The sequence below is a fragment of the Mauremys reevesii genome, linkage group 14 (assembly GCF_016161935.1).
Source record: "Mauremys reevesii isolate NIE-2019 linkage group 14, ASM1616193v1, whole genome shotgun sequence".
Taxonomy (NCBI): domain Eukaryota; kingdom Metazoa; phylum Chordata; order Testudines; family Geoemydidae; genus Mauremys; species Mauremys reevesii.
In genome coordinates this window covers 23,185,445-23,256,610 of record NC_052636.1, presented here as the reverse complement: position 1 = coordinate 23,256,610, position 71,166 = coordinate 23,185,445, and the positions used below count along the sequence as shown (strand labels likewise).

The 71,166-nt window shown below is 51.1% G+C and overlaps 4 non-coding genes across 4 annotated transcripts; 1 reads left to right on the top strand and 3 right to left on the bottom strand.

Annotated features, from left to right (window-relative positions):
- Positions 1-15,452: 15,452 nt before the first annotated feature.
- TRNAT-AGU lies at positions 15,453-15,526 on the top strand. The gene has a single exon. It is a non-coding gene; the product is annotated as a tRNA-Thr (tRNA).
- Positions 15,527-45,505: 29,979 nt separating this feature from the next.
- Positions 45,506-45,578, bottom strand: TRNAI-AAU. The gene has a single exon. It is a non-coding gene; the product is annotated as a tRNA-Ile (tRNA).
- A 10,576-nt stretch (positions 45,579-56,154) lies between these two features.
- On the bottom strand, positions 56,155-56,242 carry TRNAS-GCU. Its single transcript has one exon. It is a non-coding gene; the product is annotated as a tRNA-Ser (tRNA).
- A 4,405-nt stretch (positions 56,243-60,647) lies between these two features.
- Positions 60,648-60,719, bottom strand: TRNAC-GCA. Its single transcript has one exon. It is a non-coding gene; the product is annotated as a tRNA-Cys (tRNA).
- Between the last annotated feature and the right edge of the window lie 10,447 nt (positions 60,720-71,166).

Below are 71,166 nucleotides of genomic sequence, written 5' to 3'. Positions count from 1 at the left end.
GTGGGAAAAGCTTCACTAGCAGCTCACACCTTTCTAAACATCAGAGAATCCACACAGGGGAAAGGCCCTATGAATGCCGTGAGTGTAGGAAAACCTTCTCTCACAGCTCAGCCCTTTCTGTACATCAGAGAATCCACACAGGGGAGAGGCCTTATGAATGCAGTGAGTGTGGGAAAACCTTCAATCGCAGTTCGCACCTTATTAGGCATCAAACAATCCACAGAGGAGAGAGGCCTTATGAATGCAGTGATTGTGGGAAAAGCTTCACTAGCAGCTCAAACCTTTCTCAACATCAGAGAATCCACACAGGGGAGAGGCCCTTTGAATGCAGTGTGTGTAGGAAAAGCTTCACTCACAGATCAGACCTTTCTAGACATCAGAGAATCCACACAGGGGACAGGCCCTATGAATGCAGAGAGTGCAGGAAAACCTTCAATCACCGCTCAAACCTTATTACCCATCAGAGAATCCACACAGGGGACAGGCCCTATAAATGCTGTGAGTGTGGGAAAACCTTCAATCGCAGCTCAGCCCATGTTAGCCATCAGAGAATCTTCAAGGGAGATAAACATTGTAAAAATATCTAGGGCTATCAAGACTTTCTTTTCTTTAATACTTTTCCTGATTCCCACATAGTAACTTTTAAAACTCTTTGAACTGTGTGCAGCACCATTATCCCTCAGCTTGTCCAGATGAGTGGCCCATTTTTGCCTTTTGCAGTTCACCCTCTTTTGAGATGGACCTATTTGTCCTTTCTATTGTCCCAGAAGTAATTTTAATGTGCCCTTCCTATGAGGAACCAGGGAGCATCACATTTATACCATTCCTCCTATTGCAAAGTTCTTCTTCGAGTGATTGCTCATGTCCATTCCAGTTAGGTGTGTGCGCGCCGCGTGCACTTTCGTCGGAAGATTTTTACCCTAGCAACCCCAGTGGGTCGGCTGAGCGCCCCCTGGAGTGGCGCCATAACGGCACCACATATATACCTGAGCCGACCCACCCGACCCTCAGTTCCTTCTTACTGCCCATGTTGGTCATTGGAACAGTGGAGTGCAGCTTGCCTGACCTCCGCTTCCCTAGCTTCCTCATAGTTCTTTCTCTAAAATTGTACATAGTTGATCTTAGTTGTAGGTTTTCTTGTTTTGATAGTTTAATCAGTTTACTGTTAGATAGTTAGCGGGTTCGGGGATTAGCCCCCACCCGCACCTGGGACCAGAGCGTATGCCCGGCTCCCCGGGTTTCAAGCTGTATTCGGCCTGCCGCAGGCCTATGCCTACAGGGGATCCTCATAGCTCCTGCTTAAAGTGCCTGGGAGAGTTGCACTTATCTTCTAAGTGCCCAATTTGCAAGGCTTTCAAGCCTCGCACAAAGAGGGAAAGAGACATTAGGCTTAAACAACTCCTCATGGAGGCAGCCTTAACCCCTCCGGCCGCGGCACCGCCCGCTGTCCCTCTGGACTCTCACAGCGCCGCCACGGTGCTGGGCCACTCTGCCATGCAACAGAAAGTGCAATTGGCACCGAAACCCACCCAGAGACGCGCTCTCTCGCCAAAGGGGAAGGCCGCTGCCTCTTCGGCACCGCCTGCCCCTAAGCACCAGAGTGCGCCCCGTCCGGACTGCCCGGCACCGAAACCTGCCGCAGCACCGGTTCCTCCACCGCAGACGCTTCTGCCGGCACCGGCGACTCCTGCCCCTCAGATGCCATCGAGCCCGGCACCTGTGACCTCCCCGGCTCCGGACGCGGTAGAGATGCCACTGCCGTCGACTCCAGAGACCTTCGACGCGGCGCGGGACCTCATCGCATTGACAGACCCGGCTGTGCCGCCGCCCCCGGCGCCCCGTTCCATGGGTAAGCCGTCAATGCTCAAGCCGCCTGCCAGCACCGAGTCCGACCGGCACCGCTCCCGTTCCCGCTCTCACCAGTGCTCACGCTCTCAACGCCGATCTCGATCTAGGCGCCGATCGCAACGCCGCTCGCAGTCCCGGCACCGCTCGACTACGCGGTACCGGTCAGACTCGCGGCACCGGTCATTCTCCCACTCTCCGACTCATCATTCCAGGCACCGTTCAGGATCTCGGTGCCGCTATGGCCGCTGCTACTCGCGAAGCCGCTCCCGGCACCGAACATGGAGATCCCGGTCGACCTCCCAGCACCGCGCCGGTCGCAGGTCCCGTTCTCGCTCCCGCTCTCGCTATCGGGATGCCTCCCGGCACTGGTCGCCGCAGAGGAGGGAAATGCGATCAGTGGGCACTTCGGCACAAGGGTTATCTGCTCCGCCCTGGCCCTCCCACCACGCCTCAGCCTCTTCCCACGCCGACAGTTACTACGTCGACGAACATGACTCTCCGGACCCTTCGGGAGTTTTTCAGCAGTCCCATTACGCGGACCAGGACCCTCATCACTGGGGTTATTGGACCCCTTGGGCCTACCACCAAGCCCAAGGTGCTCCTGTGCCTACCATGCGCACCGTACCACACGAGCCGCGCATCCTGGAGGCTACGATAAGCCGCCCCCCAGTTGACACTGAGGTACCATCATTCGTAGAGGAAGGTAATCAGCCTGCTCAGGAACCTCTGGAGCAGGAACCTTCCCAGGACCCAGACACTGACCGGGATGCCATCATTCCCGTGATCTCTTCCTCTTCCCCGGATGAGGTGGTGGCAGGGTCGTCGTCTGCAGGTCCCCCGCCTATTGACTTACGGGCACACCATGAGCTTCTTCGCAGGGCGGCCTTGTGAATGGATTTACAGGCTGAGGAGGTATCAGAAGTGGACGACCCGATAGTGACCATTTTGTCAGCGGACGCCCCAACTCGCATCACCCTCCCTTTCATTAAGACTATCCAAGCAAATGCTGATAGCTTATGGCAGACTCCGTCCTCTATTGCACCCACAGCCAGGGGGGTGGAACGCAAGTACATGGTCCCTTCCAAGGGATATGAGTATTTGTATGTACACCCTATCCCCTCGTCATTGGTGGTCCAATCTGTCAATGATAAAGAGCGCCATGGCCAGCAAGGCCCGGCTCCTAAATCAAAGGAAGCCAGGCGAATGGACTTGCTTGGTCACAAGGTCTACTCTGCTGGTGCCCTGCAGATCCTAGTGGCCAACCAGCAGGCCTTGCTGAGCCGTTACGGGCATGACACTTGGGCTGAGGTAGAGAAGTACAAAGAGCTCCTACCTCAGGACTCAAGACAGGAGTTTGCAGCCTTCATAGAGGAAGGTAAAAAGGTAGCGCGCACTTCATTACAAGCCTCCTTGGACGCAGCTGACTCGGGGGCACGTACTGTAGCCTTGGGCGTTACCATGCGCCGGATCTCTTGGCTCCAGAGTTCAACGCTTCCCCCTGAAGTACAGTACACCATTCAGGACCTTCCTTTTGACTCTAAGGCTCTGTTCTCTGAAAAGACGGACTCTAGGCTCCAGAACCTAAAGGACAATAGAGTCATTATCTGTACTTTGGGGATGCATACCCCTGTAACCCAGAGGCGTCCGTTCCGCCCCCAGCTTAACCGGCCTTACTATATGCCTCGCTACAGACAGGACTCTGGTTGGCGACGGGGTCGCAGAGGACATAAACGGCAACCTGGCCGCTAACCATCCCAAGGGCGGGCCCCTTCTAAACCGTCCTTTTGAAGATGCGCCCGGGGACGGCATACCAGATCTTTCTCCAGATCCCTCCCTCCCTTTTTCCAACCGTTTTTCCCATTTCCTCCCGGCGTGGGCCCAGCTGACCACCGATGCCTGGGTCCTAAGCACTGTGGAACGTGGTTACCAACTCCAATTCGTTTCACCCCCACCTTCCCACCCTCCTTCCCGGTCCCTCTTCAGGGACCCCTCTCATGAGCAACTCCTCTTACAAGAGGTGCACTCGCTCCTCGCTATCGGAGCAGCAGAGAGAGTTCCGGAGAGGGAGAGGGGCAAGGGGTTTTATTCCCGTTATTTTTTGATCCCCAAGTCCAAAGGGGGCCTCCAACCCATCCTCGACCTGCGAGACCTCAACAAATACATGCTGAAGTTGAAGTTCCGCATGGTATCTCTGGGGACCATTATCCCTACATTGGATCCGGGAGACTGATATGCTGCCCTCGATATGAAGGACGCTTATTTTCATATCGCCATCTTTCCACCACACAGGCGTTTCCTCCGATTTACAATCACTCACCTTCACTTCCAGTTTGCGGTCCTCCCCTTCGGCCTATCCACGGCCCCAAGGGTGTTTACGAAGTGCATGGCCGTTGTCGCCGCCCACCTCCGTCGGCGTGGCATCTGCATTTTTCCCTACCTAGACGACTGGCTCATCGGGGGGACTCGCAGACCACAGTCCAGCAACATGTCACAGTGATCAAAGACTTGTTCACATGTCTGGGCCTGGTTCTCAACGTAGAAAAGTCCACCTTAGTACCAACTCAGAGGTTGGACTTTATTGGCGCGACCCTGGACTCATCGCTAGCCAGAGCCTACCTTCCTCAGCTACGATTCCAGGCCCTTACACAGCTAATTCGTGCCCTTCAGACCTCTCGTATGTCCTCGGCCCGCGCTTGTCTCCGCCTCCTCGGTCACATAGTGGCTTGCATGCACGTAATTCCGTTTGCCAGGCTCCGCCTCTGCCCCCTCCAGCTGTGGCTCAACTCACTATACCGTCCGCACAGGGACCCTCTGGATACCCTGCTCACCATTCCAACGAGCGTCCTTCAATCCCTGAACTGGTGGCTGGCCCTATCACTCGTATGTGCAGGGGTCCCATTCCATCCTCCTCAACCTTCCCTTTCCCTGATGACGGATGTTGCAATAAATAAAGCCTAGTCCGTCAATCTGTTCCAGTGGAGCGCCCCAAGCGGGGGTTTTCCACGTCCTTTTATTATAATGGTTACATAAATCATTCTATTATGTGCATGTGCAACCTCAATCCAACTACTTCGCCCCCTCCCCTGATTGGTGCTCTATGCATTGCGTGTTCCAGTGGTACACACTTGGTCGGCGCTTAATCTGTGTGTCTCCTGATCGAGTGTGGGGGGGTGGGAACCACTTCAGCCGCTCTAAAGTCGGGGGCGGTTTTCCAACCCCCTTAGTGCTTGAGAAGTGTAAAGTTCCTACATCCCCTCCTTTTCTGTTTTGTTGACCCGTGCCTGGTCCGCATGTTTCATGATTTTATATGCATACATGACGGCTTGGAGTGTAGGCAGGGGTTTGCGCCGACAGGGTGTAAAACACATCCTAATTAAATTAGGAATACACTGAGCAAAGCAAAAAAAACCAATCAAGCAGGCGATAACAATCAAAGCATATTGCAAAACAGTTTGGACCCATCCCATGGATGGCATTTATAAAATTAAACATCCCCATTGCATGTGCAGCACTGCCCGGCGCCTTACATACTGGGACCAGGCAGGTGCCCAACAGGCCATACATCTCAGGGGCCTGCTGTAAACAAAAGGGAGATTAATTGGCAAGGACCGCAAGTCGAATTTACAACGCATGCGGTTATGCAAGTCGGGTTCGGCCCCAACCGCTAACACACAAAAACAACACAACAATATAATAAAAGAATTAGCGGTCAAACAGGCAAAAATGGCAGCAGTAAAATTTTCGGGGGTAGGCTCGGCCTTGTTATTCTCCAACGTCTGCTGAGCCTGCTGCGCCAGTCACTTCACCTGCCCCCAGGTAACCTTTGGTGCCGTCTTTGTGGCTTGGCACGCTAGAAAGGTCTCGGTTAGGCTCGGATTGAAGTTGGGTATCAGGTTCTTGAGGCTTTGATGCCACGTCATCGTGCCACGGTCGCATGTTCTTGGCAGGGACCCACAACGGACCTGTGGGAGTAAGCACAGCGGCATGCCCTCGTCCCCAGGTTATCAATGGAACGGGGCCATACCAATTAGGGTCTGGGCTCTGCCTATATTTGACAGATGGGCGTGGGAACGGGGTTTCCGTCTTAAAATGTCGTTCAGTGGCTGTAAAATTTTGAAAAATATTTAAAGTATTTAGGGTAAACAATACTATCGCTAATTGGTTTTGCTTGGCTCCCATGGTTGGCCCATCATCCCCCACTGTTTTGTTTTGCTTTTTAAGGTACTCTTTAAGTGTACAATTGGTCCGTTCCACAATGGCTTGACCAGTGGAATTGTACGGAATACCAAAGACGTGGTCAATTTGCCACTGTGTGCAAAAATCCGCAAACCTGTGAGAAATGTAGGCGGGGCCGTTATCGGTTTTTATCTGTTGGGGGCGGCCCATAATGGCCACTGCAGCAAGAACATGATTAATCACGTGTTTGGCCTGTTCGCCCCGTTGGGGGGTGGCCCAAATATAATGAGAGTAGGTATCAATGGTAACATGTAAATATTTCCAAGGAGAAAAAGGGGGATAAAGCGTGACATCCATTTGCCAAATTTGGTTGGATTGAAGACCGTGGGGATTAACACCCAGTTCGGGGCAATGATGAAGACTTGCACAATGATTACAGGTTTGAACAATACGTTGGGCCTGAATCAGGGGGATCATAAAATTCTTCGCCAAGGATTTAGCATTTTGATGAAAAAATGCATGACTATCAATGGGATCCGAAAAAACGGGAGTTAAGTGGAGAGGGGAGGGACTGAGTTTCGCTGCTGAATCGGCGATCCGGTTACCCTCCACTAAAAATCCAGGAAGTGGCTGGTGACTGCGTATATGGGCAATATACAACAACTGGCAACGACTACAAAGAGCCAATTGCAGGGTTATAAATAAGGCCATGAGGTCGCTATCAATAGCAGGAGTGACATAGGCCCCAGGCAGGTGTCGCACAAGGTCGTGCACATAAAGGCTGTCCGTAATAATATTAATGGGAACATCTGGAAAGGTTCGAAGCGCAAGAATCACAGCGGCTACTTCGGCGTGCTGCGCGGACACTTGGAGTAAAGTATATTTTGTTCTCCACTTTCCCATGTCTTGCCAGGCTAATACCCCATAGGTTGTCCCACCATCTGTAAACACCGTCATGGCATCCTGAAGAGGTTGGGAGGCCAGAACAGGGCGAAGGGAAAGGGAAATATGAGGGGAGGTGGTTAACCGGGGGTCCTTGGGCCCATGGTACTGAAGCACCCCCACAAAGCCCCCAAGGGCCATTTGCAGTGAGGCCGTTAAGGCAATGTACTGCTCCATCTCTTTTAGAGGGAGCGGTATCGTGATGCTAGGGTAAAATCTTCCGACGAACGTGCACGCAGCACGCACACACCTAACTGGAATGGATATGAGCAACACATCTCGAAGAACAACAGTTACAAAGGTAAGTAACCATTTTTTCTGCGGTGTTGGAATCTCCCTGTTCACGTTTTAAGCGAACAAAAGATGGGTGCTGGCATTCTGAGACCCTCAAAATCCTGCCCTGGGGGCCAGACAGTTAAGCAACCAGCATCCACAACCTCTACCATGATAGCATCCTGTCTGGCAACAACTCACTTATCAATAGCTGGGGTCTGAAATCCTCATTTCTTTGTTGTTCTATCACTGTAGTCTCCACTTTCCTATTGCTTGTCTGTATAATCTCTGTCTGGTTCTGTGATTGTTTCTGTCTGCTGTATAATTAATTTGTTGGGTGTAAAGCAATTCAGGTGGTGGGGTATAACTGGTTAGATAATCATGTTACAATATGTTGGGATTGGTTAGTTAAATTTCGGTAAAATGATTGGTTAAGGTATAGCTAAGCAGAACTCCAGTTTTACTATATAGTCTGCAGTCAATCAGGAAGTAAGGGGGGAATGGGAATGGGGGTAGGGGAATTGGAGTTATGTTTTGCTAAGGGGGGAATAGGAAGAGGGAATGGGAACAGGGACACAGACAAGCCTCTGTGGTGTCAGAGCTGGGAAGGGCGATACCGAGGAAGGAAATTGGCATCATTGCTTGCTGGAAGTTTACCCCAATAAACATTGAATTGTTTGCACCTCTTGAACGGCGGGTATTGCTGCTCTCAGGTCATGCGAGAAAGACCAGGGAATGGGAGGGTGATGTACGTCTTTCAGGGTGTGAAAAACCCTGGATTCAGTATAATTAAGCTGACCTAAGCCATGGTTAGATAGTGCTAAATGAAAGGAAAGATTGTTCTGTCAATGTAGCTATTACAGGGATGGAAAACCCCTCCACTCACTATAGCAACTGTCTACTCCATAGTGCTAGAGCAGTGTCACAGCAGCATTTCAAGTGTAGACAGCCTCAGAGTGAGACCAGGTCTGGCTCTGTGGATGCTCAGGCACTACAACAAGAGCAGTGACAATACACTGATGCTTCCATAGTTGGCAGGATTCAAACTTGCCGGGGAGACCACAATGGATTTCGAGTCCATCGCCTTAACCACTCGGCCACAACTACTTGATGTATAGGTGCTTCACTACACAATGATTCTGTTCTCACTGAATTGTCACTTCACATTGCTCAGACCAGCTCCCCCAGCACACTCCTGGCTGTGTATTAGTGTAGGTGTGTCCATGGCTGAACAACAAGGGTTCCTGCCCATTTCCCTTCCGGCTGGAGCATGATTAGAGTGTGTTTGTGGTTAACGACATTGCTATAGATTGTTGTTCATTCCCCACACTGACAATTCAGACCGTCCCGTTCCTATTCGAATCTCCACCAGATCATGCCAATAGCCGGAGTCAGGATTTCTCTGGGGCACTGCAATGTTTCATGGGATTGGTGCATGAACTCAGCCTTGCATCCATCCCTGATGTTCATGGACTAACAACAGCAACGTAAAGAAAGAGCTGATCCGATATCTCACTGTCAGAGGTGAAGGTGGCCTCGTCCCCTCTGCATGACCATTGCCATTGCAGGAGAGAAGGTTTCAATGGAATCGAATGTCCTGGCTCAGACAAGAGACACAGGGAGGTTTTGCTGTTCATGGATCTGTGCAAAGGTAATTGTGTCTCTGTATGAAATTGAGGAGGGAAATGAAACGTCCACATGGTGGCCCAATGCCCTAAGGAATGTGGGTGATGGACTCCGGCTGGGAAATGATTTCACAGGATCAATGTATTGCCCTGATTAAAAGCTATGGCTAAAAGGCAGCCACTGTTGTTAGTACCTGAACCTGTGTAGGGACGCCCGAGTGCGTATCAAGTCCATTGCCGTAACCAGGGGTAGTCGATTATTTTATCAAGATTCCAATTTCTTGGTCAAGGTATAGTCAATGTATAGACGCCAGAGAAAATAATACACTGATAAGAAGAATATAGAAATATTTTGCAGTCACTATGGGCATAACTATGATAATTGTTTTGTGTTACACTCTTTATTATGGCACCACCTTCCTTCCCTTTAGACTTCTAGTTTGCCAAGGGTAAAACTAAACATCTCTTCAGAAACCAGGGCGTGTTTGTGTTCATTCCTGCTAGCTACACAGGGATTTGATGTAGCTGCTTTCAATCCTCCAGCTCTGCCGGGATAAGTAACATTTCAGGCTGTCACTGAACTGAAGGAGGGAGATCATTTTTTGACAGGTTACGCCTCCTCTTAAAGGTGTTTGTCTGGCAGCCTTGGTTCCCAGGTCTCTCCTGAGGGAAGAAAGTTTCTGTGCAAAATACCAAAACTTTCAACAGAGCGGAGGGAAAGGCAACGGCCACATGATGAAGCCAATATGTACCGCAACATGATTCTTTTATGTGGGATGACTCTGAACACTGACTGATCTGCACTCGCTTGTGTTTGAAGAGATGTTGAGTTTTGCACTTGGGAACCTATAAGGCTGAAGCAATGTTATGGATAGTGACACTGCGATTGAAGGGTGATTTAAGGTTGTAAAAATTGTTAAAAACACTGAGCTTAAACTTGAACTGCCTGTTATTAAAGGCTGGTTTCCCCATGTTGGTTCCATAAGCTCTGCTAGAAAGGCCCTGGGTTCTCTCCTGCCTCGCTGGGAACTCGAGGGAATCGTCCCCTGCTGCCCTTGACTCCAGGCTGATTTTTCTGGGGAGGGGGCGTGGAATTTAGTTGTTTGCTGTTGAGAAGGGAGCCAGGCCAGTTCTCAGGGAACGAGAACTCCCAGCATCTGCCCAGCCCAACCCAGGCTGCTGCCCTGTCCCAGCCTCTGTTCCCCTGGGGGCCCTGCATGTTTGACTCTAGAGCAGGCCGGGAGCAGCAGCTGAGGCAGAGAACACCTGGGCTGGGCAGATAGGAGGGAGATTAGGAAGTGGAAATGGTAAAACCGCAGTGAATATTACCTTGGACTCTACGGCATTTCTCCATTGGTCTGTCTGCTTTGGGACAGGGACAATGACACGTCCTGTTGCATTTGTCATTTCAAAGGGTGGTTTAGGATTTTCATTCTCAGACATGGTGCACAAAGCAGGACTTAACGAAATGCAAACGAAATGAGCCACTCACAGGTTCTGGCAGCCACAATGAGCCTTTGGTGCGAGAGCTCAGACCTGCCCCTGTCCCAGAGGGAAGGGGGGTGTCTACATGGGGCTTGGACCACTGATCTATCAGCGCCTAACTCCCAAACTTTCAGTAACTCTATTATCAGTGCCCGTGAGTGTAATTTAAACCATGAGAAAAACCACACTAGGCTAGACCAAAGGCCCATCTAGCTCTGAATCTTGTCCTCTGACAGTAGCCAATAGCAGGTGCCCCAACAGCTACCACTGGGAGTTGAACCCAGGATCGCCTGTTTACAAGGCAGGTGCTTTAGCCAGCTAAGCCATGGTCCCTGCCTAGGGGTAAGATATAGTGTCTGCCCACACCTGACTCCCTGCCATCTCCACCAGGCCCTGACAAGCTTTCCTTGTGTTTGGATTCTGCAAAGCAGAGGAGCAGGTGACGTTTTCCTTGCAAGCTGTGTGTGTGAGTGAATCTTTGGCCAGGTCTGCACTACAAAGTTGTTTCAGCAGAAATATATTGCTCAGGTGTGTGAAGAACACACAACGCTCCCTCGGTCGGCAGCTTGGTGTGGCTGGTGTACACACTGCAATGCCACGTCTGGCGACAAACCTGCCCTGTTTTGGTGACAAAATAAAACCACTTCGATGAGAGGCCTAGAGCTTTTTGCAGCAAACTTACAGTGACAGAGTGCCAGTGTAAATGCTGCTGGTCATTAAATCACCATAACTGGCCTCCGCCAGTATCCCACAATGCCCGCCGTGAACCCACCTGCCCTGCATTCCTGCTAAAGAGGCTGGGCCCCTCCCCTTTCCTAGCTCCAGGAAGTTCTGACAGCTGAGCCTGCTGCTCTGCTCCGGCAGCCAGGAGCAAATCACTGCCGTGCAATGCTGCTCTCCGGCCCTGCGAACACAGAGCAGGGGGCGGGAACTTCCATACATGGGGGGGCCACCGGCATCTGAACTGTGACACACCATGACACCCCTTCCCTCGAGGAGGCTCTTACGTTCTAAATAGGGACGGCTGTTTTCTAGTAAAATCACTAAAAGGGAAGGAGAAAACTCGAAAGAGGTTCCTCCTGGTGCTCACGTGCGTGAACCCAAATACTCTCTCAGTCCTCAAAGAGAGACCTGGAGAAGGAGATTTGCTGAAGCAAAGTCACAGGGGTCTCTGAGGTTTCCCTGGCCCCTCGCCCCTGTCCTGCCTGGCTGATGTCAGCATCTCTCTGTGAGATCACCACCTCCCCCCCACACCTTTGACCAATAGTCTGAGGTCTTGCAAAAGGCCTTTGTGATGTCACTGCCACACCCCTCCCTTGCTGGGCTAATGTCCTGCCCCTGGCCAGGCACTGTGGAGGTTTGAGTTACGCCCTGTGGATCACCCCACTCCAGGAGCGTTCGTTCTAGGCAGCAAGCCGGCTAGACAGGGAAACATCAGACGCTGCTCCCAATGCTACACTCAGTTTTTCAGAAATTAGTCGACTTTAGGGCCAGAAGAGACCATTAGAGCATCTAATCTGACCCCCTGCATATCACAGGCCTCCTGTATGACACAAGAGCTACTTTGGGGGCAAAGACATTCCAGAAAGGCATCTAGTCTTCATGAAATGACATCAGGAGATGGAGAATCCACCACTTTCCTTGGTAGCTTGTTCCTGTGGTGAATCATCCTCGCTGTTGAATATTTGTGCCTTAGTTGTAATATGAATTTGTCTCTTTTCACCTTCCAGCCATTGGGTCTTGTTATTCCTTTCTCTGCTATTTTAAAGAGTCCTTTAATATCCAATCTTTTCTCTCCATTAAGGCACTTCAACACTTCAATGAAGTCACCTTTCAATCTTCTTTTGATCAGCTAAACACGTTGAGCTCTTTCAATAGCTCACTAAAAGGCATTTTCCTCCAGACCTCACAACATTGTTGGCTCTTTCTGCCCCAGCTCCAATTTCACATCATCTTTTTCAAATGAGGACACCAAAGCTGAAGGCAGTATTCCAGTATCAGTCTCACTGATGCCGTGTCACCTCCTGTGACATTATTGACATAATCTGTAACTGTATAGATCACCATTGCGACCGCTGTTCTATATTTGTAGCCAATATTGTAGAAAGGTGTCGTGCAAGGGGTCTATGGAGAGGTTCTGATTGGTTGATTATAATGATGCTATCTCTAGATGTGTATCATTTTTTTAGTTGACGTTATGAATATTGGCTCCATGCTGCCCTTATTTCAATCTTGTGCTCTGTTTCCGGGGAACACTCCAGACAAGCTGGTGTCAGTTCTGTCTAGCCTGCTTGATGGCCCATTAAGGACCATCAGCTGTACAATCGACCCACTGAGAGAAGGCAGATACGCCTTGTGACTCAGCAAGGTAGCAGAGACCTGCCTATGGAGAGAACTCTAAGGTTTTTCTACGCCACGTGCTGGATAGAGTGTCCTTGGGACAAAGAAAGCAAAGACAACATGGCAAGAGACTATAAAAGGCTGATGCCTCGTCTCCATCTTGTCTTCAATCCTGCTTCATACCTCTGGAGGGACTTTGCTCCAACTGAAGCTCTGTACAAAGAACTGAATGACCCATCCCAGCTTTGAATAGACTCCAGAGACTTGATTTGAACCTGCAGTTTATTCCATCACTGTTACAAGCCTGAACCAAGAACTTTGCCATTACTGTATGTGAAGGGTTCAAATCCATGTGCATTTTATATAACAAGCTGGTCTATGGATTGTGCCAGTTCTTTTCCAGACCCAAAGTCCAGAGTATGGTCAAGGACCAGAGGCCTAGCAAATAGTGACCAGCTAAGAGAAAGCTGGGGCAAACAGAAAGCTTTGCTTGCTAAGATAGGCCTGGTCAGCAAATTGCCAGGTGTTGGAGCTTAGAACTAAATGATTGTGTCTTATTCAGAATTGCAGACTGAACAAAGAATCCCTATTGTGTTTGTTTCTTCTCTAGGGAGACCTTCTTCCCACAGATCCAACCTTGAGTTTATGAAAAGTTGGCACATGTCAGTATAAGATATGGCATCCTTCCACCTCCCTTCCAAGGGACCAAAGCCTGCCTTAAGACACACAGAAAACAATCTTTATTGCCATATACTTTCACTCTTTCTTTGCTTTAACCCCTAGGAATGTACCTGTTGGACAATCAAAGGAGTTGCTCCATTCCTATGGATCCCAAATCAGAATTCAACATATATATTTTATACTAATAACATTTTAGCAAAGTATTAATGAAATGTTAACTTGCTAACTTGAGACCATGGGTGGAGACATTATCTAATCTGTTAATCATTGGCTAATGTGCTTATCCTGTCTTGCAAAACCTGTCCTGGGGTATGGAACTACCTAGCCTCTCACTTTCCCCCACCCGTGGAAAATCTATATATTCTATTGTAATTAATTAACAGTGTCTCTGAGCCTAATAAGCCCACTCCACCAGCACTGTGTGTAATAAACTCCTATTCTTGACCTCTACGCGGTGGAGATTTGTGTCCTTCACAGACACCTGCTGAATAAAGAGGAGATTCAGCATCCAGCTTGGCTGAATGCGTCTCCTCTCCCCACAGCTTGGTGATCTTTTGAGGAAATAGAGACGACTGCCTTTGCCTGGCAGTACATCGCTTGCAAAAGAAACAGGTCTTTTTGGTGACAAGTGTTGAAAGGAGCCATATAGACAAATGTGGAGACAGGAAAAATGTCCCCCAATTGAGCTGGCATCTGTGGATGCTGAAGCCACAACACAGAGCGCTAAACACTATATGAGAATGGGTGGTGTCAGAAGAGTCTCTACCAAAGCCTTTTCCCACCAGCAGGGGCCTCTCTATGCACAGAACTCCTGGTAGCGTGATGGCTGCAGGCAGTGGAGAACTCCATTTTGGCATCTCTTTTGTGGTGAACATCTGCAGTGGCTATTAAAAGGTCTCTAGATAGTGATCTTTGGGAAGAGCTGGCTGAAGAACCTTCCTACTAACCAGGAGAGCCTGGCTTGGCCTGCCAGTTCTTCCTTGCCAAAGCTAGTGTGTCTGTTGGCTCCTTTTTTTGTATCTCTTTTCAGAAAAAACCTGTCAGCAGAATCCTTCTAAGTGCTTGTTCAAGACAGAGAGAGCCTTCCTTGCGGCTAAGTCTTGGTGCCATGGGGCATGCCTCACTGCAGCACCTCCTGCTGACCATCCTAGCAATTAGCTCTGCTTCACCGGTGCGCCTTCATCTAGTAGCATCTGGCCACCATCTGTTCTATCATTAGGACCCATGTTGCTCTCAGGACTTCAGTGTCCTCTTACGGACACAGCCCTCTGGCTGTGCCCCACTCAGTTCTCTCCCCCCTGCTGGGTGGGTGGGGATGTCCTCTACCCAGACACTTGCCTCAGTGGCCGGCTGCAGTCCAGGGTGTAGCCACCTGTGTCAGTGGCTACTGAGGCAAAAGGTGTGAACCTCCAACCCTGCCATCTGTTTCCCTGGACCATTTCCCAACAGACCTAGAACCTTCCTCCACCTTTGTATCAGGGCCTTAGTCTGGCAGTAGTCAGCCAGGAGGTCACTCATGCACCCCTTACCCCAGCACTGCTCTGATCATGGTGCCCTCCCGGCTCCTTCCTTCCTTCCTGGCAGCCAATCCTCCCTCCTCAAACTCCAAGGAGTGACTAACTCTTGCTGTGCTGAGCAGCTCTTTATATATGGGCTGCTCCAGCAAGCCTTCTCCTGATTGGCTCTCCCAATAAGCCCTTTCTTGACAGGCTGGGTTCTGCACAGCCTCTTCAAGGCTGCCTTAATCTTTCTCCTGCTTGTTTGGGGCAGACAGCCCACCACACGTGGAAAGTGGCAAATGAGAAGTCTGGAGCTGAAGGAAAGGTTACCATGACTCAGAACTGAGCTGAGGTTGCTGCGACTGAAACACAGATCACTAACCATTATATGATCACAGTGACTGGTGGGAGAGGCACATGTTAGAAGCCCTTTGTCTGCTCAGCTGTGGCTTTGTGTGCACAGAGAGCCAGACACCTCAAGGTCTGCAAGTCTTGAGGGAAATGGGGAACGTCTGTACTTTAGAATTTTCAGGTGTTGACTTGAACCATCAAATGAAACAGTTGCAAATACTTTCTTCAGGCAGGCACCATGGCTTAGCTGGCTAAAGCACCTGTCTAGTAAACAGGAGGTCCGGGGTTCAACTCCCAGTGGTGCCTTAGTGTATGGCTTTTGTCTCCTCTGCTCACATTTTCCTGTGTCTTCCTAGGAAACAGAAGAGGCCTCCCTTGGTATCCAAGTCATTGCTTGCTAAGGAAAAGGCTTCTTTGGAGAGAAGCATTGGAAACAATCAAATCACAAACCTGGAGTTGATGAAAACGCTGCTATGACTGGCATTGGCATGGCGGTTGCTTCAACTGCAATTGCTGCAACACGAGAGCCTGCGCCACATGTCCTTGTGATTCCCTGGAGATGTTCACACACAGATGTCTTGTCACCTTCCTTTTGATTGTCATTGATGAAAAATGGAGCGGTTGGGAGAAAAGTCACAGAGAGTCGCACCGTGACTAAGCTGGGTGACTCACCTGCCAGGTAAAGTGGAGTTAGGGATGCAGCTCCAAGTGGTGCCTTAACAAATGTGTCTGCTCTTCCCACCTTTTGGTGAATCTTTTGCGGAAACAGAGAGGACTGCCTCTGCCTTGCAATGCAAATGCTTCCAAAAGAAACCAGTTGTTTTTTTCTGACAAGTGTCAGAAGGAGGCACATAAGAAATGTGGAGACAAGGAAAAGGTCATCGTAACTCAACTTGCATCCATGGCTCTTGAGGCCAGAACGCAGAGCACTAAGCACTGTACGACCACAGCAAAATCTAAACTTTACACCTTATTACACTAGGCAGTAGTTAGGTCAAGCAATTTTCTCATCCTACTGGATGTTACCCTCCTTAATACATAGAATTCCCCCTAAAACCTGGATTACTGTCCTCAGATGACCTTCATTTTCTCAGGATTCCTGCTGCTTCCAGAATAGGTGGGGGAGGAGAAAGGCAAAAAACATGATGCCACAGTCTCCTATTTTATATCCTTAGTTCAAGTGTCTAGAAGACACTTGCCCAGACGTGTCCGGGTGGGCTCTGCTGAGTCACTAGGTTGGGGAATCCTCCTGGTGTGGTCTTGTGCAACTGAGTCATAGACTTGAGCGGTCCCCACAGTGTTGTGTTTGGGCATCTGTCACTGAACTGGAAATCCCTTAATTACAATTCCTCTGCTGATTCATGGCTGTTGAACACCCTCCTCGGCAGGGGTCACTAGCAAAATTATAGCCTATTTCAGTAACAACCATTCAGCAAAATGCATAACTTCACACACCCTCATGCTATACATATTTGGACAGAATAACCGATTTCAGCAGATCATGACTTTTCATATGATAACTTACATGGAATGGTTGGTAGGACATATCACAGCCATATAGGAATGATGACTATGTGAGCTACAGGGAGCTATTTTGAAGTACATCATGTCACAAAAGCCTCTAGAGACTGGCCTTTGGGAAGAGCTGGCTGAAGAGCCTTCTGAGTAACTGAGAGATCCAGGCTTGGCCCTGCCAGTTTGTGCTTGCGAACTAAACTTGTCCGTTGGGCTCCCTTTTTTGTGTCTCTTTCACAGAAACAGAGCAGAAGTTCTTGGCCAATCCTTGAAAGTGCTTGTTCAAGACACAGAGAGCCTCTGTGCGGGGCAGGGGTAGGGGTGCAGGAGGTGGTCGGGGTAAAGGTGCTTACCTCGGGCAGCACAGCTCCCAAAGTGACTGGCACACACTCCCCTCCGGCAGTGGCTCCTAGGCAGTGGGATACGGGGGCGGGTCAGCTGTGGCGTTTGCACTCAGGGCTGCAGGGATATGCCGGCCACTTCCAGGAGCAGTGTGGCAGGGAGGGAGGGGGCAGAGTGGGCAGGGAGCCGCCTTAGCGCTGCCGGCACATCTCCATGTGTCACTTGGGGAGGCATCAGGTCTCTGTGGGCTGCCTGGGGTAGGGGCAGGGGCAGGGGCCGAGGGAGCTCGGGTCACCCCTTTGCCTCCTCTCTCCAGGCTCCCAGCCCATCTTGCCGGCCGACAGGGATTTTAGGGTGCAGCAGTGCAGGGAGCAGGAAGGGCGAACCACAGCGGCTGCCTCCCCCACATGCAGGAAAATGGCTTGACCTGCTGGCCCCACAGACTAAGGCACCAGGCCTCCAGCTTGCCCCATTTGACCCAATGGGTTGATCTTGTGGCCAGAATTATTCGCAGTCAGGATTTCCCCCAACAGTGCCCCACAGGGGTCCAGGGTCAGCTCAGCACAGGCCACACAGGAAGGATTAATGCTCGAGCTGCAGCACATGCTGGGCAGGCTTAAGGCCGGGCTCCCTATGGCAGGAGAGAAGAAGAAGACTGGGCCCCTAGAGGGGCAGACTGGGGCTTCCTGGATCCCATTTGCTCACAGCCAGCGCCCTGCCCCCACTCCCATGTCATCAATGGCGCCCCCAGGTCAGCCAGAATGGAGCAGCGGTTTTCACTGCACCAAGTCCACTTATGGCTTACAGGTACCTCCCAAACCCACCACAGCCCACCATGTCGGCCAGAAAGGAGCCCACTCCGCCTCGCCATTGCTGCTTTTCCGTCCCCCTAGAACCCCGCTTCTCCTGGGCTGCAAGGAGCCATCCCTGGGAAGCCAAGAGGCAGGCACAGGATTCTGCCTCCCAGCAGCCAACCGCACCTCCCCCGGCTTTGCAGAATGAATGGTGATGCTCTACTAACCCCATTTAGCCGCAATGATGTGCTTACTTTCTGCCCTGCCTTTCTCAGCTTGACTTTCCTCTTTTGCCCCATTCCTGCCTCACTTCCTCCTTTGGCAAGTCACCCAGAGGAGGCCAGCAGGAAGAGCCGGCCTCCACCAGCCAACCTCCAACAGCAGAGGAGGCCAAGCCACAAGCCTCCAAAAGGTGACACACCGCACTCCTCTAGGTTCTCCAGCCTGACGCCAAGGTGCTTTCTCCACTGCTGTCAGCACCCTCTGTCATGCAGGGGTTGGAGTTATCCCAGGGACAGGCCAATAGGAGAAGGAGGAGCATCTTCCTGAACAGCTAGGGGATCTGGCAAAAGGAAGCCAGCATGTTTCTGCCTGTTTTTGAACCAGAGACATTTTACATGCTATGTAAATGCAATAACCACTACACTACAGAAACTCCATCTGCTTGGCTGTTGCTCACCCTAGCACAGACCGATGGACAAACCTAGAGAAAGTGGTGGCAGCCCTTTGATGGGTCAGCTGGCAGAGCAGAGGACTGGAGCCGGGACTCAGGAAGTCGTCCTTACATCGCCCTTGTGACTCCAGCTTGAGGGAGAGCTTCTTTTTCTTCCCCTTGCTGACAAAGAGCAAGAGAAGAATGAAAGGTCAGGTGGGCCAACTCGGTGCAGAATCATAGAATCATAGAATCTCAGGGTTGGAAGGGACCTCAGGAGGTCATCTAGTCCAAACCCCTGCTCAAAGCAGGACCAAACCCAACTAAATCAGAAGCCCATGCTGCCTTTTCCTGCTGCATAGCCTGAAATGAGGGACTCGTGGCAGTTAAAGGAACTGCTGCTCTTTCAGAAAACATCCCACCCGTGCACACAGGGGGACAGAAGAGCCTGTTAGTCTAGCACGCTCCCAACTGAACTACTTCAGCAGCTGCTCGGTTTCTTTTTGGCCTCCTGCTTTTCTGTCTGGGATGTTGTTGTCAGCTGTGGCACAGAAAAAGGACGTCATTGCGAGCGGCCCATGAAGACAAGATTCACTTTTGCCTTCCTTGCTCGGCTTTACTTGCTTCCTCGCCCTATTCCTGCCTTAGTTGCTGGGTTTCCTGAAGGCGACGGGGGGGCAGCAGTACAAGGAGGAAGTTGGGCAGCTAGACCCTGGTGGCAAAAGTCCTGCCGCCACTTGCCACCCCACTCTCTTCTCCCAGCGTCACTTATTGGCCACCACGGACTTGGGGCCCAGCAGCGCAACGGAAGGCAGTGGACAGAGCCACCCTCGCCTTGGAGCTCCGGCTCATTAAACCACATCTTCAGTTGCTGATGGCCAATGAGAGACCGACATCGCTTGCTATTTTAGCACTTGGAAATGCCATTGGTCAGTCACTGGATCTCTGTAATGCTGTTACAGAACAAAGGAAAATAGAATCTCAGTGTGACATTCTATACCTTTGGGGGAGCGGCTGTAACCCCCATAATCCTCATTTTCATATCATCATGATCTTACATATAGAGCATGACTTGTAAGGTATCAGGGAAAGGATATGATCTGCTGAAAGTCATTTCTCTACCCATAGATGTATACCATTCATGCATATGAAGTTATGAGAATTGTGCAGTGTGGTTGTCACTGTGCTGTAAGGTGGGGGAGTCAGCCAAATATTAGCTTCCCAGTGGCAACAGCAAGGAAAGTAACCAACACCCAGACAGGGTGTCAAACAACCCATCAACAGCCATTGTCCAGCAAGGGAGCTACAATGCAATGACTCACCTGCATGAGGGCACCCCAGGGGAATTGCTCAGACTTGCTTGGAGAGACGCAGTGATGCTCACCTGACTCTGAAGGGGGAAGGGGGGCAAAGCCATGAGGGAAGAAAGGACATGATAAAAGGAGAGACATTTGCCAGGCTTTATCTCGCTCTGCCACCTACATCTACAGACACCCCCACACCAAGCAACTGAAGCGCTGATGAAAGGGGAGAGCCTGGCTGAAAAGCCACCAGCCAGCCTGTGGTGAGAAGCATCTGAGTTTGTAAGGGTACTGAAAGGGTTAAGGTCAGCTTAGAATTAAAAGCAATGAGGAGTCCGGTGGCACCTTAAGGACTAACAGATTTATTTGGGCATAAGCGTTCATGGGTAAAAAGCCCACTTCTTCAGATGCCTGGAGTGAAAATTACAGATAGAGGCATAAATATAGATTGGAACATGAAGTGACAGGAGTTACCGTACAAGGGGAGAACCAGTGTCGAAGGCTAATTCAGTCAGGGTGGATGTGGTCCTCTCCCCATAATTGATGGGGAGGTGTCAATACCAAGAGAGGGAAAATTGCTTTTGGCATGAGCCAGCTACTCCCAGTCCTTATTCAAGCTCAAATTAATGGTGTTAAGTTTGCAAATCAATTGTAACTCTGCAATTTCTCTTTGAAGTCTGTTTTTGAAGTTTTTTTGAATGGTTACTTTGAATTGTTGGGTGTGAATGTGTAAAGGTGCTATTGACTATACAAGTCCCCTATGGGCTCGTGATCTGGATTCCTGGTTTTCACCCAGGTGGCCGGGGTTCAATTCCCAGTGTGGGAACAATGGAGAGCTTTCGCTCAGAGGGGAGGCAGGAAATGAAATAAATAGGAAGGGATCCTGCCAGCAGGGAAGTTGGACAGTGTTGGTAGGGGACCCCAGAAGTGGGGGTGGGGCAGTGGTCTGGGGGGAGATGAGGGAAGGTTCCCAGCTCTGTGGGAAGTTGACATTCTGGAGAGCACAGGCCTGGCATGGGGGGTGGGAAGAGTGAGTGTGTCCCTCTAAACTCACCACCGGCAGAATTACGTATTTGTTGGTAAATGTCAATTTCTGTGTAAAAACACAACCCAATGGCAAAATCTTTCCATAGATAATAATCAAACCTAACAGATGGGCAAAGTAAGAAACGTGTTGCTTGAGAACTTATCCTATTCTAATCCTCTAGGGTTCCCTTTTGCCTTAGGCACCACCATGTGGGCATTTCATATCCCTCCTCATTTTCACACAGACACACAATTTCCTTTGCACAGATCCATTAACAGCAAAAACTCCCTGTGTCTATTGTCTGAGCCAGGGCATTGATTCCACTCAGGGGCGGCTCTACAAATTTGTCCGCCCCAAGCAATCATGCCCGGGAGGCGCCCCCGAGCCGCGGGAGCAGCGGACCTGCCGCGGGCATGACTGCGGAGGGTCCGCTGGTCGCGCGGCTCGGCTGGACCTCCCGCAGCTGCGGACGGTTCGCTGGTCCGGCGGCTCCGGTTGAGCTGCCGCTGTCATGCCTGCGGGAGGTCCAGCCGAGCCGCGGGACCAGCGAACCGTCCGCAGTCATGCCTGCGGCAGGTCCGGTCGTCCCGGGGCTCCGGTGGACCTCCCGCAGGCATGACTGCGGCAGGTCCACCGGCCCAGCCTGCCGCCCCCCTGGGAAAGGGCCGCCCCAGGCGGGTGCTTGCCCCGCTGGGCTCTAGAGCCGCCCCTGATTCCACTGAAACCTTCTCTCCTGCAATGGCAATGGTCAGACAGAGGGAATGCATCCACCTTCCCCCTGGCAGTGAGATATTCACTCTCCTCTTCATGCTGCTGTTGTTATTCCATGAGTCATCAAGGGTGGAATAAAAAGTTGAGTTTACTCCAGGGTGAGGAAAGAAAGGAGCCACCAACGCCCTCAAAAATCTCAGTGCCCAGAGAAAACCTGCCTCTGTTATTGGACTCACAGAGGTGCTGGCAATACAACGGGAAAAGGGACTGTCTGAATTGCCAGGGCAGGGAATGAACAATCTACAGCAACATCATTAACCACAAACACACTCTAATCATGCTCCAGACAGTAGGGAAATGGGCAGGAATTCTTGCTGTTCAGCCATGGCCACACGTACAGAGCTGCACAGCAGTGAGTGTGCTGGGGAAGCTGGTCTGAGCAAACCATTTGTAATGACCCTTCAGTGAGAACAGAACCAGAGTGTAGAAAGGCCCCTGTGTTAAGTGGTTGTGGCTGAGGCCTTAGGTAGCTGGGCTAGAAAACCATGGGTGCCTTTCTGTGAAGGTTTGATCCTTGCCAGCTAGGCAAGGCTGGTGTGTGGTGTCTCCATGGCTGTACTTCCAGGCTCTGATCACAACAGTGCCATAGGGAGCCAAGCCTAGACATATTCAGAGGCTAAGGCCAGGTCAATGTTTCAAACAGTGAATCTATGCTGCTGCAGCTCAGTAATGGAGATGCTCTATGCCAGGGTTTCTCAAACGTCCTTTCACTGCAACCTCCTTCTGCCAAAATAACTTAATACGTAGCCCTGGAAAGAGGGACCAAGCCCCTCCACTCGGGGGGGGGGTGCCAAAGACTGAGCTCCAGTGCGGGTAGGGCAAAGCCTGAGGGATTCAGCCCTGGGTTGGGGGGCTCAGACTTTTGGCTTCAGCCCCAGGCCCCAACAAATCTAATGCCAGCCCTGGTGACCCCGTTAAAACAGAGTCACGACCCACTTTGCGGTTCTGACCCACAGCTTGAGAACCACTGCTCCATGCTGAGGGGGGGAGAGTTTTCCTGTTGGTGTAGTCAATCCACTTCCCCAGGAGGTGGCAGTTCTGTCATGGGGAGAAGCTATATCGGTGGGTGTGCAAGCTGTGGTGTTTACCACATTTAAGAAGTTTAATCAACCCCCATTTTTAAAACCACCTGTGGTCTGGGAATGGCAAAGGAGCTCGATGAAGCAGGGTCTGTCCTTCAAAGTCCTGGAGATCATGATTCCATACTCCTATTGTAATGGGGGTATAGCTCAGTGGTAGAGTGTTTGATTGCAGATCAAGTGGTCCTTTGTTCAAACCCAGGTGCCCTCTTAAAGAAAAACATTTTCATTTCCATTCTCCATTATGTTCAGGAGCTCCACCATACGAGGATGCTTGAAATGAATGTGAACACTCAACATTCTGCTGTCCAAATGCATAAAAACCTAGCAAACCTGTCCATCAGCTGAAATCAGTTCCAATCCTCTAAGTGTTTAGTTTATGTTTTCATCAATTAAACAAAGGTATCATTCCCTGAAGCACAGCACAAGTTTGAAATACAGGCAGCATAGAGCTAATATTCATAATGTCAACTACAAAAAATGATACACATCTAGAGATAGCATCATTATAATCAGCCAATCAGAACCTCTCCATAGACCCCTTACACGACCACTTCTCTGTAATATTGGCTGCAAATATAGAACAGTGGTCGCAACGGTGAGCTATACAGTTACAGATTATGTCAATAACGTCACAGGAGGTGACACGGCATCAGTGAGACTGATACTGGAATACGGCCTCCAGTTTTGGTGTCCTCGTTTGAAAAAGATGTTGTGAAATTGGAGCTGGGGCAGCAAAGAGCCACCTAATGTTCTGAGGACTGGAAAAAATACCTTCTAGGGAGTTATTGAAAGAGCTCAACCTGTTTAGCTGATCAAAAGAAGTTTGAAAGGTGACTTCACTGAAGTGTTAAAGTGCCTTAATGGAGAGATAAGATTGGGTATTAAAGGGCTCTTGAATCAAGCAGAAAAAGGCCTAACAAGAGCCAATGGCTGGAAGGTGAAAAGAGACAAATTCATATCACAACTAAGGCACAAAAATTCAACAGCGAGGATGATTCACCACAGGAACAAGCTACCAAGGAAAATGGTGGATTCTCCATCTCCTGATGTCATTTCATGAAGACTAGATGCTTTTCTGGAATGCGTTTGCCTCAAAAGTAGCTATGGTGTCCTACAGGAGGCCTGTGATACGCAGTGGGTCAGATTAGATGCTCTAATGGTCTCTTCTGGCCATAAAGTCAACTAATTTCTGAAAAAGTGAGTGTAGCATTGGGAGCAGCGTCTGATGTTTCCCTGTCTAGCCGGCTTGCTGCCTAGAACGAACGCTCCTTGAGTGGGGTGATCCACAGGGAGTAGCTCAAACCTCCAAAGTGCCTGGCCAGGGGCAGGACATTAGCCCAGCAAGGGAGGGGTGCGGCAGTGACATTACAAAGGCCTTTGGCAGGACCTCAGACTATTGGTCCAAGGTGGTGGGGAGGCGGTGACCTCACAGAGAGATGTTTACATCAGCCAGGCAGGACAGGGGCGAAGGGCCAGGGAAACCTCAGAGACCCCTGTGGCTTTGCTTCAGCAAGTCTCCTTCTCCAGGTCTCTCTTTGAGGACTGAGAGAGTATTCGGGTTCACGGACGTGAGCGCCAGGAGGAACCTCTTTCGAGTTTTCTCTTTCCCTTTCAGTGATTTTACTAGAAAACAGCCGTCCCTGTTTAGAAGGTAAGAGCCTCCTGGAGGTTTGAAACCTGTTCAGTCTGATCCATCTGGTGACAGTTGAATTCTAGGCATGGAAAACACGAGCTTAAGGAGGCAGAATTTTATTCTGCACCTGGGATTTTGTCCCTTAGAATCACTGGGGACATTGGGGGTTGTCCTTTTTGTTTCACCTTTTGTCCTTTCTCCTGTTCCCCTCTCAACACCAGGAGAGAGGTGTGTGTTGCGGGAGAGTGCTCAAAATGTGGGGCTGAACTAGTGCTCGGGCAGTGATCCCCACCAGTGACCTGGGCCATCCTTTGGGCTCTCTGGTGAGAACCCTCAGCCTCCCGTTCTCAGTCTGTACCCTGATTAGCTGAGCAGGGAGTTATTGACAGGGAGGAGACTCAGGTCCTTGTTGTTCTCTTTTAAGGCTAAGTAAATAAGTCAGAACCAGTTCTATGTTTGATTAATTTTGCTGCTTCTGGGCCCAAGCCGCCTACTCCTTGGGCACACTTGTTCCCCATTCACAGTGCCACCCCCCTCTCTATTCTCAGCAAGCTGCAGCATGAGGTTTCAGCTACTATACTCCCACCCCCTCCCTTTCCTGTTGATAGCAGCCAAGAGAATGCTGGGAAATTTGGTTCTTTCCCTGCTCCAGGGCTGGCTCTATAGGCAGGGAGCTAACCAAGGAACTACAGCTCCCAGGGCTCCCTGTTGGTTCTCAGCTCCCAGGCTGGATCCCTGCCGGCTGCCGCCCCTGCAAATGGGCTGCTCCAGGCACCTAATTACTTTACTGGTGACTAGAGCCACCCCCACCCTGTGCCCCTGCCCGGAACCTGCATCTAGCACCCAAACTCCATTCTAGAGCCTGCACCTGACTCCATCCCAGAGCGCAACCTCTCAACTATCCTACACTCCAATCCCCTGCCCCAATCCAGGGCCTGCACCCCAGACCTCCTCCCCCCACTCAAACTCCCTTGCAGAGCCTTAGGCAAGTGTGGGGAAGAGTTCGGGGGGGGGGCAGGCTCTGAGTGGTTTGGGCACCACCAAAACTTCTACAAACCTGCTGCCACTGATACTTGGGGCGGGGTGAGGAGGCGAGCGACAAGTCGGTGGATGGAGGGGGGGCGCCATTTTCAGTATTTGGTACTGCAATGATCGACTGCTGTGTGCAGTAATATAGTGACCCCTGGGGGGTCCATACTCGGGGGGGGGTGAGGAGGTCAGCTGCGAGTCGGCGGATGGAGAGGGGCAAATCTCTCAGATTCAAAATCTGGGACTGTGTCTGTTGGTCCTTTTTGCTGCTTTTCTCTGGGCTGGGGGTTGTCCCAGTGCTGAACAGAGGGGGTTCCCACAGGAAGATGCTTGCTCCTAACCCCCGAGACCGTCAGTGTGTCGGCTCTTCTCTAGCCAGCCCACTTGCCATGTCTGATTGGCCTTGGTCGGGCTCCCAGCCCCTCTCCAAGGGGTGCAGCTGTCTGGAGGTGCTGCCTTCCACGCCTTCCTCAGTCCCACCTCATTCACTCCACAGGGCAACTGATTACAAAGTGGGGGGAAGATCTTATTCTACTTCTAGCAAAAAGACATTTTTCTATTACCTTAATTACACTACCTTAGGGGCCCCCTATAACATATTACCAAGGTTCAATACAAAGTCATAGGCAAGTTATACAAAAATGCATAATGCAGAGATTTATCTACAACTGCACTGAGTGACTGCTGTGTGCAGTAATATGGTGACCCCTGGGTCTTTGAATGAGGCTTTATACTGGGGGGCGGGCGAGTCGGAGGCGAGCGGGTGGGCAAGTGGCAGGTGGGCACAGAGGTGAGCAGTGAGCCAGCAGGGGCTCAAGGGGCAGGGATGGGGGTTTCTGGCCGGGGAGGGAGGAGGTGAAAGGAGGCGAGTGGTGGGTGGGGGACTGACTAGGAGGAACGCAGCAGGCCAGCGGGGAGCTAGGGGTTGAAGAGGGGTGTGATGATGGGGACGAGCGGGGAGGGGGCAGGTCCTATTTTACTGCTGTGATCTGGTCACCCTATGGGGGCCATTTCTTCCCCCTCCCCCCAACCTTCCTTTTTGGCCCACACCTGTTTCAGTGGGGTGGCGCTGGGGAAGGAGGGTTTGTTTCTTTGGGGCGGGCGGTGCTGGGGACATTGTTTCCACAGGGCTGGGCAGCGCTGGGGAGGTGTTTCAAGGGGGCTGGGTGGCACACTGGGGGGAGGCACTTTTATATTCTTGCTTTGAGTGCAAAAATAGCTAGTTACAGCTCTGGGACCCCATATTGCACTAGGTGCTGTACAATCCCTGGCCAACACTGGGACACCCAGGGGGTTCCCCTCAATCTCCCTGAGCCTCTGCAGCCCAACTTCTTCTAACTCCATCTGGATCACACACACACACACCCCAGCAAAAAAACAAACCAAACTGGGCGGGGCAGCTCCTGGGGCGGGGCTTTGGCACAGATCGGGGCGGGGCAGCTCCTGGGGCGGGGCTCTGGCACAGCCGGGGGGCGGGCAGGGCCAGGGGGCGGGGCTGGGGCGCAGAGCAGGGGGGGGGCACGCGCACGGCGGCGGGGCAGGGCAGCGCCGGGGGGCGGGGCGCTGGCCCAGCCGAGGGGCGGGGCAGCTCCTGGGGCGGGGCTCTGGCACAGCCTAGGGGTGGGGCAGCTCCTGGGGCGGGGCTCTGGCACAGCCTAGGGGTGGGGCAGCTCCTCGGGCGGGGCTTTGGCAGAGATGGGGCTAGTTCCCACCTCAGAAAGTCCTTGGCCCGGTGAGTGTGGCAGCTGCAGCCTGGGTTGGGCTTGAAGGAGCCAGGAAGGGGCTGGAGCAGTGGCCAGAGGCTGCAGGCACCAGGGGCCAGAGGGATCCCAGGGTCAGCCCTGGGGGGGCAGAAGAGAGACTCCACACACAGGTCCCAGAAGCTGAGGGTCTCGCAGCCCTGGGGATCTGCTCTTGGGTGGGGTCTGGACAGCGATGGAGCCCTGCCTCATGCTGCCTCAGGTGTAGTGTGAGTAACTGCTGTGTGTAGGAATTTGCTACTTATGGTGCACTGAGCATGCTCAGTAAATCTGCTGAAGCCACTTCCCTTCACCCTGCCCTTTCTCAGAATCAGATTCTGCAGATTGCTATTTACAGGGTGTCATAAATGTATAGCTACGGGCAGTGATGAGCTGCCAAAATGCTAACAACCGGTTCCCTCCTCCTCACCCCATGAGGGGTCATGCCCCCCCGGGACTCCTGCCCCATCCAACCCCCCCATGTTCCTTGACAGCCCCCACCCCAGGACCCATGCCCTATCCACCCCCTTCCCTGTCCCGACTGCCCCTTGCCACCCCATCCAACCCCTTCTCTGATTCGTGATGGCACCCTGGGACCCCTACCCCATCCAACCACCCCTTCTCTCTGTCCCCTGACTGTCCCTGGAATCCCTACCCCTAACTGCCCCATTCAACCCCTTCTCCTTTCTGACTGCCTCCCCCCCGCTTGCCCCATTCAATCCCCCTTTTCCCTGCCCTCTGACCGCTCTGACACTAATCCATTCCCCCCCACAACTCCCCTGCCCTCTATCCAACACACCCTCCCTGTTCCCTTACCGTCCTACCTGGACCCGGGGCCAACCCCGGGGGCCGGGCAGGCAGGAGCTGCACCGCCCGGATGGACCCGGACCCGGGGGCCGGGCAGGCAGGAGCCGCCCACCCCGCTGGACCCGGACCCAGGGGCAGGGCAGGCAGGAGCCGCCCCGGTGGACCCGGGCAGGCAGGAGCCGCCCCCCCCCCGCTGGACCCGAACCGGGGGGCCGGGCAGGCAGGAGCCGCCCCCCCCCCCCCGCTGGACCCGGACCCGGGGCCGGGCAGGCAGGAGCCGCGCCCCCCCGGCTGGACCCGACCCGGGCAGGCAGGAGCCGCCCTCCCCCGGCTGGACCCGACCCGGGCAGGCAGGAGCCGCGCCCCCCCCAGCTGGACCCGGACCCGGGCAGGCAGGAGCCGCGCCCCGGCTGGACCCGACCCGGGCAGGCAGGAGCCGCGCCCCCGCTGGACCCGACCGGGCAGGCAGGAACCGCGCCCCACAGCTGGACCCGGACCGGGCAGGCAGGAGCCGCGCCCCGCTGGACCCGACCCGGCAGGCAGAAGCTGCGCCGCCCGGCTGGACCTGGGGGCCGGGCAGGAGCCACTCCGCGCTGCCCGGCGAGGTCACAGCTGGACCCGGGAAGCAGGAGCCGCGCCGCCCATCCCCAGGGTCCGGCCGCGACCTCGCCGTGCGGCGCAGCGCCTGGAGCCCTCCCCTCCCGCTGGCGTCCCCGCTCCCCGCCCCAGCTCAAGCTCACCTGCAGGAAGCCGCTGCTTTCTTCTCAGCCCTCCCAGGCTTCCCGCGCGAACAGCTGATTCGCGGGAAGCCTGGGAGGGGGAGGAGAAGCCAGAAGCTTCTGAAGAGGAGGCGGAGTGAGGTGAGCTGGGGCTGGGGGAAGGGCAGGGAGCTGCTACAGCTTTTCTTAAATTTAAAAGCCCTTTTGGAACTAGTTGTCCCTCCGGGAACAACCGGTTCTAAAGGGGGCTTCTGAATTTAACAACCGGTTCGCGCGATCCGGTGCGAACTGCTGCAGCTCACCACTGGCTATGGGTAGCATAAAATACCCTGTAAAGGGTTAAAAAGCTCAGATAACCTGGTTGGCACATGACCCAAAGGACCAATAAGGGAAGAAAATACTTTCAAATCTGTGGGGGAAGGTTTTTGTTTTCGTGTTCCTTTGTTCTCTCTGGGTCAGCGAGGAACCAGGGCATGGAAAATACATCTCCCTAAGCACATGGCATAGAAAAACCTTAGAGATCTGTCCATAGGCAGGTCCTTGCATAGCTTGCTGAGTCACAAGGCGTATCTGCCTTTTTTCAGTGGGTCTATTGTATAGCTGATGGTCTGTAATGGGCCATCAAGCAGGCTAGGCAGAACTGACACCAACTTGTCTGGCTGGGGTGTTCCCTGGAAGCAGAGCACAAGTTTGAAATACAGGCAGCATAGAGCCAATATTCATAACATCAACTACAAAAATGATACACAGTTAGAGATAGCATAATTATAATCAGTCAGACAGAACCGCTCCATAGACCCCTTACACAACAGCCTTTCTACAATATTGGCTGCGAATATAGAACAGTGGTCGCAACGGTGATCTATACAGTTACAGATTATGTCAATAATGTCATAGGAGGTGACACGGCATCAGTGAGACTGATACTGGAATACTGCCTTCAGCAGAAGGTCAGTGGGACGCGGGGGGGGGGGGTTGAACTGTCTCTGTGCAGCCAGGAAATTCCCGGGGGGGGGGAGTGGCAGGCGGGGGAAGGGGGGTTAATTGGATCCTGTCCCTGTTGGTGCCACTTGCCTCTCGCCCCCGATACAAATTCTCTCTAGTTCTGCCCCTTTTCTCGCTCAGTATCTCACACGGGCTATAAAATCTGGGGCGATTTCCCCCCCATCCCCGCCAATGATCCGCTCTCCCGTCTCCCCCGATTTCCCCCGTTCTCCCCATGAGTCTCAAACGTCAGTTTAAAATCTTCTCTAGTGAGGGGCATTTTCCCACCCGTTTGATCTGCAGCGATTTGTCCTTGTTTAGGTGGGAAATTGTTGCCCTGAGTCATTCCCCAGCCCATGGCTGCCCCTGGAGTGGGGGTGGGATGGCTCAGTGGTTGGAGCACTGGCCTGCTAAACCCAGGGCTGGGAGCTGACTCCTTGCGGGGGCCATTTGGGGATTTAGTTGGGGATTGGTCCTGCTTTGAGCAGGGGGTTGGACTAGACACCTCCTGAGGTCCCTTCCAACCCTGATATTCTATGATATGCCTGTTCTCTGCCAGGGCAGGGAAGGGAGGCGCACGTGTCCCCCATGGGGACTGCCCAGACCCCCCTTTCCCAATCCCAGTTGTTGCCCCCTAACTACCAACACAGTTACCCCCAACCATCAGTTGCCAGTCACCCGCCCATCCCCCACTGCTGCCCCCTTCGCTCATCCAGGGACCTTTCAGCTCCCCCTCCCCCTCCCTTGCCCTTTCAATCAGCTCCTCAAAGGGCTCCCTGCTGCCCATGGCAATGGTGGGGGTGGGGGGAACCATCACTTTGTGTTTATGTATTGGACAGTCGTATAAAATCCAGTCCAACAGTCCCCCTTTTCCACTAGTTCGTTAACAGCCAGGGGTGAGCTGGAGCCGGTTCACACGAACCCGTTGTTAAATTTAGAAGCGGTTTTAGACCCGCTTGTTAACTGGCTTCCCTGCGAGGGAAGCTTGGATGGGCTCTGGCTGGGAAGCCTGTAATTCCTCCTCCGGCCGCCGGGGGGCGCTGCGCCGCGCCGCGGGAGCCACGTGAGCTGCCTCCTGGCCCTGCTGCTGCTCCTGCTCTTTGGAGCTCTGGCCCTGGGGCTCCTGCTGCTGCCTGGTGGGTGCCCGGCTGCCTCCTGCTGCTCCCAGCCCCCCCCCGTGTGAGTGTCTGTGCCCCTCCCCCGCCCAGAGCCCCCTGCCTGCAGCCCCCCACCGCAGCCAGCCCCTGCCCCCCTCCCCCAGCCCCTGCCTGCACCCCCTGCCCTGCCACCCCCATTGCACCCCTGCCCTGCCCCCCCTGCCCTGCCACCCATTGCACCCCTGCCCCAGCCCCTGTCTGCACCCCTGCCCCTGCCTGCACCCCTGCCCTGCCGCCCCATTGCACCCCTGCCCTGCCCCCAGCCCCTGTCTGCACCCCTGCCCTGCCACCCCCATTGCAGCCCCTGCCCTGCCGCCCCATTGTACCCCTGCCCTGCCCCTGCCCCTGTCTGCACCCCTGCACTGCCCCCATTGCACCCCCACCCACAGCCCCTGTCTGCACCCCTGCCCTGCCACCCCCATTGCACCCCTGCCCTGCCCCCAGCCCCTGTCTGCACCCCTGCCCTGCCACCCCCATTGCACCCCTGCCCCCAGCCCCATCTGCACCCCTGCCCTGCCCCCATTGCACCCCTGCCCTGCCACCAGCCCCTGCCTGCAGCCCCTGTCACCAGCCGCCAGCCCCCAGCTGCCCCTGCCCCCAGCCACCCCTGCCCCCAGCTCCCCTGTCCCCTGCCCCTGCCCCCAGCCAGCCCCAGCCAGCCCCTGCCCCCATCCAGCCCCTGCCCACAGCCACCCCTGCCCCACCCCTGCCCACAGCCGCCTCTACCCGCAGCCAGCCCCTGCCCCCAGCCAACCCTACCCCAGCCACCCCTGCCCCCAGCCACCCCTGCCCCACCCCTGCCCACAGCTGCCCCTGCCCCACCCCTGCCCACAGTCACCCGCAGCCAGCCCCTGCCCACAGCCAGCCCCTGCCCCAGCCACCCCTGCCCACAGCCACCCGCAGCCAGCCCCTGCCCACAGCCGCCCTCTGCCCCATCCCCTGCCCACAGCCACCCGCAGCCAGCCCCTGCCCACAGCCGCCCTCTGCCTGCAGCCAGCCCTTGCCACAGCCACCCCCTGCCTGCAGCCAGCCTCTGCCCACAGCCACCTGCAGCCCGCCCGTCTGCATCACCTGCCCACAGCCAGCCCGTGTCACTCCCTGCCTCCAGCAGCCAGCCCCACATCCACTGGTGCCCTGCAGTTCCCAGGGCAGTAACCCTGCACACCTGCTTTAATGAGGGGGGGGGCAGGGAGCAGCTGGGACCCACACATGTGCACACCCTAGAGTGACCAGACAGCAAGTGTGAAAAATCGGGACGGGGGTGAGGGGTAATAGGAGCCTATATAAGAAAAAGACCCAAAAATTGAGACTGTCCCTGATCACCACCCACACATGTGAAACGGAGCTCATTTCTAGTTCAGCCCCATCTTTTTAAAAAAGAACTTTAGGTAGGGTTAAAATACATCTGTATTTTCCTGGACATGTCAGGCTTTTCGGTTCTTAATCACCTCCTGGGAAAATATGGACGTATGGTAACCCTATTGGTACAAAAAATACATGCTGTCGCACATCCCTTAAATCAGAACTTTTTATAGGGAACCCGTTGTTAAGATTTTGGCAGCTCATCACTGTTAACAGCGATATAAAATCCCCTCAGATCTTGGTGTTTTTCTCTTGTGTTATCAAATACGCAGTGTGAGTTGAGAAGTATCGCAAACCCCATGGCAAATGGCCTCTGTGAGGGGTTGCTTCCCTCAGTGCTAAGATGCAGCCACCTCTGGGGTGGATCCATGGTGGCCATTATTTGCTAGTGACAGGCCATGGACATTTCTTACCTATTTTGTCCCTCCAGGCCTTCCATTCTCCAGTTCAAGAGGCATCCCCCAGGGCTCCCTCTGCCTGTGTGACTGGCCAGCAGGGGGCGGTGGTCACTTTCTATCCACTTCTCAGGCACTGTGAGGTAACAGTGTTGCTGGGGGTGGGGTGGGGCTGTGGGGAGATAGCAGCTGAAGGGGATTGTGGTGGTGGAGGCCTCTGGGTGGCTGGGCAGGGGGTACCCTAGTGAGGTTGGTGGGTTCTGGCCTTTGGGGGTTCCCGGGGGTGGGTGTGATGTGCCCAGCCCTGAGGCTGTGGGTCCTGGAGGTGGGTATCGCTGGGGGCCTGTTGGCTGCAGAACAGCCGGGTGGGCGTCTCTTGGGAGGCGGGACAGGGGTGAGAGGGAGCCTGGTGCTGTGCCAGGGCTCTGTCTGGGCTTCCCCGCAGACTCCTGGGATCGCTGCCTGCCCAGTGCACAGAGTGTGTGGGGGAATCCCGGCGCGCTAGGCCAGGGGTGCCCTGTAAAGCATCAGGGGATCCCGCAGGGGGAGGGGGTGCCAGGCAAAGGGCAGGGCAGATCCTGCTGGAGGGCGGGGGGGGGATCCTAGGCAGGCAGTGAGGGACTGAGTTCCCAGTGGGGGTCCCTTTTGTGGGGTCTCTGGCTGTTGGGGTCTCTTGGTGGGGGGAACCCTTTGGGATTCCCAACCTGGCAATGAAGATCTGGTGGGGGTTATCTGGCCGGTGGGGCTCTGAGGGGTATCTGAGGTCCCTGGCCAGGGACTCTGGCGGCTGGGTCCCAGGGAGTATCTGGGGGGGGGGGTTGGCTGGGGCTCTGGGAGCTGCTCCTAACCTTGCTGCTTCTCCATGATTAGCTTATGCCAGAATCCTGGCTCCAAGCACTGCCCGACATTCCCCGGCCAAGCCCAGTCACCGTGATAACTTTCTAGCCACTTATCAAACACTGTGAGGTGAAATCACGGATTTTTGCTTTTCTGCCTTCTTGAAAACTGCAGGAACTTCCAGTTCCATTGTCCTAGATTGTCCAGTCCTTGTCCTGGATCTGGGGGGTGAGGGAGGTGGGAAGGGGGTCAGCACTGCCGCACAATGGTCTCTTCCACAGCATTCTGGACTCATTATTTCTGAACTCTGGTTTCTTTGAGACCATTGTTAATCCAGAGTCACTGTATGGAAAGACAAGGAGTGACTCCAGATGGACAGTGGGGCAAATGAGATCAGCAATTCTTCCTGTGAGGAGGGGCTCTCATTAGCTGCTCTCCCCAGAGAGCTAAAGGAGGGAAGCTGCTCAAACGCTCTGTCCCTCTCTGCTCAGGATACTGGGGTTCGGCTTCCTGGGTCAGACGCTGCAGCCTCCATTGTGATCTGGGTGACCAGGCTTAGCAGCTGCTGCTCCCCCAGTGGGGTTCTGTGCTGGGAAGTGACCTGAATTAAAGCTGCTTCTCTGCCTGGCCCAGGGGATGACTTTCCCCAGCTGGTCCTAGCCCCCTAGGGCAGCCCTGGGCCCTGTTAATACTAAATTCTGAGTCAAGACTCCAGGTAACTGAAAGACCTCAGGGAAAGTCTTCGGGTCTGGCAAGAAAGTGACTCTGCACAAACAGCCCCTCCCTATTTCTCCTCCCATTAGCAATTGCCAGGAGAAAATCCAGCCCTGGGAGAGCAAAGCCCCAGGAATGGGACTTTCCCAGCCAGAGGGGCAGGGAGAGAGGACAGGGGAAGGAGAGACTGAAAGGGGCAGTGGGAGAAATGAGGGGGGAGAGATTTCCACCCAGACACATGTATTGCTGCATCCCTGGGCAGAACCACTTTCCAGTGAACAAAACAAGGATCAGACAGAGGAAAAGCTAGTTCCTGACTCCATATTCCCCCTGCTGGGGTGTGGCTGCCGTGGGGTCAGTGTCTGAGGGAATCCCCCACAGTGACTCCTTTGGTTCTGCTCTTTTCTAGCCTTGTGTTCACAGACTTTGTTAGGGGGTGAGGGGAGGGAGAAGGGAGGTTAAAAATGTGTCTGGGCTTAGCATGGCAGGAGGGGCCAGGTCTACATTGTTATAAACAGACTGAGCATTTCCCTGCATGGCAGAATCTAGGGTGTCTGTGTGCAGGGAAGGGGCCTGGGGGAATTCTGATGTGAAGTTAACTAAAACCGGTTCTGAAACGCCCACAACTGCCCTTCTCCCCCAGACAGGCTGCAGAATGGCGTCCATGTTTTCCTCCAGCTCATCCCAGCCTGGCGTGGGACAGGGAAGAGAAATGCCTGCAGTGGAGCCAACTCAGGTAGGGATTATCGGGGGGTTGCTGGTGGGTTCCTGCTGGAGGAGAGGGAGAGCAAATACATCAGAGATGGGAAGGTTTGCACAGTCTGGTTTGAAGGTTGGAGCCGGGCAGGAAATTCACAGCGTGGGGAAAGGAGGAGGCCAGGGTGTGGCAAACCTGCTGGGAGTTATTTAATAAGTGCCCTAGATTCTAGGAACAGACCCAGGAGGTTGGGAGGTGCCCTAATTTGTGAAGAAAGAAAATAGCCCACCTACATGGAGCTAGTCAAACTGACCAGACTCCCAGTGCTGGAGCCTGAGCTCACTAACCAGTGGCTGCCGTGAGATATGAAGGGGGCACCCATGAGTCAGGCTTATTGGAGCTGCCTCTCCCTTCATATCCCGCTCCTCACAATGGGGAGGTTATTGGGCTTCCTACCAGGGAGCTCTCCCTGGACCCTGCTAGGGGCTCCATCTCCTGTATCAGTCGGTGGCCAGTAGGTGTGTGATGGATCTGCTGGGAGAGACAAGGGGCTCTCTCTTCGTCCCCTCACCCTGGTATTTGCTGGATACTCTGAGCGGGGTGGGGGTGGGACTCTGTTGAGTGGGATCCACCCAGAGCTTCCATTTGATTCACTCCTCTCTGCCACAAATAGTGGGGCTGTGAGTGGAGCAGCAGGTCCTGAGTGTTGGACTCTTGCTCTTTCAGGGGCCGGTGACCTTCGAGGAGGTGGCTGTGCATTTCACCAGGGAAGAGTGGGCTCTGCTGGACCCCGCTCAGAGAGCCCTCTACTGGGATGTCATGCAGGAGAACTATGAGACTGTGACCTCGCTGGGTAAGGGTTGCTATCCCCTTGGTTCTTGGAAGGGGAAATGAAGAGTTAAGGTTCACGCCAGCCCTCCAATGCCACCTCTACTCTGTCCTGTTTCAGCATCACCCCAATATGCCAGTGACACACACACACTACCAGAGAGCCTCCCCTGCTGCAGAACACTTTGGGAACAGAGCACAGGAGCCATATCGCACAGTGTCAAATAGCTCCTGTTTGCTCAAGTGAAACTGGGGGTTAGGTCTGGCATAACTGTTCCATCCCCCTAATCATTTTTGTTGCCCTTTTCTGAACCTTTTCCAATTCCAATATATCTTTTTTTGAGATGGGGCGACAACATCTGCATGCAGTATTCAAAATGTGGGTCTATCATGGATTTATTTGCTGTTTTTACAAATATGATATATGATATATTCTGTCATATCTATCACTTTCTTAATTATTTCCAACATTGCTTGCATCATATTTTGCAATATATTCCAAATAAGGAAATTAACGTGCAACGTATGTGTCATTGTTTGTGGTTTTAAGCTTTAAAACGCTTGTGTGATTTTTAACTCAGGGGGACAGTATTCCAATAGCTGTCTCCCCCTGCACACTTTTAACTAAGAGAAGAGCCTCAGGCTGAGCTGATTCAAAATCAATCGTGTGGTCGTTTTCCACAACAGCTTCAAGAGGTCCCTGTGATGGAATGTAAATGTCTTCTTCACACCTTCCCCCTACAGGAGAATGGCTGTTTGACCAGCTGTTTGCCTTGCTGTCTTTGAGGAACTGGTCTGTGGGTGTTCACCAGAATTGTAACATTTTCAGTAATATCATACTGTAAAATCTCATAACTTTACATACAGTGTTACTACACATTTTAACAGGAGGATAATATTCAGTAGATTATGCGTTTTTAAATGATACCTCACAAGCCATACTGCGTACAAAATTGATCATAATTTTCTAGAAGAGTGAACACAGGGGTATAGACTTACACAGTGTCTGTGGGTGTGTTCCCAGCAGATATGTGGGTATTTCAATCCCTCATAAGCACAGTGCTTGGCATCTTCAAGGACCTGGGGAACTGGTCCTGGGAATTCACTGGTTTACCAGGTGTGACACTGTATGGAATTGTGAGACACTTTGATATTAATAATAAAATAATAATATAATCTGATAAAATTGCAATGAATCGTGCTAGATATGCCATGTAAGGTATCAGTGAAAATGTTATGATTTGCCAAGTATGATAATTTTGTTTCAATGTTTGTATCACCTTTGTATTGTGAGTTATAGATATGTAGGGTATATCTGTATTTCCAGATTTGTGCAGTGTTTCTGGGTGACACCCCCAGACATATTGGCATCAACACTGCCTAGCCTGTTTGATGGCCCATTCAGGGTCATCAGCTGTACAATGAGCCCATGGAAAGGACCAAGGGGATACACCTATTGAGTCAGCAAGACATGCCGGGGTATGCCTGTGTAATGAGAACTCCAAGGCTTTTCCATGCCACGTGCTGTGAAGCTTGGGTTTGGGACACAGGAAGTACAGGCCACATGGCAAAAGGAATGTAAAGGGCAGCTGCATCATCTCCATTTTGTCTTCAATCCCCCTTCCTACCTCTGGAGCAACTTCTCTACAAACTGAACCCTGGAACAAAGGACTGAATGACCCATCCAATCTGTGGATGTGTTCCAGGCAGACTTTCAAGCCAGCAACTCACCAATACTGCTAAGAACCTGATATATCCATTTTGGAATGTATCTGACTGCGTTCCCATTTAACTTCTTTCTGTCTTTCTTTCGTTTAAACCTTTAGTTTAGATGTTAAAGGATTGTCTGGAAGGATGGAATTTTGGGTAATATCCAAACCTATACTGACCTGGTGATGTGGCTGACCCTTTGGGGTCAGAGGAACACTTTGTTTATGTGAGCAGAGTTTTTAAATAACCTCTCACTGTACTGGACCTCGCTGCTGATTAGGAGTCAGACAACAGGGATGCAATAAAGGGGGCTGCGTGATTTCTTTTTTCAGCTTCTCAATAACCCATGTTGGGGATAAGAAGCACAGTTGGTGACTGGTTGGTGAGTTTAACTTCAGTGTTAACCAGCAGTTTTGGGAGCATCTGCTCTCCCCTTTTCAGCCTGCCCTGATCTTGGCATTTTCAGTGAGAACTGCCCCTGGCCCACCAGGTCACACTAAGCACTGAAGTTAAATGAATAGAATGTTTTTTTTATGACCAAGTCTTATGAAATCAACTGAACTCCTTTGTTTTCTTTCATCTGAGCAGGGTTTCCTGTTACCCAGCCTGATGTGATCTCCCAGCTGGAACAAGGGGAAGAGCCATGGGTCCCAGACCTCCAGCGGTCAGAGGAAAGAGAGATCCTGAGATCTTCCTGCACAGGTGAGGAAACATTAAACCACCTCAGAATCTGTAAGTGCCTGAAGGAAACATCTGGGATGCCCAACAAAGCCCTTGGGGAGGTCTCTCAGTTCATTATTGTCCCTTGCAGGGGTCGTATCCTCAGGGTAAATATAGTTCATGGCTTCCTATAGATCCTAGCAGACACCAGGCAGTAGCTTCCTCCCTTCCCGCTGCGTATTTGGATGGGATGTGAAGGCTGAATTCATCCCCCTCCTCTCTCCTATTTTGGGGAAGAGTTTGGAGGAGTTCAGCTCCTGATTTTTATTTGACCTGTCCTCAGCACTTGTTTTTGTTTGGTCTTCCCCTTTCCATCCCTGTTTGAGGTTTCTGTCTCTATCACAGCAGGTGATGCAATGGCATGTGAGAAAGAGGAGCAGAATTCGCAGGTTGAAAATGTTGAGCCAGTGGGTAAAAACAGAGCATTATCTCAAAGATGGAAAAGGAATGTGTCCAGGAGTCCTGAGCAGGGAAAATCCTGGGAGATTCAGCACAGACCAAAAACAGATCAAGGAAACCAGCCAGGGAAGAAAGTGGATACATTTATTTCCTGTTGGGGAACTCAGAAGCTCCTCATGGAAACCACAACACAGCAGGATATCCTCAGGCGAAAGAGAAAAAATACATGCACTGAGTGTGGGAAATGCTTCACTAGCAGCTCAAACCTTTCTTAACATCAGAGAATCCACACAGGGGACAGACCCTATGAATGCACTGAGTGCGGGAAAACCTTCAATCGCAGTTCGCACCTTATTAGGCATCAAACAATCCACGGAGGAGAGAGGCCCTATGAATGCCGTGAGTGTGGGAAATGCTTCACTAGCAGCTCAAACCTTAGATTGAATTTCCCCTTGTTCCTCAACTGTTGCTACAGCTCTAGTACCCATCAATCCAAAGACTGAGAGAAATGGAGAGTTCCAACCATTGTCCTTTTAGTATCTTATTGTTCCTCTCTCTGTTTTTTGTGCTGGCCTTTCTATTCTGTCATTTTCTGCCTTTGTTTAGTTGGTAACAGTTGGTTTCCATCACTCACGTTTGTTTGTTTAAATCTCTATCCGTTGTTAAATAAATTTTTTGCTTGTTCGATAACTGTACTCAGGTGCTGTGTGAAATACAGTAGCAATGGTCCACAGTAAAACTAGTAACCTGGGATACTTGGGGAAGAGAGGATCTGGGATTTCACCAAGTATCTGGTGATCCGGGCTGGACCCCAGAGGGGGACACATTGAAGGAACTCAAGGGTTAAGGTGGCTGCTGTAGCTCAGAGGAGGGTCCTTGAGTTCCAGCAGGCTGGTGAGTTTGGTCACTAACATCCAGCTGCCAAATGCAAAACTCCCTCTTCCTTGTGGCAGGTGGCAACAAGGAGACTCACAGTCCTCAGCACCCTGAGAAGGGTCACAATGTGTCTCTATGTTGATCCACCTGTCAAATTCACACAGGGAAAGCTCCCGATAGCACAAAACTCTGCCCTATGAAATCATGGAACATGTGCTCTTTGCTCTGTGAAAGCATGTAAAGAATCCAAGCGCTGGAGGACAGGGTTTGGGTCCAGAGTGACCTAGACAAATTGGAGGATTGGGCCAAAAGGAATCTGAGGAGGTTCAACAAGGAGAAGTGCAGAATCCTGCACTTAGGACCCAAGAATCCCAGGCACTGCCACAGCCTGGGGACTGACGGAGTGAGGGGGGTTTGATAGCAGCCTTCAACTACCTGAAAGAGCAGCAGTGTGGGCTTTCTCCTGGCCACTTTTGCTGGGCTTGGCAGGCAGCCTGGAGGCCTTTCTAGAAGAGAACTGGGAACTGAGTTAGAAAAACCAATGTGAAAACCAGAACCTCAGGTTTAGACTCATTTATTTATAATATTAAATCTTCAATTCTAGTGTCACAGTCAATACAATTGCTTCAGCCTGATAGTTGCCCAAAGAGAAACGTAACTTCTCTCCAAAGGGAGTGGAGAGAAAGCACTTTTCAGAGTCCAAGAGAGACAAGGTGGTGAGGGTAAGAGGACCAACCTCTGTTGGTGAAAGAGACAAGCTGTGGAGCTAACCCCACACACTTCTTCAGTTCTGTGAAGCCTGGAAGGGCGTCTCTTCCATAATCAGCAGTTAGAACATACGAACAGCCACACTGAGTCGGACCAGTTCATCTAGCCCACTCTCCCAAAAGTGGCCAATGCCCGGCGCCCCAGAGGACCCCTGGGACCAACATGGATACACCACCACCACAAACAAGGTTAAAAGTCAATGCACATGGAGAAGGATCTTGTGTTTCATTCCTTATGTCCTAGTCTCATCATGTGGCCATTTCCTTTTCTTCCTTTCTGTTAAAAGCTTTGGTGTTTTGCACAGAAACATTATTTCCCCAGGAGAGACCCAGGAGTGGGGGCTGCATTCCTGTGCCAAACAGTCACTGGAAGGGGGCAGACAAAGGCCTTTAGGACGAGGCGTCCGTCACTGTCAAAAGATCATCTCCCTCCTGCAGGTCACTGGCAGCCTGAATTCGTTCCTTATCCTCCCAGAGTCTGGGGGCTGGAATCAGCACTACCCAGCCCCTCCGTATGTAGCAGGAACAAACACAAACCTGGTCTTTAAAACAAACTGTCCCCTTCCTTCTCAGGGAAGATTTTTCTGTGATTGAAGTTGAGCTTCAGTTCCCCTCTCCTAGGGGCGGGGCAGGTGTGGGGCCAGCTCCCAGTGAGATCTGTTTTCACCATTGCCCCCTTTCAGTCACTCTGGGATGGTAACTCTGCTCCCAGCTGTCAGGCAGCTTCCAGCCCATCCACCCTGCTCACTAACTCCATGGTCATGTGTCACCCCCTTTGCTAGCACACAGAGCCTGCAGGAAAGCTACTCCTGCCAGATGCATTGGTGGTATAATGGTGTTGTGTAGGTGTCTTCCAAGCAGTTGATCTGGATTTGATTCCCAGCCAATGCAGTAATGGCTTTTCTCTTCTGTTGTTTCCTCAGCTGGAAGTGGTTTAATTTCAGTCACATTGTGTTACAATCACATTATCTATAGAATGAGACAATAAATGTGTCAAAGTCCAGCAGGTCATACAGGATGGAGGCACACAAGGGGCTGGAATGTGTCATCTGAGAAAGACAGAACCCTTGGAAACCTGCATCTCCCATCCCCTGGCCTTGCGAGTTATGATTCCAGCTGCGTGAGCTGTTTGTAGGATGTTCCTGCATGAAGTTTTGAGTCAGTTATTGCTCCTGCAGATTCCTTTGCTGTTACAATTATAATGACATGAACAAAAGGGAGGCACAATAAACATAACCCCCAAGTTGCAATACAGGTGGGGAAAGGGACGATCACGGTTAAGCCAAACACGTCAAAATAAAAATTAATACTAAAAAAGGGGAGGGGGGAAGAGATCAGGTATGTGGAGATCCCCTTGATAGTTCAACACACATTGTTAGAATCAAAGTTCAGACTTGACACTGGAAAACCCGCAACTACCTGTCTCTCTGAACACCTGTGATGAGCAAGATAGAGTTGGGACACCTGTTCTGCTTCAATCATTTATTGTCTCTCTGTTCTCTCCTTCTTCGCACCCCAATTCCTCGTCTCCAATGTCTCTGCCTTTCTCCTCTTGCTCCCTCTCCCCTGCCCTTTCCAGGAACTCACACTCTACAGCATTTAGGACAAGCCAGAGCTCTCATGTTCTGCACATGAGCCTGTGTCAGAGGACGTGGGACCCCGGTCAGAACCAGTCACCAGATCAATATGACCCTTTATGGGCGACTTCTCTGCCTGCTCTGCAATTTACATCTCCCCCCTCCCCCCCCCGCAAACAGGGTGGGGTACAGCTCTGACTGAGAGGCCTCACAGGAGAAATTTCAGCCAAAAGACAAATTTGTGTGAAATGTTGAGAAATGAAGAGCCTCCCAAATCCCCAGAGCTCTAGTGTCACACCCATGGCACCAGCACAGGGAACCCAGTGAGATGGGGTTACAGAATACAAGGGGGGAGGCAGCAGGGAGAGAGTTGACAGGGAATCTCTCTTTTTCCTTCTCTCTTCACTTTCTGTTCTTCTCTTTCCTTCCAGGAACTGCAGTCACAGCAGGGAGGGGTTTGTCTCCGTGTCTGTCACGGAGGTGGTAGAAGTGATGGATTCTGTGACTTCCTGCAACCTCCGTGACTTCTGCAGTGGGCACAGTGGCTGATTCCAGGGCCACTCAATCAACTGGCTCCAGGGACCGCCCAAGCAGCGGCCAATGCGGCTGGCCTGGGGACCACTTTACCAGTGGTCCCGAGGGCAGCAGGAGCAGCCACAGCTTGGTGGCCTCTGGCAGCACTTCTGGGGTGGCCAGAGCAGCAGCTGGCCCCCTGGGGCTCCCCCCTGCCCTAGCAGCAGCTGGAGTGGCAGCGACTCTCAGGGCTTCTCCCCTGGTAGCTGGTGCTCATTATCCATCAAATAAATCAAAACACTTCCCCCTGCAAGTGGATTTAGCCCGGGACCCTCAGAATCAGCAGTTGTTACGCCCCCACTGAGCTCTCTGGTCAGGTGTCCTAGTGCTGGGAGCCTCCGATGTAGATCCTAAAATAGCGTTTTTGCACCAGGGGGGCTGAAATTTTGGACCAGACGTTGTAGCTCCACTGTTATTTTACTGAATTGCTTCAAAACAGCAAGTGTAGAAAGTCTCCTAAGTGCCAGGCTCTCTGCCATGGAAACAGCTGCCCCTGCTCTGCAGGAGTCTGTGCGTTCCACCCAGCAACGTACACACCTGCTCTGCACTGAAGGGGGGTCAGACAGTGATGGTAACGCAAATCTTCAGACTATTAACCAAGGTCCCTTTCTTTAACCCAGGACATGCCAGTCACCTGTTAGCCATGGTGTTATCTTCATCTTCAAATACCTCTCAGGACATTGAACAGAGGAAGTGAAACCCCCCTCCCCCGAATGGCTCCCTGTTGAGGCGTTGTACCGGACCTGCCCCTGGAGACTGTCTGGTTTTATACTCTTAGAGCTTTTTCTCTTCAAACCCTTTATCCCAATCTCTGGGCCAACCTCTGCATTTCAGAGTTTAGAATTTACTCTCATCACCCTCCTATGGCACTTTCCATGTGACTGAGACAAAGCAAGTGGGGGAAGCTCCGTGGCTAAGGAAAACCAATGCTCTGGGTGAGGCCTGAACTCACACCCACAGCTGTATTTCCCCCTGCATGAGCCACTATAGGTGCTTCTTAGACAAACTTGGGCTGTCGGTGGTTATGTGTGTCTGTGGTTCACCACTTTGGCTGCTCTGTGAAAAGCTGATGGTTCAAACAGAAGCTGGTGGGTTTTTGTTTTGTTTTAAGCAATTAGAGTCTAGTACATTTTAACAGGCAGAACATGTCCTATTCTGGTCTAGCCCCATTTGACTCCTTCTGTCCATCTTCTTCCTTCGCCCTGAGTGTCTTTCCTTCCCCACTGGGGACATGCAGAGATGAACCCCAGTCAGTCTGTGTCACAGAGAGTCTGTATCTCCTAAGGAATGTGGGTGAAGGATTCCAGCTGAATTAACGCCGCTCACCTGGGTTAGAAACATTTGTTTCTTTCGAGCAGATAGTGGGAAATGGGACATTAATTCAGACCCAGGAGGCAAGGCAGAGGCTTCATGCTCTTGATCTCCATGAAGGGAGAGAGGATCCCCAGGAAGGAACAGAGCTTCCTTTAGATTCAAGCTGGGTCTCCTGGAAGTTGTTGGAAAAGACCCTTGGTCACTGAGGATCTCATGGGATTGTGCTGCTCCAGAGGCTCGAAAGTCCTGGGTGCAGGGAGGGTGTCACTGCACAGTCTGAAATGGAAGGGAGGACCCTGGAAGGGACAGGGAGGAACAGAAAATGGAGAGGAATGAAACAGAATAAACGCCTCTTCTCTCTCCCCTCCCCGACCCAGCAAGAACTGTTATCAGTGGGGAAACTCCCCACGATGAACGGCAGAGACCACAGAGACATTTGCCTCATGCTGAGAAGTAAGGTGACCAGACACCAAGTGTGAAAAATCAGAGTTTCACCAGATGCATTGGTGGTATAGTGGTGAGCATAGCTGCCTTCCAAGCAGTTGACCGGGATTCGATTCCCAGTCAATGCAATGATGTGATGATTCCTCTACTGGGAATTGGTTTAATTTCAGTCACGTTGTATCAGTTTATCAATGGAATGAGAGAATTAGTGTCCCAAGTCCCAACAGGTCATTAAACACCCAGTGGAGGAAGAAAGGGGTGGGACTATATAATGAGCAGTTGGAGTCATCCTGGTATTACAATGCTTGGTTTATTTTATTTTTTTTAAATTTCCTTTACTTCCCTCTCCCTTTTAGACTCAGAGCCTTTAAGGTCAGAAGGGACCAGTGTGATCATCTAGTCCGACCTGCTGCACCTTGCAGGCCAAAAGACCCCACCCACTCCTGTAATAGAACCGGGAGGGGAGGCAGCTCTGTGCACTGCCCCTACCCCAGGCAGCACATGGAGGCCCTCTGCTCCCCTCCCCAATGCATGTGCAGAGATGTGCCAGCAGCACTAAGGTGGCTCCCTGCCCACTCTACTTCCGTCCCTCCGTGCCGCTCCCAGAAGTGGCTGGCATGTCCCAGCATCCCCTGGGGTGGGGGGAGTGTCTCCACGTGCTGCCCCTGCCCCGAACACCAACTCTGCAGCTCCCATTGGCCAGGAACTGTAGCCAATGGGAGCTCTGGGGGCAGCACCTGCAGAGAGCAGCACATGGAGATCCCCTGGCCCCACTCATCTAGGAGCTGCTGCCAGAGGGTTGTGTGTACCAGTCACATTGGGAGCTGCACCACCCCTCCTGCAGCCCACCCCCACCCCCAGCACAGAGCCCGCACCCAAATTTCCTCCCAGTGCTTTGCTTGTCTTCCTTTCACCAGAACCATCCTTCTTCTCCTGGGCTGCAAGTAGCCACCACTGGGAAGACAAGAGGCAGGCACAGGATTCTGCAAGGTAAGTGTCCCACAGCGCCGTGATGGACGGTGTGATGAAGGTAAGTCTTCCCGAGGTACGATGGAATGTAATGCAGCGAACCACTGGCCAGGCGGTCGGGACGAAGGGCAGTCACTGGAGGTACAAGCTTGTGAGTGACTCCTGAGCACATGGCCCCTTCCCCTTTTAAGGACCTGCTCCTCATGGCCTGCGACTGGAGATGACTTGGCTGCATCTGGTGGGTCACACTCCACCTTGGGCAGTGTCCATGCTCTGGGTGTGTGATCACTGCCTAATGAGAGTCCCAGACACCTTGTCTATCGAGCAGCTCTTCTGATCTTCCAGCTGTTCAACCAGCCCCTTCATCCCACAAGCATTCCAGGAGGGAGCGGGACGGGGAGGGGGAAAGCCACTTCACAGGCATTCAGAGAGGGAGAGGAGACAAAAATGGGAATGGGGAAAGTATAACAGACCTATTGAGCATAGAAATCACTGCTGCTCCTACAACAGCAGGGACAAGCCACTCGGAGCTGGGAAAAATTAAGCCCTCATGTTTCTGCCTGGTTTTGAACCAGGGACCTTTTGCATATTAGGCAAACATGATAACCACTACACTACAGAAACTCTATTGCAGGGCTCTGCCCCTCTCTTCATAAGAACAGAACAATGGCCAGACTGGGTCAGACCAAAGGTCCATCCAACCTCATATCCTATCTGCCAACAGTGGCCAATGCCAGGTGCCCCAGAGGGAGTGAACCTAACAGGTAATGATCAAGTGATCTCTCTCCTGCCATCCATCTCCACCTTCTGACAAACAGAGGCTAGGGACACCATTCCTTACCCAGGCTGCCTAATAGCCATTAATGGACTTAACCTCCATTAATTTATCTGCAAAAATAGTGAGGAGTACTTGTGGCACCTTAGAGACTAACAAACTTATTTGAGCATAAGCTTTCGTGGGCTAAAATCCACTTCATCAGATGCATACAGTGGAAAATACAGCAGGAAGATATATATATACAGAGAACATGAAAATGGGTGTTGCCATCCACACTATAATGAGAGTGAGCAGTTAAGGTGAGCTATTATCAGCAGGAGAAAAACTTGTAGTGATAATCAGGATGGCCCATTTCCAACAGTTGACAAGAAGGTGTGAGTAACAGTAGGGGGACAAATAAACATGGGGAAATAGTTTTACTTTGTGTAATGACCCACTCACTCCCAGTCTTTATTCAAGCCTAATTTAATGGTGTTCAGTTTGCAAATTAATTCCAATTCAGCATCTCTCGTGGGAGTCTGTTGTTGAAGGTTTTTTGTTGTAATATTGCGACGTTTAGGTCTGTAATCGAGTGACCAGGGAGATTGAAGTGTTCTCTGGCTGTGTTTGAATGTTATAATTCTTGATGTCTGATTTGTGTCCATTTATTCTTTTATGTAGAGACTCTCTGGTTTGGCCAATGTACATGGCAGAGAGGCATTGCTGGCACATGATGGCACATATCACATTGGTAGATGTGCAGGTGAATGAGCCCCTGATGGCATGGCTGATGTGATTAGATCCTATGATGGTGTCCCCTGAATAGATATGTGGACAGAGTTGGCAATGGGCTTTGTTGCAAGGATAGGTTCCTGGGTTAGTGTTTTTGTTGTGTGGTTGCTGGTAAGTATTTGCTTCAGGTTGGGGGGCTGTCAGTAAGCAAGGATTGGCCTGTCTCCCAAGATCTGTGAGAGTGAGGGATTGTCCTTCAGCATGGGTTGTAGATCCTTGATGATGCACTGGAGAGGTTTTAGTTGGGGGCTGAAGGTGATGGCTAGTGGGGTTCTGTTACTTCCTTTGTTGGGCCTGTCCTGTAGTAGGTGACTTCTGGGTACTCTTCTGGCTTTGTTAATCTGCTTCTTCACTTCAGCAGGTGGGTACTGTAGTTGTAAGAACGCTTGATAGAGATCTTGTAGGTGTTTGTCTCTGTCTGAGGGGTTAGAGCAAATGCGGTTGTATCTTAGAGCTTGGCTGTAGACAATGGATTGTGTGATGTGGTCTGGGTGAAAGCTGGAGACATGTAGGTAAGTACAGCGTTCAGTATGTTTCCGGTATAGGGTGGTGTTTATGTGACCATCGCTTATTAGCACAGTAGTGTCCAGGAAGTGGATCTCTTGTGTGGACTGGTCCAGGCAGAGGTTGTAGGTAGGATGGAAATTGTTGAAATCATGGTGGAATTCCTCAAGGGTTTTCTTTTCCATGGGACCAGATGATGAAGATGTCATCAGTGTAGCACAAGTAGAGTAGGGGCATTAGGGGACGAGAGTTGAGGAAGCGTTGTTCTAAGTCAGCCATAAAAATGTTGGCATACTGTGGGGCCATGTGAGTACCCATAGCAGTGCCGCTGACTTGAAGGTACACATTGTCCCCAAATGTGAAATAGTTATGGGTGAGGACAAAGTCACAAAGTTCAGCCTCCAGGTTTGCTGTGACATTATCGGGGATACTGTTCCTGACGGCTTGTAGTCCATCTTTGTGTGGAATGAGGATGGAGCGTCTACACAACCAGACAATCCTGCTGTCAGGGTGCCAATGCCTGAGATGATGGGGCATCCAGGATTTCCAGGTTTATGGATCTTGGGTAGCAGATACAATAACCCTGGTTGGGGTTCTAGACTGTCTTATTGCCAAGGGACGGAGAAACTCAGCCAGCCGCAGGGGGTGCATAACACCATCCTAGTGTTGGGGTGACAGCGCCTCTGGGATCCTGACACCCCTATTGGTTCCACTGCTGGTTGTTTTCCTTTTCCGGTGGGACTTTGGGCAAGTTGCTCCCCCCTCTAGGGCTCCGTCCCCAGCAGGCAAATGGGGATTTCGTACCTTCCCGCTATTGGAAAGTGCTGGGAGAATCCCCCAGCCAAAGCTGCTCTGACAGCGCTAAGCAGCATCTGACCATTCAAGATCGGAGCGCACTGCCCAGGAGGAGGAGTGTTTGGCTCTGGGGTTTCACTTCAGCCCAGTCTAGAGAGAGAGGCCCAGCCATGGGGTTTGGCTCAAGAAGACCAAGTCTCCAATTCGTTAAGGGCGTTTTGAATTCCAATCCTGAGCTCCAAAGTGCTTGGTGTCATTTGCACATTTTAGAAGCAGGCTCTCCACTCCATTTTCCAAATCATTCATGAAACTATTGAATAGCACCGGACCCCGGACTGATCCCTGCTGGACCCACGAGGTGCCCCCTCTCCGTTGGGCAGCCAAACCTGGAGATGGGCCCTTGGAGTCTGGGCTTTCAACCAGTTCTGCACCCTCATGACAGTGATTGCATCTAGACCGCATTTCCCTGGTTTGCTTGTGAGAATGTCCTGCGGGACTGTGTCAAAAGTCTTAGTAACCCCGAGATAGATCCCATCTACTGTTTACCCACCTCCACTAGGCCCGGAACCCTGCCAAAGAAGGAAAGAGGCTGGGTTTGGGATGATTTGTTCTTGACAAATCCATGCTCACTCGTCCTAAGAATCAAATTATCCTGTAGGTGCTGCTGACAAACTGATTGTTTAAGAATATATTCCAGTATCTCTCCAGCTATGGAAGTGAGGCTAGCTAGTCTGCAAGTCCCAGGGGTCTCTTTGTTCCCCTTTGAAAGATAGGTCCTGTCTTGTTCATGGATGGGAAGGGATGTTCTTTTTCAGGGATCTCAGACGAGAACTGGGGCACAACACCTGGTTTGTTAAGGCCACAAAAATGGAGTCAGGAACCTCTTCTCTCCTGCTGGCAAAGAACCCCAGGTACCGAAAAGACAGAGACTCACATCCCTGAATGGGCTTTAAGAAAGGCAGTGGTTAAAAAGCTTGGCCCCGACCATTTCTTGTTTCCACAGACTAGACATTTTAGCAAACTTTAGAATTCCTTGGTGCTAAACACCGTGAAACTCCCCTTTCTCCTTCACAGAGGGTTTTAACGCCCCTTATCTCACTCAGGCTCACGACTGCCCAGAGTTTGAGAACTGTCCCTGTTCCCATTGGACAGATGGGGAGGAGCCTGAGGTCCAGAGAAGGGAAATGACCTACCCAAGGGCCTACACAGCAAGGCAGTGGCAGAGCCAGAAAGAGAAGCCACCAGTTCCGACTCCTGTTCTAACAGACAAAAAAAACTCCAGAGGCAGGGATAGAGCCCAGGAATTGAAATGGTGGGGAAATTTCATCTAAACCATTTCTGTCAGAAAATCCCATTCAGACTAAACCAGTTTGTTTCTCAAAACCATAACAAGTGGGATGAAAGTTCTTTGCAAAAAGATTTTGTTCAAAACAAAAGCATCTCCTGTTTGTCACAGTGCGTTAAATTGTCTCGTCGCACACAAAGAGGAGACACTTCGATCTCAAACATTAGATAAGATGCTTCAATCTGAGCTAAGTCATTGCTGCTCTTAACAATTTAAAAATAAAAAATACAAATAAAATAGACTGTTTCAGCTATTCTATTATGTCATAATCTGCTCTGAGTAAACGTGATAGGACACCTCATATTATGCACTACTCCTAGTGACACTCTCCAATGGATCCCCATCCTTCACCCACCATGAGGTAGGTAGGAGCGGATCATCATTATCCCTACTTGAAAGAGGGAGAAGCTAAGGCTGAGAAAGGAGAATTGACTTGTCTTAGGTCACACACCCAGTCAGTGGCAGAGTTGGGAATAGGACCCAGGAGCCCTGATTTTCAAACTAACCATCGGCTCTTGAATTTCAGACATTGAAAGACCTGAATAAAATGCTCTCAGATGAGCTCCAGACCAACAACAGTGCACAGGAATTATTCTGCAAGTATTTGAGGAGAACTGCAGTGTTAGAGAGAATCATGAACTGCTCAGAGACCATTAATGTAGAGAAGCAGCAAAATTCGTCAAACATAGAACTGGTTCTGACTTATTTCCTTGGTCTTGAAAGAGAACAACAAGGACCTGAGTCTCCTCCCAGTCGATAACCCCCTGCTCAGCCAATCAGGGTAGAGACTGAGGAAGGGAGGCTGAGGGTTCTCACCAGAGAGCCCAAAGGATGGCCCAGCTCACTGGTGGGGATCAAATACAATTCAGAATAAAATTCGGCCTCCTTAAGCTTGTGTTTTCCATGCCTAGAATTCAACTCTCACCAGATGGATCAGACTGAACAGGTTTCAAACCTCCAGGAGGCTCTTACCTTCTAAACAGGGACAGCTGTTTTCTAGTAAAATCCCTAAAAGGGAAGGAGAAAACTCGAAAGAGGTTCCTCGTGGCGCTCATGTCCGTGAACCCGAATACTCTCTCAGTCCTCAAAGAGAGACCTGGAGAAGGAGACTTGCTGGAGCAAAGCCACAGGGGTCTCTGAGGTTTCCCCGGCCCCTCACCCCTGTCCTGCCTGGCTGATGTCAGCATCTCTCTGTGAGGTCACCACCTCCCCACCACCTTGGACCAATAGGCTGAGGTCCTGCAAAAGACCTTTGTGATGTCACTGCCACACCCCTCCCTTGCTGTGCCAATGTCCTGCCCCTGGCCAGGCACTTTGGAGGTTTGAGCTACTCCAGGTGGATCACCTCACTCAAGGAGCGTTCGTTCTAGGCAGAACTGACACCAACTTGTCTGGCTGGGGTGTTCCCTGGAAGCAGAGCACAAGTTTGAAATACGGGCAGCATAGAGCCAATATTCATAACGTCAACTACAAAAATGATACACATCTAGAGATAGCATCATTATAATCAGCCAATCAGAACCTCTCCATAGACCCCCTTACACGACAACCTTTCGACAATATTGGCTGCAAATATAGAACCGTGGTCACAGCAGTGATCTATACAGTTACAGATTATGTCAATAACATTACAAGAAGTGACACGGCATCAGTGAGACTGACACTGGAATACTGCCTCCAGTTTTGGTGTCCTCATGTGAAAAAGATGTTGTGAAATTGGAGCTGGGGCAGCAAAGAGCCACCAAATGTTCTGAGGGCTGGAGAAAAATGCCTTCCAGGGAGCTATTGAAAGAGCTCAAGCTGTTTAGCTGATCAAAAGAAGATTGAAAGGTGACTTCATTGAAGTGTTGAAGTGCCTTAATGGAGAGAAAAGATTGGGTATTAAAGGGCTCTTTAATTGAGCAGAGAAAGGCCTAACAAGACCCAATGGCTGGAAGATGAAAAGAGACAAATTCATATTACAACTAAGGCACAAATATTCAACAGCGAGGATGATTCACCACAGGAACAAGCTACCAAGGAAAGTGGTGGATTCGCCATCTCTTGATGTCATTTCATGAAGACTAGATGCCTTTCTGGAATGTGTTTGCCCCAAAAGTAGCTCTTGTGTCATACAGGAGGCCTGTGATATGCAGGAGGTCAGATTACATGCTCTAATGGTCTCTTCTGGCCATGAAGTCGACTAATTTCTGAAAAACTGAGTGCAGCATTGGGAGCAGCGTCTGATGTTTTCAGTCTAGCCGGCTTGCTGCCTAGAACGAACGCTCCTTGAGTGGGGTGATCCACAGGGAGTAGCTCAAACCTCCAAAGTGCCTGGGCAGGGGCAGGACATTAGCACAGCAAGGGAGGGGTGCGGCAGTGACATCACAAAGGTCTTTTGCAGGACCTCAGACTATTGGTCCAAGTTGGTGGGGAGGTGGTGACCTCACAGAGAGATGCTGACATCAGCCAGGCAGGACAGGGCGAGGGGCCAGGAAACCTCAGAGACCCCTGTGGCTTTGCTGCAGCAAGTCTCCTTCTCCAGGTCTCTCTTTGAGGACTGAGAGAGTATTCGGGTTCACGGACGTGAGCGCCAGGAGGAACCTCTTTCGAGTTTTCTCCTTCCCTTTCAGTGATTTTACTAGAAAACAGCCATCCCTGTTTAGAAGGTAAGAGCCTCCTGGAGGTGTGAAACCTGTTCAGTCTGATCCATGTGGTGACAGTTGAATTCTAGGCATGGAAAACATGAGCTTAAGGAGGCAGAATGTTATTCTGCACCTGAGATTTTGTCCCTTAGAATCACTGGGGACATTAGGGTTTGTCCTTTTTGTTTCCCCTTTTCCTCCCTCCCTCCCTCCCTCCCTTCTCTTTGTGTCTTGCTTCTTTTGTCCTTTTTCCTTTTCTCCTCCCAACACCAGGAGGTAGGAGTGTGTGTGTGTGTGTGTGTGTGTGTTGCGGGGGAGTGCTCTGCAGCTCCCACTGTGGGAGCTCCACCCAAAAATGTGGGGCTGAAATAGTGCTCGGGCAGTGATCCCCACCAGTGACCTGGGCCATCCTTTGGGTTCTCTGGTGAGAACCCTCAGCCTCCCTTCCTCAGTCTCTACACTGATTGGCTGAGCAGGGGGTTATTGACAGGGAGGAGACTCAGGTCCTTGTTGGTCTCTTTTAAGACCAAGGAAATAAGTCAGAACCAGTTCTGTGTTTGATGAATTTTGCTGCTTCTCTGCATTAATGGTCTCTGAGCAGTTCATGATTCTCTCTAACATTGCAGTTCTCCTCAAATACTTGCTGAATAATTCCTGTGCACTGTTGTTGGTCTGGAGCTCATCTGAGAGCACTTTTTTCAGGTTATTCAGTGTCTGAAATTCAAGATCCGATGGTTAGTTTGAAAATCAGGGCTTTTGGGTCCTATTCCCAACTCTGCCACTGATTGGCTTTGTGACCTCAGACAACTCAATTCTCCTTTCTCAGCCTCAGCTTCTCCCTCTTTTAAGTAGGGATAATAATGATCTGCTCCTACCTAGCTCAACACACTCACTCTTCCCCAAGACACACACACTGTCTCTCCCCACATACAAACAGTCTCTATCCCGCCACGCACACTGCAGTTGAAAAGCAGCTGGTAATCTAGTAAGATGCCCGTGGAACGGTGGGATAGAGAAACCTGCATCATGTGATGCTGTACCAGCCCATGAGGCATTGCAAACCCTTCCCAAAACACCCTGCAGCCAGTTGCACAGTGGGATAGTTACCCACAGTGCACTGCTCTCTGTTGCCATCCAAGAACTGCTAGCAGGGATGTGCTCTGGGGACACAAGGGGCATAGGGAGGACATTCAATAGCTGTTTTATTAAAACACTTTAACTAAAGCAGCAATGCCGGGGGGTTGGTGGCTCCTTTCTTTCCTCACCCTGGAGTAAACTCAGCTTTTTATTCCATACTTGATAACTCATGGAATAACAACAGATGACCGAAGAAAGACGTGGACAAGGTGGGTCTCAGGGGAGGGGCAGAGAGGTTCGAGCGGTGGGCAGAGCAGGTCTCGGAGGTGGGGGCAGTGGGCAGGGCAGGTCTCGGGAGAGGCAGAGAGGTGTGAGTGCTGGGCAGGGTGGGTTGCAGGGACAGGTCAGAGCGGTGACGGCTGGCGGGCAGACCTTGTGGTAGGGGGTGGAGAGGCACGAGCAGCAGGCAGGAAGGCCTTGGGGGAGGAGAGGAGCAAGCGAGAGGTGGCTCAGCCGTCCTCAGCCAAAGAGGAAGAGCGGGGGTGGGAAGTGGCCAAACAGGAGCAAGGGGGGAGCACAGGTGGGGCCTCAGAGAGAGGAGAAGGGTGGTGGGGGCAGTGCCATGGTTGGCACCAATGGGCCCCCCACTTCTAGGGAGCTTCCAGCGCTCACACCCAGCCTCCCCAAATGCAAGAGCCATGGGCCACCTATTCTCTTCATCTTCACTAACCAAGCCCCTCCCCAAGCTATGTTGATGGGAGAAGCCCTCCTGTTGGCACAGCGCTATCTGCACCGGGGTTAGGCTGATATAACTGCATTGCTTAGGGAGGTAAATTTTTTACACCCCTGAGTAATGTAGTTACACCGATCTAATTTTGTAGTGTAGACCTGTCCAAAGAACCTTGGGAGTAAAACTTCCCCTGCTCCTCTGCTTTACTGAATTCAAACACCAGCAAAGCTTGTCAGGCCCAGATGGAGGTTGGCAGAGAGTCAGGTGTGTGCAGACATGATCCCTTCAGCAACTCTAGGCACCATGGCTTAGCTGGCTAAAACCACTGTTTTGTATACAGGAGATCCTGGGTTCAAGTTCCAGTGGTACCTTATTGAGTTGCTTTTGGGGCACCTGGTACTGGCTACTGTCAGAAGACAAGATTCAGAGCTAGATGGACCGTCGGTCTAGCCTAGTGTGGTTTTTCTTATGGTTTAAATTACACTCACAGACACTGAGGATAGAGTTACTGAAAGTTTGGGAGTTAGGAGCTGATAGGTCAGTGGTCCAGTCCCCTCTCAGACAACCCCGTCCCTCTGGGACAGGGGCAGGTCTGAGCAATCACACCAAATGCTCATTGTGGCTGTCAGAATCTGTGGGCAGCTCGTTTAGTTTATGCCGAGGGTGGAGTCCTGTTTTGTGCACCGTGTCTGAGAATGAAAATCCTAAACCGCCCTTTGAAATAACAAAAGCAGCAGGACGTGTTTCTGTCCCTGCCCCAGAGCAGACAGACCAATGGAGAAATGCCATGAGTCCAGGGTAATACTCCCTGCGGTTTTACCATTTCCACTTGCTAAACTCCTCCCAACCTTCTGGGCTCCTGGAGCAGGGGACTGAGCCTGAGCCGAGACACGGACACTGCAACTTTACAGCCCAAGCCGCATGACCAGATTAATGTGACACAGGCCAGTCGTGGGTGTTTCATTGCACTGGAGACGTAGCCTAATGTTATGTCTGCACTGCGATTAACACACCCAGGGCACCTGTCGCAAAGCCCGGGTCAGCTGACTCAGGGTTATGGGGCTTGGGCTGCAAGAGTAAAAAATTACAGTGCAGACAGATGGTCTTGAGCCCAACCTCTGAGACCCCACGAGGGGTGAGGGTTTCCGAACCCAGGCTTCAGTGTGAACACAAATATCTGCACCACAGTTTTTAGCCTCTCAGCTTTAGTTTCATGAGGTCAGCTGGTCCAGGCCAGCCCTGCTGCCCTCTTTATCCCAGGAGAGATGGACTCTCAGGGTACGTCTCATACCTCTCATGTGGCGCCATGGGGTTCGAAGGGGAATGATCCGTAGTAGCCGTCTGTGGGTCCGTGGGCGTTGCCATCCCGGACGAGCCCCCAAATTGTCGGAGAAAAACTCAGTTCTCGCTTTTTGTTTGGGTGCAGCAAAATCAAATACTTTATTATTTCTCCAGTAATTACAATGGAGGGAGAGAGTGCCATAGGACACAGGGTCGCCTCAGTCCCAGACAGGTCTCTCAACTGGTAAACAATTACATCAAGCCTTTATACCTTTGTTACAGACAATTTCTAGCAATCATGGAAACAGTAAAAAGCAACAAATACATTTTGTTTATACATAGCAGAAAGGCTTATCTTATTTGTCTCAATCCTAAGAAAAACAAGCCTGCATTTTGGTTAGTGATTGCAAGGTCGTAATAACTTTGTACACAGTTCCTGTCCTCTCGCCTCGCACTATCTTTGCTCCTACAAGTCTCACGTCATTAGGGTTACAGTATGGCCTGACTCTTGCTAACTGACTGACACGCATTAAAATCCCCTTCAAATCCTTATTGAAGCTTTCCCTGCTTCCACAGGTGTGACAAGGGAGGAGCCAGACCCGCTGCTGGGCTCCACACTGCCAAGGACTATCCCAGGAACCGTGTACAATGCAGACTTCTCCGAGATAGCACAGCGACAGTGGACACTGCTTGGCTCACATCCTAGCAAAGGTACTTCCTAGCCAGTTGGAAGAAACTATGAAAGGGGGGTAGAGACATCATGAGTTGGCCTCTCTCCCCCACAACTCAACAGCTGGAAATACACCTGGATGACAAAACTGATTCAGTAATCAGAGGAGAATAATAATAGTACATTCAAACCAAAGTCCCCAAACAGACTAGTAGTGGTTTTTCAGCAGAAAATTTTCAGTTTGGGGAATTTTGTTTTCTCAGTCAGACTTTGCCAAGGGAAGCAGAGAGAAAATGGTTGAGTTGCCTCCTTCAGAACAGCTTGGCCTAGGCACTAGCTCTGGTTCACTGTTGTGGCCTTGCTCAGGTTGGGGGTATTTTAATGATCTGGGGAGGTCCCAGGGTGTTTGGGGGAGATTATGAGGCTGTTCCCTTTTGAGATAAAAACTAAGAAATGCAGGACTAGAGAATTTTTTTAAAATTCTGGGATTTAGATATTTTATTTGAAGCAAGGGGGGAGGGGCAGCTGAGATTCTGAGGTTTTTGTTTGCAAGAAGCAACATTGTTTGATCTGTCATTGTACCAAGGGGGGAGATGGTTGTCTGTAAAGGAGAACGAAGACTAAATGCAGCCCATGAGGATGGGATTTGAACCCATGCGTGCAGAGCACAATGGATTAGCAGTCCAGTACCTTAACCACTCGGTCACCTCATCTCAGCTGCTAAGACAGGGACAGGAGGAGAAATCTAAGGCTGGCAGAGATAGGGACACTAAGGAGTTTTTAAATACTAAGCATAATCAGGGGCTGAATGAGCTCCCCCCTCACATCTAGTGAGGAGCTGGGGGAAGACTTCAGGAACAGGCCGTGTTTGCACAGACACCCCTACTCTGCCTAGCTATGCAGCATGATGGGGCCGCTTCCTCAAAATGACCAGTTTGGGAGGATGGTGGGTTGCAAATCACTTTAGAATTGAGTGGAATGAAATGTTATTCTCCTCCCTGTATGAGTGAAGGGCAGTGGAACGTACCTAGGACGTCCTGACGGGGGTGGGGGGGAAGGAATTGCTTTCATTGGACTGCAGAGAAGTGATTGAGGACGTCACCCTAACCCAGTGGTCCCCAAACATTTCACACTGCACCCTCGTATCCATGGCTGTGGCCCCTCGGAAGCCGCGGTCGAGAACCGGGGCTGGGAGTGGGGCCGTTGCTTGCTGGGGAGAGGGGTGCGGACAGGGGTAAGGGGGTCGAGGCCGGGCTGGGAGCCAGGGTCCCAGGCTGAGGGTGGGGTTGGGGAAGAGCTGGGACAGAGTGGGGCTGAGTGGGGCTCCCTCCCTGCCCTTCATGGGGGCTGGCTCAGGCCCTGAGGTGCCCCCATCAATCTTCCTCTGTGTCCCCCTAGGAGTCACGCCCCACATTTTGGGGACCACTGACCCCTACTCGCTAAGCAGGGGCTAGTGATGCCAAAGCCCAGGGAAAGGGAGAACAAGTGCGGGGGCCCCAGCACCGGAACCATGACCCCCCCCACGTCTGTGTGTGGCTCCGCCCCCTTCCACCCACGGCCCCATCCACTGTCACCTCTGCTCCACCCCTTCCCCCACTGGCCCCACCCTGTCACTCCTTTACCCCGGCCCCGCTGCGGCCCCGAGACCAGAGAAGCTCTGTGCCCTGCTGCAGCCCCCGGGCCGTAGCAGGGAGTGGGAGCTCCTCCAGCCCTGGGGCTGACATGGGGGAGACTTTCCCAGGGGGGCCCATTTGGCCAGGGCCCCTAGTCATGGGCCCCACTGTCCCCTTGGCAACGCAAGGTTTGGGGAGGCTGAGCCCCCCCGAGCCTCCATTACGAGCCGCCCAGGCTACCTCTGCTCAGTGGGTGGCCAGTCTCCCTGTGTCTCTGCTGTTCGTGCTGGGGAGCCTGGCCGGCCTTAGGGGTGGGGCCCCCGGCAGCCGCCCTGGGCTCCAGGGGGTCAAAGGGCACCGTGTGGCCGTGCAAAGGTGCTCACTGCTCTCCCCTGCCCCAATGCTCCTCCGTGGCCCCACAGAGGGTGGGGGGAGCGAGGAGCAACACTATGTGCTCCCTGCGTCCTGGTCACTTTCCCCACCTGGGCTGGGCTGTGAGGGGAGCATCAGAAGCTGCTGCTCTCTGCCCTCCCCTGATGCAGCCCGGCTGAGGAAAGTGACCTGGATGCAGGGAGCTCGGATGATGTCCCTTCTCACCCCCCTGCCCCTACTAGGGAAGGCTGCTGTGTGGTGTTTCCATGGCTGCACTTTCAGTGATGCAGGTTTCTCTATCCCATTGTTCCAGGGGCATCCTACTAGATAAAATTGAGCAAGAAATGCTTCCCAGTGGTTTTTAGGACTGGAATTGCTATTTTCAACAGTGATTGCCATTTTTTTTCTAGTTTTGTTTTTTAAAAGGAAGACAGTGATATTGCATTGGCAAATTCCCCATAGAAAAAAAGAATAATAAAGGCACCTCAACTTTTCCTCATTTATGGAGGACAGTCTGATAATATGCATCCAGAGATCCTCCAATCACACAAGCTGAAAATTGTTCCACTTTACTGCAGTTCTGTAACCATGCGGGAACCAGTCCTGTCTGTGTTCTGTGCACATCCAAAATTCCTGCTGAATGATCCGTCCTGGGAGCAAGTTACCAGTGACCCAGGGCAGGGGCAGAAGGAGTGTGCAGGTGTGGGGAGGGGAGCCCAGGGCTGGGGCAGCAGAGGGTGTGTGGTTGAGGGAGCACTGGTGGGGAAGGGGAGCCCAGAGCTGGGGCAGCAGGGGGGTGCGGGTGGGGGGAAGGCCCAGAGCTGGGGCGGCAGGGGGTGCAGGTGGGGGCGGTAGAGCCCAGGGCTTGGGCAGCAAGGGTTATGGGGGGGAGCCCAGGGCTGGGGTGGGGGCAGCCAAACATTTTTTTCCTTGGGGCGGCAAAAAACCTAGAGCCGGCCCTGCCTCCACCCACCGTGAGGTAGGCAGGAGCAGATCATTATTATCCCTGCTCGAAAGAGGGAGAAGCTCAGGCTGAGAAAGGAGAATTGACTTGTCTTAGGTCACACAGCCAGTCAGGGGTAGAGTTGGGAATAGGACCCAAGAGCCCTGATTTTCAATATACCTGCTCCTGGAAATTTCCAATACATGCATCCGACGAAGTGGGGATTCACCCACGAAAGCTCATGCTCCAAAACATCTATAAAGTGCCACAGGACTCTTTGCTGCTTTTGCAAACTAACCATCAGATCTTGAATTTCAGACATTGAATGACCTGAATAAAGAGCTCTGTGATGAGCTCCAGACCAACAACAGTGACAGTAATTATTCAGCAAGTATTTGAGGAGAACTGCAATGTTAGGAGAATCATGAGCTGCTCAGAGACCATTAATGCAGAGAAGCAGCAAAATTCATCAAACATAGAACTGGTTCTGACTTATTTCCTTGGTCTTAAAAGAGACCAACAAGGACCTGAGTCGCCTCCCCAGCTCAGCCAATCAGAGTAGAGACTGAGGACGGGAGGCTGAGGGTTCTCACCAGAGAGCCCAAAGGATGGCCCAGGTCACTGGTGGGGATCACTGCCCGAGCACTATTTTACCCCACATTTTTGGGTGGACCTCCCACAGTGGGAACTGCAGAGCACTCCCCTGCAACAGATGGATCAGACTGAACAGGTTTCAAACCTCCAGGAGGCTCTTACCTTCTAAACAGGGACGGCTGTTTTCTAGTAAAATCACTAAAAGGGAAAGAGAAAACTCGAAAGAGGTTCCACTGGCGCTCACGTCTGTGAACCCGAATACTCTCTCAGTCCTCAGAGAGAGACCTGGAGAAGGAGACTTGCTGAAGCAAAGCCACAGGGGTCTCTGAAGTTTCCCTGGCCCCTCACCCCTGTCCTGCCTGGCTGATGTCAGCATCTCTCTGTGAGGTCACCACCTCCCCACCACCTTGGACCAATAGTCTCAGGTCCTGCAAAAGGCCTTTGTGATGTCACTGCCACACCCTCCCTTGCTGTGCTAATGTCCTGCTCCTGGCCAGGCACTTTGGAGGTTTGAGCTACTCCCTGGGGATCACCCCGCTCAAGGAGCGTTCGTTCTAGGCAGCTAGCCGGCTAGACAGGGAAACATCAGACGCTGCTCCCAATGCTACACTCAGTTTTTCAGAAATTAGTCGACTTTATGGCCAGAAGAGACCATTAGAGCATCTAATCTGACCCCCTGCATATCACAGGCCTCCTGTAGGACACAAGAGCTACTTTTGGGGCAAACACATTCCAGAAAGGCATCTTGTCTTCATTAAATGACATAGGAGATGGAGAATCCACCAATTTCCTTGGTAGCTTGTTCCTGTGGTGAATCATCCTCGCTGTTGAATTTTTGTGCCTTAATTGTAATATGAATTTGTCTCTTTGCAGCTTCCAGCCATTGGGTCTTCTTATGCCTTTCTCTGCTAGATTAAAGAGCTCTTAAATACCCAATCTTTTCTCTCCATTAAGGCACTTCAATGAAGTCACCTTTCAATCTTCTTTTCATAAGCTAATCAGGTTGAGCTCTTTCAATAGCTCACTAGAAGGTATTTTTTCCAGCCCACAGAAGATTAGGTGGCTCTTTGCTGCCCCAGCTCCAATTTCACATCTTTTTCAAATGAGGACACCAAAACTGGAGGCAGTATTCCAGTATCAGTCTCACTGATGCCGTGTCACCTCCTGTGACGTTATTGACATAATCTGCAACTGTATAGATCACCGTTGCGACCACTGTTCTATATTTGCAGCCAATATTACAGAGAAGTGGTTGTGTAAGGGGTCTATGGAGAGGTTCTGATTGGCTGATTATAATGATGCTATCTCTAGATGTGAATCATTTTTTGTAGTTGACATTATGAATATTGGCCCTATGCTGCCTATATTTCAAGCTTCTGCTCTGCTTCAGGGAATGATACCTTTGTTTAATTGATGAAAACATAAACTAGACACTTAGAGGCTTGGAACTGATTTCAGCTGATGGACAGGTTTGCTAGGTTTTTATGCATTTGGACAGCGAAATGTGGAGTGTTCACATTCATTTCAAGCATCCTCGTATGGTGGAGCTCCTGAACATAATGGAGAATGGAAATAAAAAAAAATTTCTTTTCTTTAAGAGGGCACTTGGGTTTGAACCAAGGACCATTTGATCTGCAATTAAACACTCTACCACTGAGCTATACCCCCATTACAACAGGAGTATGGAATTGTGATCTCCAGGACTTTGAAGGACAGACCCTGCTTCATCGAGCTCCTGTGCCATTCCCAGACCACAGGTGGTTTTAAAAATGGGGTTTGATTAAACTTCTTAAATGTGGTAAACACCACAGCTTGCACACCCACTGATATAGCTTCTCCCCATGACAGAGCTGCCACCTCCTGGGGAAGTGGATTGACTACACCAACAGGAAAACTCTCCCCCCTCAGCATGGAGCAGTGGTTCTCAAGCTGTGGGTCAGGACCGCAAAGTGGGTCGTGACCCTGTTTTAATGGGGTCACCAGGGCTGGCATTAGACTTGTTGGGTCCTGGGGCTGATGCCAAAAGTCTGAGCCCCCCCACCCAGGGCTGAATCCCTCAGGCTTTGCCCCCCCCCCCCCCAAGTGGGGGGGCTTGGTCCTTCTTTACAGGGCTACGTATTAAGTTATTTTGGCAGGAGGTTGCAGTGAAAGGACATTTGAGAAACCCTGGCACAGAGCATCTCCATTACTGAGCTGCAGCAGCCTAGACTCACTGTTTAAAACATTGACTTGACCTTAGTCTCTGAATATGTCTAGGCTTGGCTCCCTATGGCACCATGGGTGATCAGACACTGACAGTACAGCCATGGAGACACCACACACCAGCCTTGTCTAGCTGGCAAGGATCAAACCTTCATAGAAAGACACCCATGGTTTTCTAGCCCAGCTACCTAAGGCCTCAGCCACAACCACTTAACACAGGGGCCTTTCTACACTCTGGTTCTGTTCTCACTGAAGGGTCATTACAAATTGTTTGCTCAGACCAGCTGCCCCAGCACACTCACTGCTGTGCAGCTCTGTACGTGTGGCCATGGCTGAACAGCCAGAGTTCCTGCCCATTTCCCTACTGGCTGGAGCATGATTAGAGTGTGTTTGTGGTTAATGATGTTGCTGTAGATTGTTCATTCCTGCCTTGGCAATTCAGACAGTCCCTTTTCCCATTGTATTGCCAGCACCTCTGGGAGTCCAATAACAGAGGCAGGTTTTCTCTGGGCATTGAGATTTTTGCGGGCGTTGGTGGCTCCTTTCTTTCCTCACCCTGGAGAAACTCAGCTTTTTATTCCATCCTTGATGACTCATGGAATAACAACAGCAGCATGAAGAGGAGAGTGAATATCTCACTGCCAGGGGGAAGGTGGATGCATTCCCTCTGTCTGACCATTGCCATTGCAGGAGAGAAGGTTTCAGTGGAATCGAATGCCCTGGCTCAGACAATAGACACAGGGAGGTTTTGCTGTTCATGGATCTGTGCAAAGGAAATTGTGTGTCTGTGTGAAAATGAGGAGGGATATGAAATGCCCATGTGGTGGTGCCTAAGGCAAAAGGGAACCCTAGAGGATTAGAACAGGATAAGTTCTCAAGCAACATGTTTCTTACTTTGCCCTTCTGTTAGTTGTGATGATTATCGATGGAAAGATTTTGCCATTGGATTGTGTGTTTACACAGAAATTGACATTTACCAACAAATACGTAATTCTTCCAAGCCTGCCTAGTCTGCTGGTGGTGAGTTTAGAGGGACACACTCACTCTTCCCACCCCCCATGCCAGGCCTGTGCTCTCCAGAATGTCAACTTCCCACAGAGCTGGGATCCTTCCCTCATCTCCCCCCAGACCACTGCCCCACCCCCACTTCTGGGGTCCCCTCCCAACACTGTCCAACTCCCCTGCTGGCAGGATCCCTTCCCATTCCTTTCATTTCCTGCCTCCCCTCTGAGCAAAAGCTCTGCATTGTTCCCACACTGGGAATTGAACCCAGGCCACCTGGGTGAAAACCAGGAATCCAAATCACGAGACCATATGGGACTTGTATAGTCAATAGCATGTTTACACATTCACACCCAATAATTCAAAGTAGCCATTCAAAAAACCTTCAAAACAGACTTCAAAGAGAAATTGCAGAGTTACAATTGATTTGCAAACTTAACACCATTAATTTGAGCTTGAATAAGGACTGGGAGTAGCTGGCTCACGACAAAAGCAATTTTCCCTCTCTTGGTATTGACACCTCCCCATCAATTACGGGGAGAGGACCACATCCACCCTGACTGAATTAGCCTTCAACACTGGTTCTCCTTGTACGGTAACTCCGTCACTTCATGTTCCAATCTATATTTATGCCTCTATCTGCAATTTTCACTCCATGCATCTGAAGAAGTGGGCTTTTACCCACGAACGCTTATGCCCAAATAAATCTGTTAGTCCTTAAGGTGCCACCGGACTCCTCATTGCTTTTAATTCTAAGCTGATCTTAACCCTTTCAGTACCCTTACAAACTCAGATGCTTCTCACCACAGGCTGGCTGGTGGCTTTTCAGCCAGGCTCTCCCCTTTCATCAGCGCTTCAGTTGCTTGGTGTGGGGGTGGCTGTAGATGTAGGTGACAGAGAGAGATAAAGCCTGGCAAATGTCTCTCCTTTTATCATGTCCTTTCTTCCCTCATGGCTTTGCCCCCCTCCCCCCTTCAGAGTCAGGTGAGCATCACTGCGTCTCTCCAAGCAAGTCTGAGCAATTCCCCTGGGGTGTCCTCATGCAGGTGAGTCATTGCATTGTAGCTCCCTTGCTGGGCAATGGCTGTCGATGGGTTGTTTGACACCCTGTCTGGGTGTTGGTTACTTTCCTTGCTGGTGCCACTGGGGAGCTAATATTTGGCTGACTCCCCCACCTTGCAGCACAGTGACAACCACACTGCACAATTCTCATAACTTCATATGCATGAATGGTCTACATCTATGGGTAGAGAAGTGACTTTCAGCAGATCATATCCTTTCCCTGATACCTTACAAGTCATGCTCTATATGTAAGATCACGATGATATGAAAATGAGGATTAAGGGGGTTACAGCTGCTCCCCCAAAGGTATAGAATGTCACACTGAGATTCTATTTTCCTTTGTTCTGTAACAGCATTACAGAGATCCAGTGACTGACCAATGGCATTTCCAAGTGCTAAAATAGCAAGCGATGTCGGTCTCTCATTGGCCATCAGCAACTGAAGATGTGGTTTAATGAGCCGGAGCTTCAAGGCGAGGTGGCTCTGTCCACTGCCTTCCGTTGCGCTGCTGGGCCCCAAGTCCCTGGTGGCCAATATGTGATGCTGGGAGAAGAGAGTGGGGTGGCAAGTGGCGGCAGGACTTTTGCCACCAGGGTCTAGCTGCCCAACTTCCTCCTTGTACTGCTGGCCCCCCGTCGCCTTCAGGTAACCCAGGAACTACGGCAGGAATAGGGCGAGGAAGCAAGTAAAGCCGAGCAAGGAAGGCAAAAGTGAATCTTGTCTTCATGGGCCGCTCGCAATGACGTCCTTTTTCTGTGCCACAGCTGACAACAACATCCCAGACAGAAAAGCAGGAGGCCAAAAAGAAACCGAGCAGCTGCTGAAGTAGTTCAGTTGGGAGCGTGCTAGACTAACAGGCTCTTCTATCCCCCTTTGTGCACAGGTGGGATGTTTTCTGAAAATGCAGCAGTTCCTTTAACTGCCACGAGTCCCTCATTTCAGGCTATGCAGCAGGAAAAGGCAGCATGGGCTTCTGCACTGAGTTGGCCCACCTGCCCTTTCATTCTTCTCTTGCTCTTTGTCAGCAAGGGGAAGAAAAAGAAGCTCTCCCTCAAGCTGGAGTCACAAGGGTGACATAAGGACGACTTCCTGAGCCCCGGCTCCAGTCCTCTGCTCTGCCTGCTGACCTATTGAAGGGCTGTCACCGGTTTGTCCATCGGTCTGTGCTAGGGTGAGCAACAGCCAAGCAGATGGAGTTTCTGTAGTGTAGTGGTTATCACATTTGCCTAACACGCAAAAGGTCCCTGGTGCAGAAACATGCTGGCTTCCTTTTCCCAGATCCCCTTGCTGTTCAGGAAGGCCTCCTCCTTCTCCTATTGGCCTGTCCCTGGGATAACTCCAACCCCCGCATGACAGAGGGTGCTGACAGCAGTGGAGAAAGCACCTTGGTGTCAGGCTGGAGAACCTAGAGGAGTGCGGCGTGTCACCTTTTGGAGGCTTGTGGCTTGGCCTCCTCTGCTGTTGGAGGTTGGCCGGTGGAGGCCGGCTCTTCCTGCTGGCCTCCTCTGCGTGACTTGCCAAAGGAGGAAGTGAGGCAGGAATGGGGGAAAAGAGGAAAGTCGAGCTGAGGAAGGCAGGGCAGAAGCGAAGCACCTCAGTGCGGCTAAGTGGGGTTAGTAGAGCGTCATCATTCGTTCTGCAAAGCCGGGGGAGGTGCGGTTGGCTGCTGGGAGGCAGAATCATGTGCCTGCCTCTTGGCTTCCCAGGGGTGGCTCCTTGCAGCCCAGGAGAAGAGGGGTTCTAGGGGGAAGGAAAAGCAGCAATGGCGAGGCTGAGTGGGCTCCTTTCTGGCTGACATGGTGGGCTGTGGTGGGTCTGGGAGTTGCCTGTAAGCCATAAGTGGACTTGGTGGAGTGAAAACCGCTGCTCCATTCTGGCTGACCTGGGGGCTTGGGAGTGGGGCAGGGCGCTGGCTGTGAGCAAATGGGATCCAGGAAGCCCCAGCCTGCCTCCAGGGGCCCAGTCTTCTTCTTCTCTCCTGTCGTGGGAGCCCGGCCTAGAGCCTGCCCAGCATGCACTGCAGCTCGAGCATTAAGCCTTCCTGTGGCATAACCGAACTACGGCCTAGTGTAATAAGGTGTAAAGTTAAGATTGTGAATTTATCTTTAATTTCCATGGTAACTTACTTTGCTCTTTTATGCCTACCACTTATAATCCTTAAAACTCCATCTTTCTGTAGTTAATAAATCTGTTTTACGCTGTACTGAAACTGGTGTATTTTGCTTCAAGTTCTTGGGAAATCGCAGCTCAATTACAATGCTGGTTCATGTACTATTCACAGTGAGGAGAGGTGGACCCTGCGTAATAAACTCACACTGATCAGGCTTCTGATTAAGGCAAGATGGTATGGTCCAGGGGTGCAAGGCTGCAGAGCTGGGGGAATTGGCGGAGGCTCTCTATCATTAGTGTTATGAGTGGCTGGGAGAAGCATTCATGTAACAGTTGGATGTGTCCCTACCTGTAGATGTCTGTGTAAGTGCAATATCTGCCAGAGATTCACAGCTCCTCACAACATCATAGTGTGAGAGGAGCCCAGGCAGTGGGACACAGGGCTCAGGGTCCCACTGTTCAGGTTGCATCCCATAGATCCCATCACAGACTTTCAACAACCACAGCAGATGTTCACTGAAACAGTGAGAGAGATGGCAAAATAGTGATCTCCAGTGCCTGCAGACATCAAACTATCAGGAATTCTGCGCACAGAGAGGACCCTGCAAGTGGAAAATGCCTTTGGAAAAGACCCTTCTCTCCCCAGCTGTGGTCGTACAGTGCTTAGTGCTCTGCGTTGTGGCCTCAAGAGCCATGGATGCAAGTTGAGTTATGGCGACCTTTTCCTTGTCTCCACGTTTCTTAGGTGCCTCCTTCCAACACTTGTCAGAAAAAACTACCGATTTCTTTTGGAAGCATTGCAAGGCAGAGGCAGTCCTCTCTGTTTCCTCAAAAATTGACCAAAAGGTGGGAGGAGTGGACACATTTCGCAAGGCACTACTGGGTGCTACATCTCTAACCTTGAGGAGCTTGGTTTGTTTTCCTTAACCAAAAGAAGGTTGAGAGGAGATATGATTGCTCTCTTTAAATATATCAGAGGATAAATACCAGGAGGGAGAGGAATTATTTCAGCTCAGTACTAATGTGGACACGAGAACAAATGGATATAAATTGGCAGTCGGGAAGTTTAGGCTTGAAATTAGACGAAGGTTTCTAACCATCAGGGGAGTGAAATTCTGGAACAGCCTACCAAGGGAAACAGTGGGGGCGAAGGACCTCTCTGGCTTTAAGATTAAGCTTGATAAGTTTATGGAGGGAATGGTTTGATAGGAGAACGTGATTTAGTCAATAGGTCAATAACGTGCCACCACTGGTATTTAGTACCGAGGGTCAATGTTGGGATATTGAAAGTCTTTTTCCTGAGTGTCTGGCTGGAGAGTCTTGCCCGCATGCTCGGGGTTCAGCTGATCGCCATATTTGGGGTCGGGAAGGAATTTTCCTCCAGGGTAGATTGGCAGTGGCCCTGGAGGTTTTTTCGCCCTCCTCCGCAGCATGGGGCAGGGTCGCTTGCCGGAGGATTATCTGCTACTTGAAGTCTTTAAATCAGGATTTGGGGACTTCAACAGCTGAGTCAAGGGAGAGAATTATTTCAGGAGTGGGTGGGTCAGCTTTTGTGGCCTGCATCTTGCGGGAGGTCAGACTAGATGATCATAATGGTCCCTTCTGATCTTAAGTTCTATGATTCTATGATCCTCCACTTTACCTGGCAGGTGCCTCTGGGACTTTTCTCCCAGCTGCTCCATTTTCATCAGTGACAATCAAAGGAAGATGACATGACATCTGTGTGCAGACATCCCCAGCGAATCACAAGGGCGTGTGGCGCAGGCTTTTGTGTCGCAGCAATTGCAGTTGAAGCAACCACCATGCTAATGCCAGTCACAGCAGCCTTTTCATCAGCTCCAGGCTTGTGATCTGATTCTTTCCAATGTTTCTCTCCAAAGAAACCTTTTCCTTAGCAAGCAATTACTTGGATACCAAGGGAGGTCTCTTCTGTTTCCCGGAAAGACACAGGAAAATGTGAGCAGAGGAGACAAAAGTCATAGAACAAGGCACCACTGGGATTTGAACCCAGGATCTACTGTTTACTATAAAGGTACTTTAGCCAGCTAAGCCATGGTGCCTGCCTCAATAAAATATTTGCAACTGTTCCATTTGATGGACCAGGACAACACCTGCAAATTCCAAACTACAGACGTTCCCCATTTCCCTCAATACTTGCAAGGAAGAACTGGCAGGCCAAGCCAGGATCTCCTGGTTACTAGGAAGACACTTCAGCCAGCTCTTCCCAAAGATCACTATCCAGAGACCTTTAAACAGCCACTGCAGATGTTCACCGACAAAGAGATGCCAAAATGGAGTTCTCCACTGCCTGCAGCCATCATGCTACCAGGAGTTCTGTGCACAAAGAGGCCCCTGCTGGTGGGAAAGGCTTTGGTAGAGACTCTTCTGACACCACCCGTTCTCATATACTGTTTAGCACTTTGTGTTGTGGCTTCAGCATCCACAGATGCCAGTTCAATTGGGGGACATTTTTCCTGTCTCCACATTTGTCTAATGGCTCCTTTCAACACTTGTCACCAAAAAGACCTGTTTCTTTTGCAAGCGATGTACAGCTAGGCAAAGGCAGTCTTCTCCATTTCCTCAAAAATCACCAAGCTGTGGGGAGAGGAGACACATTCAGCCAAGCTGGATGCTGAATCTCCTCTTTATTCAGCAGGTGTCTGTGAAGGACACAAATCTACACCGTGTAGAGGTCAAGAATAGGACTTTATTACACACAGCGCTGGCAGAGTGTCACCTTGCATATTAGGCTCAGAGACACTGTTAATTAATTAATTACAATAGAATATATAGCTTTTCCATGGGTGGGGGAAAGTGACGGCATAGGCAGTTCCAAACCCTGAGATAGGTTTTGCAGCAAGACAAGATAGCACAGTAGCCAATGGTTAACAGGTTATATAATGCCTCCACCCATGGTCTCAAGTTAACAAGTTAACATTTCATTAATACTTTGATAATGTTATTAGTATAAAATATATGTTGAATTCTGATTTGAGGTCCATAGGAATGGAGCAACTCCTTTGATTGTCCAACAGGTACATTCCTAGGGGTTAAAGCAAAGAAAGAGTGAAAGTATATGGCAATAAAGATTGTTTTCTGTGTGTCTTAAGGCAGGCATTGGTCCCTGGGAAGGGAGGTGGAAGGATGCCATATCTTATACGGACGTGCCAAGTTTTCATAAACTCAAGGTTGGCTCTGTGGGAAAAATGTCTCCCTACAGAAGAGACTAACACAATAGGAAGAGGGATTCTTTGTTCAGTCTGCAACTCTGAATAAGACACAATTCTTTAGTTCTTAGCTCCAACACCTGGCAATTTGCTGACCAGGCCTACCTTAGCAAGCAAGGCTTTCTGGTTACCCCAGCTTTCTCTTAGCTGGTCACTATTTGCTAGGCCTCTGGTCCTTGACCATACTCTGGACTTTGGGTCTGGAAAAGAGCTGGCACAATCCATAGACCAGGTTGTTATATAAAATGCACATGGATTTGAACCCTTCACATACAGTAATGGCAAAGTTCTTGGTTCAGGCTTGTAGCAGTGATGGAATAAACTGCAGGTTCAAATCAAGTCTCTGGAGTACATCCCCAGCTGGGATGGGTCATTAGTCCTTTGTACAGAGCTTCAGTTTGTAGCAAAGTCTCTCCAGGTATGAAGCAGGATTGAAGACAAAATGGAGATGAGGCATCAGCCTTTTCTAGTCTCTTGCCATATGGTCTTTGCTTTCTTTGTCCCAAGGACACTCTATCCAGCACGTGGCACAGAAAAACCTTAGAGTTCTGTCCATAGGCAGGTCCCTGCAGACCTTGCTGAGTCACAAGACATATCTGCCTTCTCTCAATGGGTCGATTGTATAGCTGATGGTCCTTAATGGGCCATCAAGCAGGCTAGGCAGAACTGACACCAACTTGTCCGGGGTGTTCCCCAGAAGCATATCACAAGTTTGAAATACAGATAGCATACAGCCAATATTCATAACGTCAACAACAAAAATGATACATATCTAGAGATGCCATCATGTGCCAGCAATGCCCCTCTGCCATGTACATTGGCCAAACTGGACAGTCTCTATGCAAAAGAATAAATGGACACAAATCTGACATCAGGAATCATAACATTCAAAAACCAGTGGGAGAACACTTCAACCTCTCTAACCACTCAGTGACAGACTTGAAGGTGGCAATTTTGCAACAAAAAAAACTTCAAAAACAGACTCCAAAGAGAAACTGCTGAACTCGAATTAATATGCAAATTAGATACAATTAACTCTGGCCTAAACAGAGACTGGGAATTGTTGGGTCATTACACTAATTGAATCTATTTCCCTATGTTAAGTTCTCCTCACACCTTCTATGGGCCATCTTAATTATCACTTCAAAAAAAAATTTTTCCTCCTGCTGATGATAGCTCATCTCATCTCAATTGATTAGACTCTTCCTGTTGGTATGCATACTTCCACCTTTTCATGTTCTCTGTATGTATAAATATCTCCTGTCTGTGTGTTCCATTCTATGCATCCAAAGAAGTGAGCTGTAGTCTCTAAGGTGCCACAAGTACTCCTGTTCTTTTTGTGGATACAGACTAACACGGCTGCTACTCTGAAACATCTAGAGATAGCATCATTATAATCAGCCAATCAGAACCTCTCCATAGATCCCTTACACGACAATCTTTCTACAATATTGGCTGCAAATGTAGAACAGTGGTTGCAATGGTGATCAGTTACAGATTATGTCAATAACATCACAGGAGCTGACACGGTATCAGTGAGACTGATATTGGAATAGCCTTCAGTTTTGGTGTCCTCATTTGAAAAAGATATTGTGAAATTGGAGCTAGAGCAGTAAAAAGCCACCAAAATGTTCTGAGGGCTGTAGAAAACTGCCTTCTAGGGAGCTATTGAAAGAGCTCAACCTGTTTAGCTTATCAAAAGTAGATTGAAAGGTGAGTTCATTGAAGTGCTGAAGTGCCTTCATGGAGATAAAGTTGGGTATTAAAGGGCTCTTGAATGGAGCAGAGAAAGGCATAACAAGACCCAATGGCTGGAAGGTGAAAAGAGACAAATTCATATTACAACTAAGGCACAAATATTCAACAGTGAGGATGATTCACCATAGGAAGAAGCTACCAAGGAAAGTGGTGGATTCTCCATCTCCTGATGTCATTTCATGAAGACTAGATGCCTTTCTGGAATGTGTTTGCCCCCAAAGTAGCTCTTGTGTCATACAGGAGACCTGTGATACGCAGGGGGTCAGATTAGATGCTCTAATGGTCTCTTCTGGCCATAAAGTCGAGTAATTTCTGAAAAACTGAGTGTAGCATTGAGAGCAGCGTCTGATGTTTCCCTGTCTAGCCGGCTTGCTGCCCAGAACGAACGCTCCTTGAGTGGGGTGATCCACAGGGAGTAACTGAAACCTCCAAAGTGCCTGGCCAGGGGCAGGACATTGGCACAGCAAGGGAGGGGTGTGGCAGTGACATCACAAAGGCCTTTTGCAGGACCTCAGACTATTGGTCCAAGGTGGTGGGGAGGTGGTGACCTCACAGAGAGATGCTGACATCAGCCAGGCAGGACAGGGGCGAGGGGCCAGGGAAACATCAGAGACCCTGTGGCTTTGCTGCAGCAAGTCTCCTTCTCCAGGTCTCTCTCTGAGGACTGAGAGAGTATTCGGGTTCACGGACGTGAGCACCAGGAGGAACCTCTTTCGAGTTTTCTCCTTCCCTTTCAGTGATTTTACTAGAAAACA